Source organism: Engystomops pustulosus, chromosome 6, assembly GCF_040894005.1.
Source record: "Engystomops pustulosus chromosome 6, aEngPut4.maternal, whole genome shotgun sequence".
NCBI lineage: Eukaryota > Metazoa > Chordata > Amphibia > Anura > Leptodactylidae > Engystomops > Engystomops pustulosus.
In genome coordinates this window covers 84,833,307-84,905,395 of record NC_092416.1, presented here as the reverse complement: position 1 = coordinate 84,905,395, position 72,089 = coordinate 84,833,307, and the positions used below count along the sequence as shown (strand labels likewise).

General features: G+C 42.8%; 2 protein-coding genes across 3 annotated transcripts in view; both read right to left on the bottom strand.

The window, feature by feature from the left end:
* GFY (golgi associated olfactory signaling regulator) overlaps positions 1 to 12,543 on the bottom strand; it is a 16,791-nt gene extending 4,248 nt beyond the window's left edge. The window contains exons 1-3 of the mRNA XM_072113367.1: positions 12,471 to 12,543; positions 9,991 to 10,504; positions 8,212 to 8,376 (exon numbers count right to left, since the gene is read on the bottom strand). Coding sequence (XP_071969468.1) covers positions 8,212 to 8,376; positions 9,991 to 10,504; positions 12,471 to 12,527 — 736 coding nt within the window. The 5' untranslated portion in view covers positions 12,528 to 12,543. The remainder of the gene's footprint in view (positions 1 to 8,211; positions 8,377 to 9,990; positions 10,505 to 12,470) is intronic.
* A 21,183-nt stretch (positions 12,544 to 33,726) lies between these two features.
* On the bottom strand, positions 33,727 to 61,144 carry LOC140065797 (uroplakin-2-like). Of its 2 annotated transcripts, XM_072113365.1 has the most exons (5): positions 60,987 to 61,144; positions 52,326 to 52,484; positions 44,987 to 45,152; positions 41,378 to 41,451; positions 33,727 to 33,956 (listed from the first exon to the last, which is right to left on the bottom strand). In XM_072113365.1, the coding sequence occupies exons 1-5, from the start codon at positions 61,120 to 61,122 to the stop codon at positions 33,817 to 33,819; spliced, it is 675 nt and encodes a 224-aa protein (XP_071969466.1). In that variant the 5' UTR covers positions 61,123 to 61,144; the 3' UTR covers positions 33,727 to 33,816. The 2 variants fall into 2 exon arrangements, with proteins under 2 accessions (XP_071969466.1, XP_071969467.1); XM_072113366.1 differs by lacking the exon at positions 41,378 to 41,451.
* Between the last annotated feature and the right edge of the window lie 10,945 nt (positions 61,145 to 72,089).

Sequence of the window (72,089 nt, the reverse complement as noted above, 5' to 3'; positions counted from 1 at the left end):
TCAAACACCTAAGTGGGACAATTTATTAGGAGTTTGATTGAATTAGGCACAGTCTGCTCTTTCTTTTCTTTTTTTTTCAAAACTAGAAGTCATCAGGCACAGCACAAAATCCTGTTGTGTGCTGTCAGTGTAGGTTAGAAAATAGCCATAGCAATAGGATAGCATTGTTTTGTTAAAAAAACAAAAACACAAAAAACACAAAAAAAACACAAAAAATTTTTACAGTTTACACTTTAATTTTGAATGTTGAACCCGAGGGCTAGGGGTAGAGGACGAGGCCGTGGTCCTGGGCTGAGTGAGACACCACCTGCTGATGAGGGAGCAGGGGAATGCCGCAGAGCTACACTCCCTAGGTTCATATCTCAAGTTACTGGGACTCGTGGTAGAGCACTGTTGAGGCCAGAACAGTGCGAACAGGTGATGTCATGGATTGTGGACAATGCTTCTAGCCATTTGTCCACCAGTCAGTCTTCCACGCAGTCCACCCATGTCACCGAAATCAGCACTCCACCTCAGCCTCCTTCCCCCCAGTCTGCCCCCTCCCAGGAAAATTTGGCATTTAAACTGGCATACTCTGAGGAACTGTTTTCTGGACCCTTCCCAGAGTCACAAACCACTTGTCCGGCTGTTGCTGAGCTCTTTACCGATGCCCAGGTTTTCCACCGATCACAGTCTGTGGGTGATGATAACATTGATGACGTAGTGGAAGAAGTGTGTAAAGAGGTGTCAGTGGTGAAGTTGTTGTCAGGGCAGGAAGTCCGAGGGGGGAGCAGACTGAGGGATCGGAGAATGGTGAGGTGACAGTCACAAGCTGGGTTGATAGGCCGGGTGAACACAGTGCTTCTGAGATGGAGGCGAGTCCTCGACGAGAACAGTTTGGAAGAGGCAATGGTGGGGCCAGACGGAGAGGCAGGGCCAGAGCTGGTGCATCAGCGCCAAATGTTTCACGTAGTGAAGCTCCCGTGGCGAGGGCTAGATTTTCAGAAGTCTGGAGGTGCTTTAAAGAAACACCGGATGACCGACAGACTGTGGTGTGCAACCTGTGCCACACCAGGATCAGCAGGGGTTCCACCACTACCAGCTTAACCACCACCAGTATGCGCAGGCATATGAATGCTAAACACCCCACTCAATAAAACCAAGGCCGTTCACCTCCGGCTGGGCACACCACTGCTCCTTCCCCTGTGTCATCTGCTGCCTCTGCTAGTCAGCCCCTTCCCAGGACCCCGGCCCAAACACCTCCCGTGCGAAAACCACACCTTCGCCTCCACGATCCTCCACAGCATCCCCCAATGTCTCCATGCGCAGCGTTCAGCTCTCCATACCCCAGACGCTGGAGCGCAAGAGGAAGTACAGTGCAACCCACCCACACGCCCAAGCCCTCAACGTCCACATCTCCAAATGACTTAGCCTGGAGATGCTGCCCTATAGCCTGGTAGAGACCGAGACCTTTCGCAACCTCATTGCGGCGGCCGCCCCTCGGTATTCGGTCCCCAGCTGCCACTACTTTTCCCGATGTGCCGTCCCAGCCCTGCACCAGCACGTGTCAGACAACATCATCATGCCCTGACCAACGCCATTTCTGACAAGGTCCACCTGACCACGGACACGTGGATGAGTGCTGCCAGGCAGGGCCACTATATATCGCTGACGGCACATTGGGTTAACTTGGTGGAGGCTGGGACCGAGTCTGACCCTGGGGCTGCTCATATACTGCCGACGCGGAGGATTGCGGGGCCTACCTTGGTCCAGGTCTCTCAGGCCTACTATGCCTCCTCCTCCTCCTACCCCTCCTCCACCTCCTCCTCCGAATTACCATCCGTGGGCATGGCGCCATCAGTCGGTAGCTCTAGGCACAGCAGCAGTGCCGTCGCTAAGCGACAGCAGGCGGTGCTCAAACTGCTGAGCCTAGGCGATAAAAGCCACACCGCCCAAGAGCTGTTACAGGGCATCATGGCGCAGACTGATTTGTGGCTGGCACCGCTGAACCTGGTGGTGACTCTGCAACTCGGCAGACTGACACATGTGCCATGCCTGGCCCATGTGTTAAATCTCATAGTTCAGCGGTTCCTCAAGACATACCCCAATTTGTCTGATTTGCTCACAAAGGTGCGCCGCATCTGTGCGCATTTCTTAAAGTCCAGCACAGATGCTGCCACTCTCAGGGCAGTGCAGCGCCGCCTCCAACTGCATGCTCACCGACTGTTGTGCGACGTGCCCACGAGGTGGAATTCAACATTAAACAGGTTATCCAGAGATTACCAGCAGCGCAGAGCGATTGTAGACTGCCAGATGTCAACTTCCACCAGAACTGGTAGTCAGGTCAGTCAGCTTCCTCAAGTCTACAATGAGGAGTGAACGTGGATGTCTGATATCTGTCAGGTGCTGAGTAACTTTGAGGAGTCAACACAGATGGTCAGTGGCGATGCCGCCATCATCAGCCTCACCATCCCGCTGCTTGGCCTGTTGAAAAACTCTCTGGCCAGCATGAAGTCAGAAGCTTTGTGCTCGTCACAAGAGACGGGCGAAGAAGATTCCCTTGTTGATAGCCAAAGCACCCCCAGGTCTGTTTCTCAGCGTATATCGGAGGAGGTGAAGGAGGATGAGGAGGAAGAGGAGGAGAATGTTGGCGAGACAGAAGAGGGGAGCATTGCTCAGTCCTTCACTGTTCAGCATGTATGGGCAGAAGAAGAGGAGTTGGAGGAGGAAGAAATGGACAGTCAGGCCAGTGAGGGGAGTGACTTCTTGCGAGTTGGGACTCTGGCGCATATGGCAGATTTCATGCTAGGCTGTCTATCCCGTGACCCTCGCGTTCAAAGAATTTATTCCAGCACCGATTACTGGGTATTCTCTTTCCTGGACCCACGGTACTAGCAAAATCTTTCCACTCTCATCCCTGGAGAGGAAAGGAGTGTGAGAATGCATGAATACCAGCAAGCCCTGGTGCACAAGCTGAAACAGTATTTCCCTTCTGACGGCGCTAGCTGACCATACCATTGTCCTAAATGATCACACAGCTCCCTACAACTACTGGGTTTCAAAGCTGGAAATGTGGCACGAACTGGCGCTGTACGCCTTGGAGGTTCTTGCCTGCCCTGCCGCTAGCGTGTTGTCTGAGCGGGTTTTCAGTGCAGCGGGTTTTCAGTGGCATCATCACCGGTAAGCGTACACGCCTGTCGACTGACAGCACTGACAGGCTGACGCTTATCAAGATGAATGGATTTCTCAGGATTTCCATTCTCCACCAGGTGAAAGAAGCTCAACCTGGATAATGTATGCACTCCTCCTCCTCATTTTCCACCTTCTCCTCCTCTTTGTACACTAAAGCAGAGGAAACTGGCTATTTTTTGCCAAGGCCAACTGGCTCTAGCTATAGTACTCAATGGGGGTCATTTACTGAGGACCTGATTCACGTTTTCCCGACGTGTTACCCAAATATATTTCCGATTTGCGCCAATTTTCCCTGTATTGCCGCAGGACTTTGGCGCACGCGAACGGATTGTTGCGCATCAACGTCAGCATGCACGTGACGGAAATGGGGGGGGGGCGTGGCCGAACGAAAACCCAACGGATTCGGAAAAAACTCCGCTTTTTTTTAAAAAAATGTGTCGCAAAAATTGCACTTACCTTCACTCGGCCCGGCTCGGTGAATTCCAGTGCGTTCTGATGCCCTTCAGCGCAGCAGCGACATCTGGTGGACGGCGGAGGAACTACCTTAATAAATTCCGGCCGGACCCGAATCCAGCACAGAGAACGCGCCGCTGGATCGTGAATGGACCGGGTAAGTAAATCTGCCTCTATTTATTAAATTTTTCTGGAGGGCCACCTACCCGGTCCTCTGTTTTAAACAATTTTTGGGAGTGCAACATACAGGTACTCTAGGTATTTAATTTTTCTGAAGGGCCACCCACCCGGTCCTCTGGTTTGAAAACTTTTTTGGACTGCCACATACAAGCACCCAATCTATTTAATTTTTCTGGAGGACCACCTACCTGCTCCTCTGGTTTGAAAACTTTTTTGGACTGCCACATACAGGCACTATCCAAATTAAATTGTCTCCATAGCAGCCTCCACACGTCGTCTTTATAGCTACCTCCACACATCATTTCCATAGCTGCCTCCCAAAGTCGTCCATATAGCTGCCTCCATACATCGTCCCCTTAGCAAACGAGCTGTGTCAGGCAGAATTTTGGGTTGTTTTCATGGCTTCCACATCAAACTTGTTAACTTTGTCACCACCCTGCTGTGTTATCCACAAAATATACTGGCAAACTTTTATCATTTAACAATATTATTTCAGCGCTTCTTGCGCATCTGTTTACATTCCCCTCACCCACCATAACCAAGCCAATTTCTTATAAGAACAGTACTGCACTTGATCTTATACAAAAGGTTCTTAGAAGTGCTGTTTGTAGCCCCCGCCTGCTTTGAAAATTATAATTTTTTCAAAGTAAACGCTTCTGGCCCCCAGGCCCATTTTGGGTGGGGAGGAGCCGAGTGACAGGGGCTTGGACAGGCGAAAGCTCGCCTGGCTGCGGACCGCCAGCTCCATCCCAAGATTAGGCAGCCTCAGAGGCATCCATGCATGCTGCCCCTGCTGTTTCCTGTCCATTTCACCTCCACGATCCTCCACAGCGTCCAACAATGTCTCCATGCGAACCTTTCAACTGTCTATAACCCAGACGCTGGAGTGCGAGAGGATATACAGCACATCATCCCCTTATCAATCGAGCTGTGTCAGGCAGAATTTTAAGGTGTTTCACCAGATACATAATGGAACACGGTGCATCTGTCGCCACCATGCTGGAGACCTGAAGTTGCAGTCATAGCAGCGCAAAATGGATGCCCCATACTATCGCTCTTAATCATGGTAGTCGTCTCCATGGCTGCCTTCACATGTCGTCCCCTTATCAAACGAGCTGTCAGGCTCATTTTTCGGGTGTTTCACCAGATACATTATGGAACTTGGTCACTATGTTGCCACCATGCTGTATTATCGACTATATATACCGTAGGAAATCATTTCAACGCTGCTTGCTCACCTCCTTTGGTTCCTCTCTGCCGCCTTAACCAGGCAAAATACTGATACATACAGTGCTACACGTTATCCTCGCCAAAAGGAATTTTTTTAATTGGTTTGAAGCCTGAGTCCATTTGGGATATGTCGCCATGCCACTCTCTAGCCTGCCGCTGCTGCCGCTACCTCTGCATGCCGTCTTCTATAGCGTCAGGGTCAATTATTGGATGTTTTAGATGCTATCTAGCCTCATTTGGTCACTCTGTCATCACCATGCTGTTGCCCATAATTTTGGCATAATGGTGCGATTAAGCAGTCTCCCACTGACTTCAATGGAGTTCGTTATTCGAGACGAGTACTCGAGCATCGGGAAAAGTTTGTCTCGAATAACGAGCACCCGAGCATTTTAGTGCTAGCTCGTCTATAATAATATGCTTTAAAGTTATAGATGGATTGTTGTGTTGATGACATTTAAATACCTGTGTATATTTCAACAGTTTTCTGACCAGTCAGAATTGGTAAACCTCTCTAATGTAATTCAACAGTATTGCAACATCTATGGGGCATAAAGTAAATGAACATAAAGCATGATAAACCAAGGCACTTACTCATAGATCCAGGCACCGTGACTTTGATAATCTTCCTATATTTATCATCCATGGCATTTAAGGAGCTCTGGCTCCGGCTCATTAACATCATTTTAAAAGTTGATTTTAGATGGAAGGAGTCCATGGATAACAAATAAAAGAAGATTACCATAGACACAGTGCCTATCTATGAGTAAGTGTCCCTGGTTTATAATTAAGAATTTGATGGTAGATTTCCTTTAAAGAGTTTAGGTCATATGTATGCATGTATAAGAATAGGTACAAAACTAGTGGTAGGTAGATAGCAATAGGTAGATACATGTTCTACAGATTAATACATGCCTCATATAGGGTTTGCTGAGTGGAGAATAGAGAAGGATTTTCCCTGGCAGCCACAATTTTTCGCTTTGAAATAGGGCTGAGTGTGGCCCTACAAGAGGATACTGTGCCAGGATAACTCTGTGCTGGGTGCCCACAGAGACAGCTATGAGCACCACCTCTGGCGCCCATGTCAAAGGTTCGCCACCTCTGTCCTAAATGTTTACTTATTAGAGCCCACAGTAATATTTCACAGGGTGATGGGTTAGCGTTGGGAAATATTGTGAAGTTAGTCTTCGAGCAGTTACTGCCAAGTGAAGATGACCGAGATAAGAACTGGGACCACATCTAATACCAGACTAGAACGTTGAGCTACTGAGATAGAGACGGTTTGACACTAAAGTGGTACTGGAGAGCAAATCAGCTACATCTGTACTGCAATCTATTGTATCGTCATTGTTTTACTGACAGTTTGCCTATTAGACTCAGTTTTGAACTGGACTTAATAGACCACCTTACATGGCAGACACAGAGATCTTTGTCAGACCTCCGACTGCCATGGCAACCCCTCAGCACTCCGCAATGATGCTGCAGGGGGCCGAGAGAGGGAACCCTTAGCTGCCACGGTGGTGCTTGATCTCAGCAGTTAAGGCGTTAAACTGCCCAGCAAGGAGAGATCTCCCTGCCGGGCAGAAGCTGCAGGGGCCACGCTGTATCTAACTCTCCTGCTGTGGATATGTCTGGCATACTGGCAGTGCCAGTGTTATCCGAAGGACGAAATACATAGTCCAAACGTGGAAATGGGTCACTATTTAGGACAATCTGTTTCATCCTGTGTCTTCAACTAGTTAATATTTGGTCTATCTTAGGAGCCAGTCTTTTTATTATTATTAATTTATTTTGGTGATAGTAGAGGTTACAAGATAGTAATATGATATATAAGGGAATTATATAAAATACAAATTGGGAGAACTTTATATTACTCAAGAAAGCAATGTATAAAATACATTTGGGGTGCTTTATAAAATATAAGTAGATAATGGGGGCATTGTTTATAATGTGATTCATTTGGGGATTCTGTATGAAATGTTTTAAATTCAGGTGGACATTTTATATAATGTAGCTAATTTAGAGATGTTTCCAATGGCTATCTTTAGGGTAAATTTAACAGAATGATAAAAATGCATTATCTCTTTCCTGCAGGGAAGCAGAATAAAATGGCTATTGAACCACTTGTTTTAAGGCCTCATTCAGAAAGCCATATGCTTTCCCAGGCCTTAACCTGGGCTCATCACCTTTCCCCTTTCCATAGGATACATGGCTCGGTCACATTGCAACCTTCTATGGGGGCCATAATATGGCTGCAAAGTGTGCTGCTATACCACTGCTCTCAATGCTGTCATGGCCTAATTAAAAGAATTTACCCTACAGTATTAAAATTACTAAAAATATCCTGTAGGTGAGTAAAATTAAGAAGACGCAAATATATACAAGTTTTCTCATATTTTGCTAATTTGTTTTAGTGCACACCATATTGTATGAACTATCTTTTTTATTCCTGATACAGTAGAGCATTATAAGGTCTTCTTTTGTGTGGGATAATAAAACATGCTAATTGGTTCTAGTTTGTGGGTACATCCCATCCTTATTGATCACCTTTTTTTATATTTATAGGAGGCTGGAACCACTAAAATGTATTTATTTCTTGCTGCTGATTGTGCTGGTGTTAGTGTATGCAAGTTTTGCTTGTCCAGAGGCCCCACAAATCAGGACGAGTATACTCATCCTGCACTCTCAACTGTAATCTCTCTGTAATATATGTAATCTCTAAGTAAATTAAGGGGTTATATCTACTTATTAATGCATTCTGGCCCTTTTAACCCCTTCCTGTCAATTGACTTTTTCCATTTTATGTTTTGTTTTATTTAACTCCCCATCTATAATGCCAGGCCCCCGACTATAATGTATGGTTTGAAGTGCTAACCTTTTCATATGGGAAAGTGACACCTCATAACCCCCTTAACGATTGCGGCCACACAGGTTACACCCCTGCAATTCCCCACATTGTACTTCCTAGGGATGGTATGTATATTAGACAGGATCAGATTCACTGTCTCATTTCAATGTCACACACACAGACATTGGGGATAATTACAGAGGAAGAAAATGCATCATTAATATGTCGATGGACTTTAGAAGTAAACTACATGCTGATGATGTTATTCATTTAGAATTGAATCCCAATGCTGCAAGGGAACATTTATGAAAAAATATGATGTACCCACATACCTGGGTCTTCAAAGCCTTTTCCATAAAGACGGTGGTGGGAAAACATCTCCTCTTTATGTTGTCGAATATAGATACAATATATCAGAATAAGCAAACAAGCAAGTACCCCAACCATGCCAAGGAACATTGTAAGCAATTTATGGCCTCCAAAATATGTTTTCACTCCTGATATGAAAAAAAAAAGACTTAAGGGAATTTTTCTCATTTCATAGACATTTTATTATTTATTGTTTGTTTGTGTGCTTCCACCCGCTCTCACCATCCTTTAATATACATTTATAAAATAACTTTTAATTCTCTTGCTATACTGCAGGTGTTCAGGCCACCACCAGTTAAAAAGCTAAAATTGGAGTAATCCTTTTCATGTAATGCAACAGGTTTGCAACTGAGTTTGACAGTGTGTGGTCAAGTATATAAGGAAAAGTACTGTAAATACGCGAGTACAAGCCTCTCTCAGCTTACACTCTAGTCTATACAAAAAAATAACACTGAACTCACCTTTCTGAAGCCCCCGCAGGTCCTCTTTTTGCTTCCGGTCCTCCGGCTCCATCTTTGGGTCCCGACACAAGCAGAGGCGGCGTTGGTGCACACAGGATGACATCGGCAAGTGGATGATGTAATAGTTTGTGTGCCAGCAGTGCATGGGGATCCAAAGACGTAACCACTGGACAAGAAGGAAGAACAGGACTTGCAGCGGCTTCAGAAAGGTGAGCATAAAGTTAATTTTTTATATAGGCTGAGCATACTCAGGGCAGTGGCTGCTGGCTATATACTGGGGGCCGGGGCTGCTGGCTATATGTACTGGGGGCAGGGGCGAGCTGGCTATATATTGAGGGCAGAGGCTGTTTGGTTATATACTAGGGGGCATGGGCTGGCTGGTTAAATACTGAGGGCATGTGCTTCTGGCAATATACTGGGGTGCAGGGGCTGCCGGCTATATACTGGGGCAGGGGCTAGCTGGCTATATACAGTGGCCAGGGGTTGCTGGCTATATACTTGGGGGTATGGGCTGGCTAGCTATATACTAGAGGACATGGGCTGGCTATATACTAGGGAGCATGCGCTAGCTAAAAGGGGACTGGCTTCTGGGGGATATATACTTCTGGGGCATGTGCTGGCTGGCTTTATACTAAGGGTCAGGGGCTGTCTAGCTATATACTTGGAGAAAGGGGGCTGGCTAGATATATACTGGGAGCATGGGCAGGCAGGATAACTTGCTATATACTGGCTGGAAGCCATGACCAATGCATCTCCCGCCCTAGGCTTATACTCGAATCAATAGGTTTTCCCAGTTTGTATTAAAATTATGTACTTATGTACTTCGGCTTATACTATATATGTATATACGGTACATGGGTAAGTACTTATTCAGGGAGCAAAACACAGAAACCAGCCACCAAGTTTGATACAACCCAGTGGTGAGAATAAGGAGCAAGAACTTAGGCCCAGCACACTACTATTACCACCCTGTTTATACAGACCCTGCATAGTGCTAGCATTGTTATTCTGCATATATGGAGCTACTACTATTAACTTGCAAGTTTTTAACTCTCAGTGTAGCAGCCAAACCCCTCACCCTAGCTTAGCTCTCGTTCAAATAAAAAGGAAGTTGATTTGTGGTAACTGGATCTGACTACTACACAGAGAACTGAGCTGTCTGTTCCCTGTATTTTCTGAGAACAGTTGATCGATGAGTAAGAGTCTTGCCTTAACCAATGTGATATTGAGAAACTACACTATGGATAGGTATATATTTTATTCAGAAATATATAGTCTTACCTTTATTTATATAGTCATCCCCTTGATAGAACTGACAAAAGACAAAGTTTGGGAAAGTTATAAAATGCCAAAGTTTATAATGTGTTGTATTTTGTATGTTTTTTGTTGTCAGACTTCCACTAGAAGTCAGATTGGTTAGGTCCTCCTCTTCATCTTGTAAATCTACACTGGGTATACCAGTCACTCTGAAATCTGGAGAGCTGCTTCCCTTATTTTTCATGGCCGTGCCAGAGACGTTAGACTGTTGAAAGAGAACACGTTCAGTGGTGGTCACATTGGAGGGCAAATCATTGACCCGGGTTGTACCATTCGGTTTTTGATTAGCATTGTGCAGCTCAAGTGAATCATTAGATCCATCAAGATCATTAGTATCATTTGAAGTATCAGTGGTGAGTAGTCCTGCCGGTGGTAAAATGCTATATGAAAAGCATTGCTTTGTATGGCACAATATTGAGCACAGACCTGCAATGCAATATGCCCATTGGATTCTGTTCATCTTTCCGGGTTTTGATGTCTACAAGAAAACAAATATAAATACAGTATGCAATAAACAGAATAATATATAATAATACACAGAGGAAGTTACATAAGTCAAGTAAGTGGACTAACTTTATAATGCAGGCCCTAAGTGATACTTTTTGAAGCATACCTTGACCACAGCTATTCAACTTTTCTTAAGGAAATATCAGTATTGTTTCTCTAAAGTAGAAGAGAAACACATACAGTGACACATGCCGTAGCCTGGGAGAGCACACATTGGCACACTGGAGAGGAGAAGGGATGATCGCTGCTCACCCCTTCCCTTCTCTATAGGAAACAGCGCCACATGGCTGCAAACACGGGGAAAGATAGAGCATGCTCTATCTTTTCCCCATGTAAAGAACGGTATGGGGCCACATAGGCCCCCATAACCGTCTATGGGGACGTCTATACATCCCAACAACATCCATCTGAATGTGGCCTAAAAATTAGAAAAACTGCTTAGCTGAAATGTCAACGCAGAAGTCATTTAAAATATCTAATGCATATCTATGATGTCAGCCTACTTTAGTTTTTTTGACTATTTTTATTTTGAATCAAATGGATGATCATTTACTTATCTGTGAATGGAGTCTATCAGGTCATTTTGCTCTTCCAAATTACCTTCAGCTGTTGGAACTTTTTCGCTTAAAGAGAACTCCAAACATTTTTTTAAAAAGACCTTTTTGCAATATAAATATTGGCTAGTAAACAGATCTAGTCTCGTAACAGTGTCTGAACAGCTCTTGCCCACAAACGAGTTTGATGCTATGAACTTGCATCGCGAACTTGCTGAAACATCTGGCCCGACACTCAGAAACCAGAACTGAACTCAGTATGTCAGTTTCTGAGTGTCAGCTGGACGTTCCAGCAAGTACACAATGCGAGATTGATACAAGTTTGACGCATCAAACTTGCTCATGGGCAAGAGGCCTTAGAAGCATAGTTTTCCTTTACCCATCCTTTTTGGGATATTCCTTTCCCTCTATTCAAATAAATGAGCTACAAAACTAATCAAATAGAACTTCTTGCACTGTATACATTATAGAACTGACTAATAAGTTAGAAGCAGTTTAAGAGACTATTTCATGCTTTCAACAGCATAAATGTCCTAAACCTGTACATATTGGTACCTGATGATTCAGAAGTAATCACCAATGGCAATGGTGGACTATTGAACATGTCAGACAGGAGCGTGATAAAGAGTACAATCGTCAGGGTGGTCTAAAGTCATTCCCTCAAGACAACCAGACAAAAAACACAGAGTTTATTGACCAGAGGCTATAAACACTATGTAAACCTATCCTGATTGCTATAAGATGTGCACTGATGGCTATAGCGAAGCACTTGGTTGTTATAATGAGAGTGATATCAGTAACTGTGGGGGTAGATAGTGGGTTCCTTTTGCTTCTTTTTATTGAGTGGACTGCAGTGGGATCTCGTCCCCCGGTTCTGGACAGATTTCAGGAACTTGTGGAAAAAGATTTGGTTAAATTAAAAAGCGATTAGGTTTCTAAAGCTAAAAATAATATCTCTTTTAAACATAATTTAACATCGGGAGAAAGGAAAGCTCTACGGGAATTAAAAAACAACACAGACCTAATTATTAGGTCTGCAGACAAGGGGGGGAACGTGGTAGTACTCAATTCCTTGTTATATAAAAGAATTAATGAAGACATGCTAAGCGATACTTCCACATATAGACCCCTTAGTGACAATCCCACTGAGGTATTTCAACGAAAAATCACTAGTATCCTAGATGAGGGTGTCTATAGGGGAATCTTAACACAAAAACAAAGGGATTATCTGTACGTTCCTTTCCCCACAACTCCCATTTTCCACTCTCTCCCCAAGATCCACAAAGGGGGTTTTCCCCCTCCTGCCAGACCGATAGTAGCAGGCATCGGTGGCATGAGCGAATGTTTAGGGGAATGGGTGGACCACTACTTGCAGCCACTTACCAAAGTCACCCCAACATATTTGCAGGGCACGAAACATGTGCTGCAGATAATGAACATCTCTGTGTGGAAGGATGAGTACTGTGATGTCACAGCGCTCTACTCGTCCATCCCCCACGCAAGGGGTCTTCATTGTCTGCAACAACATCTACACAAATATAGTACTTACAGCCAAAATCTTATAGAATACATTGTCATAGTGGTAGAGTTCCTGTTGAAACATAATTTCTTTTTGTTTGATGGACGTTATTATTTACAGGTGGAGGGGGCCCCGATGAGGGCTAAGTTTTCCCCCTCGCTGGCCAACATCTATATGTCACAATGGGAGGATAATTTTGTTTTTTCCCCCAGCAATCCATATCAGGAGTCGATTGTATGGCTTGGTAGGTACATCGACGACCTGATATGGATCTGGAGGGGTGACAAGGAATTTGAGTCATTTGTCTTGTCACACTTAAACAAGAATGACATGAATTTGAAGTTTACTCATTTTTTTGGAGGTTCCGTGTCAATTTTTTGGACATTTGTCTGGAAGGGAGAGACAATACCATTATTGTTAGCCCCTACAAAAAAGATACAGCTGGCAATTCCATTCTGCTAGCCTCCTCATACCATCCTGCACACATAGTCAGAAACATTCCTTCTGGGGAGATGGTGAGACTCCACAGAAACTGCACTGAGGACACCACCTTCCACAAGGAAAAAGATATCCTAATAGACAGGCTCACATCTAGAAGATACAAACCTCAAGACCTTAAAATTGCAGCAAATAAAATATCAAAGGTAAATCAACAGGAACTCCTCAAGATCAATAAAGCATCCACATCAAAGCCCGAACACAAACAGGGGCCACGTAATCTAGTTTTTTCCACTTGTTTTAGTGAACAATTTCCCAAAATCAAACAAATTATCCTTAAATATCTTCCGATACTACTACAGGATGAGACCCTGGTTCCAATAGTTGAACCACGGGTTAAATGTGTGGCCAGAAGGGCCAAAACAGTGGGATCAGTCTTATCACCTAGTTTATACGATAGTAGTTCTAGCAGGAACAGTGTTCCCAGTTGTCTGCGCTTTCCAGGATGCTTCCGGTGTGGACATAAGGTCTGCAAAGCATGTACTTTTCTATTGGTACAGAACAAGTTTCAGTCTTTTGTCACAAATAATGAATATGACATTAAAAGTTACATTAATTGCAATACTGATAATGCAGTTTATTTAGCAGGCTGTACTCTCTGCCAGAAACAATATGTAGGTCACACTACAGGGGCTTTGAAAGTCAGAATTCGCCGACACTTGTCGGATATAGACAGTGAAAACATCAATATTTCCACACTTTCGAAACATTTTAGAGATGAACACAATAAGAACACTAAGGGTTTTTTTTGGTGTGGCATAGAGAAGATTTTTAAGCAGAAAAGAGGAGGAGACCTGAAACTAAAACTACTAAATAGGGAGACCTTCTGGATGTTCGTACTGAATAGTCGACATCCGGAGGGGCTGAACAAGAGGTTGGATTTAATTCTCACCTATAGATATTCTAGTTGGACAAAGATGGGAAAATTCTCACATATTGATATTCTAGCTGGAAAACGATGGGATAATTTTAAAGAGGTTTTTTGTCCCCCTACTATTCATACATCTGTCATGACTCTGGTACTGTTTCGTTCAGACACCGATATATATTTTTTACATTGATAGACACATATATTACTCTGTTCCATGATTAACCTGCCCATTATTATATCATATAAAGTTCAAAATTAAGAGAAGCATAATAATAATATATATTGTACTATCTTAATATGGGACAGGCATATCCATACTATGACAATGATTAATTGTACTGTGTTATATTCCTTTATTCAAAAATGTTAAGTATCTACTGGACATTTATCCAAAAATGTTAAGTATCTACTAGATAATGAATCTGTAAAATACTTGTGAAAAAAAGGAAAAAATAATGAATTAATTGTGCTGTATACCTCTTATCCGAATCTGTTAAATTCCTGGTTACATTAGATTTTAACATGCGGTTTACACCATAACCAACTTTTAATAGTCTTATGAATTGTTATGTAAATATATTTTCACTTACGTATACATGTTTTGTATATTCGGATCGGAGGGGTTGTGTTCCTATCACATGACCTGTTTGATCACGAGATTTCTCAAATCCCGGAAAGACTTTTATTATCGCGGTTTACCTGCAACATATGGTCTTACTCACGGCAGAGGTTTCCGGTCGGAGTACCTCCCTCCTCTCCAGATCAAGCTTTTCTCATTGGGTAAGCTAGTGCTTATATGTTTGTGTCAGTGTGTTTGTTACAATAGGATCATGATTAAGACGCTGTCGCGTCGAAACGCGTAGATCTTTGTGCAACACCCTCGCCGATGCAATGGCGAGGTAGTGCTTGCGAATACGTCCCACCTGTAGGTAACACCACATTACACTACATGGTCCTTATAGGATCAAGGGGAAATTGCAGTGGTTAATCCTGCCTGGCAAGGCAGATGTTAATATGTGATGTAATTATGTCAACCAATGTCTGTGTTACATCCTGTCTTTGTGCACTGAGAGGTAATTGGAGGAGCAGCCACCACCTGACCAAAGGGAGGTAATAAAACCTCTGGCCAGGAATGTTCTAGGGGTTCTTAGAGAGAAATCTCTCTCAGGAGAGAGACCGGTCCTAGTCAGGCCCTCTGGGTCTGCAGGACGCAAGCAGAGAGTAGTTAGCTGAGCAGCAGCTCAGAGTCTCTAGCACACCAGACCAGTGCAGGAAGAGCCTAGCCCCTGCCTGAAGTGGAAGATTAGACTAGAGTTAGTGTAGTGAGGAAAGGGGTATCATCCTACCTTCAAGGGTGATACCTGAAGAGATCCAGGACCGAGCTGAAGCCTCCTCTAAGGACACAGCTGCCTCCCAGCCTGCTTCTACATCCAGGCTGGTGACCTACATCCTGTGGCTCCCTCCAAATACCTCTCCAGTACTCCACCATCTTGTTAAAGGCACGTTTGCTGATGTTCCTGCGGTTCCAATAAAGAACTGTAAGTTATTTTCTTCAACTGCTGCCTCCGTCTGGTCCCTGCTACTACCCCTGCCTACATCACCGGCACCCTGTCCAGCACCCAGAGACTCACACTCGGGACATTAAGGGGTTGCCCCAGGGAGATCCGCTATAGCAGCCGCTCCCTCATCATTTCTTGCCAACACCACCCTGCTGGAGACCTGCCAGGCTGTAGGACAGCCCTCCGGTTCCCCCGTACCAAGCACCGTGACAATAGCGTGCTTAGGCCGCAACCGCCAGCCACTCCGGTACCGCGGGCCCCGGCTGACTCCAGGCCTCACCTCAAGGGCTAGGCCCCGGTGGGGGATGTTGCAAGTGGCGTCACGAACAGGATATAGACTTCTGTGCCTTATTACGGCATTAAAGACTTTCCTTTATTAAAAGACTGTGCTGCCTAACCCTGCTGCCATCCGGGTTTAGGCCTAAGGACTTGTACGTTTCTGGAATGAACTGTGTTATGCTGCTGCCACGTGCGGTCGAGCGCCGCTCCCGCACTCCAGAGGTTAATCCTGGCAAGAACTGTACCAGCTCTGCTGCATCCGGCGCTGCCGCGCCCGAAGATTTTTACCTCAGAAACTGTGGCGCAGCAAATAATTCCAGCCCGCCAAAACCTTCACTGGCGGGAAACCCAGATGACGCATCAAGCTCCACCCACGCGCGAAGCGCGCGAACCCCGCCTCCTGTGGCGCAGGAAAAATTAGAGCCCGCCACAGCTCTTGGCGGGAAGGACTCGGACTCCTCCCACTGGCTCGAGGCGGACTTCCTGCCCTGCCTCAGAGAAGCGCCAGAACTGGAGTGGACTTTGGACAGAGAGGACAACGCCATGTGGGGTCCTCCGCCTTTCCCTCCTGTGGAGCGTCCGGAGTTTTATGAGGTCTTAGAGACTATGGTGGTGGTCTCTGCGCAGCCCGTCCGAAGACCCTCCGCTGGACATCGGCTGCACCGAGGATTGACTCGGGCCTTCGTCACCAGGACATGTTACCAAACGGTGACGCAGTACCAAATCCCACCCGGGCGGTTCCTCGTCCCTATCCCGGCTACCATCCCGGTACCGCGGGTCCACGTGGAGGCGCCACGTGGGGAGGCCCCGACTCCTGCTGAGCCAACGCCTGGGCCTAGTGTGGCCGCTCCACCTGCTCCGAGGCCTACTACTCCTGCTGCGCGGCCTGCTAGCCCCGCTGTAGTGGCTCCTGACCCTCCGGTGGTTCCTGCTCCTGTTCCGGCACCGACCTGTCGTCCAAGGAGATCCGAGCCTGAACCGGAGCCACGAGCCCCAGCACCGAAACCTCCGCAGCCTCAAGGCCGAGGTGAGGCCGCCCGCCGGCGACTCCGAGACGCTGTCTCGGACCAGCGACGCAGAGAGAAGGAGGCCCAGCGGTACATGGCCGGTCGATCTACAGCTGGAGCTTGGGTCGAGAAGAACCGCACCACCGGCATGGTCCGGTTCTTCGACAAGCGGAAGGGCTATGGCTTCGCCACCCAGGACTACACCGGACGGGAAGTATTTATACCCCGCCGGTCCGTCAAGAGACCTGATCTGCCGGAGAGCCTGCACAACCTGAAGCCGGGAGAGTGCATCAAGTTCTCCCTGCAGGAAGGACCTCGAGGACCCTGGGCGGCTGGCGTGATCCGGATCCCCGATTCCGACGAGGACCGCTACTTCCCGCAGGACGACTGGTATGAGGACGACGAGTGGCCGGAGTCTCCGAACACCTCTTCCTCCTCGGCTGCAAGTCCCCGGGCGGTGACCCACGTGAATGCCCCATCCACAGTAATTGTGAGTACGGGTCCCATTGCCATCCATGGGCCGGGCATGATACAGGGCGCCACCCCCACCGGTTCCCCTGCCGGGAGCATTGCCAGGTCCCGCGGCTCTTCTGTGGGAGAAGACATCCCGGCTAGCGAACCTTGTCCGGAGGTTCCATCTAGGCCCGCATCTCCCCTTGCCGGTTACCAATGGGGTGATGACCCGGCCCCGGAAGAACCGGAGCTGGAAGGAGCCGCGGCGCGGCCGCTGGACTCCGTTTATTTTTTCCTGGACCCCTCTGTGGTCCCTGGCTCAGTTGAGCCCCCGGCTGGAACAGCCGACACCCCGGGCGACAGCGCTCCTCCCCCTGAAGGTCCGGAGGATGTTGCTGCACCTGCAGTACCCACTGCTGCCACCGGGTGTCCCCAGCCGGTACCTACTCCCGCTGAGGATGCACAGGATTCCCTGCAGGAGCTGGATCCTGTCTTTGCTGAACCCAGCGATACTGACTAATCCCTGAAGGGCTGTAGCCCTCTCCAGGTACTTTGTCCATTGTAAATATATGTGTATTTATCTCCATTTACCCCAAAGAGCCAGAAACTGTCCTGAGACTCTTACCCTTATTTATCTCAGTCAAGAGATTATACACTGTCATGTGCTATGATAGCACCCTTCCTCTGCCACAGCAGAGATTTCTTCAAAGGACTCTGTCCCTCTCCAAAAAGAGGAGACCCTTTGCTTCTTCATTGCACTTTTCCCCACATCAAGGGCTGTACCCAGAAGATGGACTTTGTCAGTAGAGACCTTCTGAGAGACTTTTGCCAACCTCCAGGAAAAGTTGCAATGTAATTTATTATTATTTTGCACTTAATGCCTTCCTTTTTAGGTATGGACATTCTGCTTGCACTCTTTATGCCTCTTCTTTGCAGGAAAAGAGACATTTGATTCTGCTACCCTGAGTAGCCTATCCACCTCTGTAACGTTATGTTATAAGATGTGTACCCATTGGGCTGCTAAGCCAATGTGATTTTGCTAACCTGTTGCACACTGTCATATCTGCCAGTAGTCTGCATTAACCCTTTTATAGGCTTTTCAGGTTGTAGTGTGGCTGTGTCGGACCGTCTTTTTGTGTAAAACACTGACCGCTACCTGATCCCTCAAACTGAGGTTTGCACATGGGGGTAGTCCGTAAACTGCGGGTCTTTAGGGGACCGGGGGTGTTACACAGATAGCACCTGGATGCCACTCATACATGGGTAAGGTTGTCAGTCAGGAGGTACTTGTGTCGCATATGCTAACGCAATGCAGATAGACACCATATAATTGCCGCCAGGGAAGAAGCGTTGATCAAACAAATATACAGGCCTTGGTGCAAGGAGTGGATTACAGGACATGACACCACACCTTTCCTACTGTACAGTTCGGTTTAATGGCGTCAGCGACCAACTGTCATACAGCTATATGTTTCTTTTTGTCTTAGTCCGACACCAACCCAGGTGCCTGTCTCCAGGACCATGGGCGGTTTGTCCCTACACCTCACATAGCCTGCACTTCCTAGAAGTGCCCTTAGCCCCCTCTGTGCCCCAAACCAACTGTAGTCGAGCCGAGGGCGGCTCTTTCAATTGCCCCCGGGGTATGCAACACCCTCGCCGATGCAATGGCGAGGTAGTGCTTGCGAATACGTCCCACCTGTAGGTAACACCACATTACACTACATGGTCCTTATAGGATCAAGGGGAAATTGCAGTGGTTAATCCTGCCTGGCAAGGCAGATGTTAATATGTGATGTAATTATGTCAACCAATGTCTGTGTTACATCCTGTCTTTGTGCACTGAGAGGTAATTGGAGGAGCAGCCACCACCTGACCAAAGGGAGGTAATAAAACCTCTGGCCAGGAATGTTCTAGGGGTTCTTAGAGAGAAATCTCTCTCAGGAGAGAGACCGTTCCTAGTCAGGCCCTCTGGGTCTGCAGGACGCAAGCAGAGAGTAGTTAGCTGAGCAGCAGCTCAGAGTCTCTAGCACACCAGACCAGTGCAGGAAGAGCCTAGCCCCTGCCTGAAGTGGAAGATTAGACTAGAGTTAGTGTAGTGAGGAAAGGGGTATCATCCTACCTTCAAGGGTGATACCTGAAGAGATCCAGGACCGAGCTGAAGCCTCCTCTAAGGACACAGCTGCCTCCCAGCCTGCTTCTACATCCAGGCTGGTGACCTACATCCTGTGGCTCCCTCCAAATACCTCTCCAGTACTCCACCATCTTGTTAAAGGCACGTTTGCTGATGTTCCTGCGGTTCCAATAAAGAACTGTAAGTTATTTTCTTCAACTGCTGCCTCCGTCTGGTCCCTGCTACTACCCCTGCCTACATCACCGGCACCCTGTCCAGCACCCAGAGACTCACACTCGGGACATTAAGGGGTTGCCCCAGGGAGATCCGCTATAGCAGCCGCTCCCTCATCATTTCTTGCCAACACCACCCTGCTGGAGACCTGCCAGGCTGTAGGACAGCCCTCCGGTTCCCCCGTACCAAGCACCGTGACAATAGCGTGCTTAGGCCGCAACCGCCAGCCACTCCGGTACCGCGGGCCCCGGCTGACTCCAGGCCTCACCTCAAGGGCTAGGCCCCGGTGGGGGATGTTGCATTTGTATTGTCCATTTTGATGTATGCGATTTTTTCCAAATAAAGAAGATTTTTAATGAAGCAATATGTGGAGGTGTATGAAGTGCTGCCAATTTTTGTTTTTGCAAGTATTTGTGGCCCTGGAAGTCGAGGGTCTTTAGGAGTGTGCACCATTCCCCCACAACTTCTGATGGAAAGGAGGTTTCATATGATTGGGTGAGCAGACAGTGTTTTTCTCCTAGCTTGTGGTTTTTCTTACATTTTAATAGAAACTAATAAAGGTCCAAATTACAACATCTTCCAATATTTGCTGGAGTCAACAGCACTGAAAACAGGGTAGGACATCAAAGATATGCACTCCCTGCAGCATCAAGGTACCGTTGTCCATGGATACAAATGAATGATTTGATTTTTGGTAAATTGTGGACAAGGAGAATTCCCATGTAGAATGTAGTGGTAGAAGTTACATTCTGGCCCTGGTCCTGGAGTGGGGAGTAGGATGTGGGTTCTATATAGCAATATATAGTATGGTATATATGGTAAATGCTGTACCTATTATAGAAGCTGTTCTATGAATGCCATATAACGCCTTTATAGAAATTGGAGACATTGTAATGCTGTTACACAAATGTGTTTCACCTCCTAAGAATAATAAGATTAGCCTTACTACATCTTAAAATGGTTCATACCTACAAAAATAAAACATTGCATGTAAAAAAATATAGAATAAATTAAATTGAGTGTCCATGTTATGTGTGATCAAGCTCCACGTCTGGGAATTAAAGGGTTAAGTAGCAATAACGCATGTTTAATGCTTCCCTACAAATGAGAGTTAATATATCTTAAAGCAGATTCAATCTACCAGGAATTAAAGCGACAGCTGTTCCTTTTCCCTTGATGGTTTGCTTGTTGATCACGGCTTGTTTTCTCCTAGGCATTTTCAATGACTTATAAAACTCTCATTTGTGCAGTCAACAAATACATCTATATCCATTAATTACTGCAGACGAACATGCAAACTATGGTTAGAATGCAAAGTGAAACATATTAAATCATTGTATATTATTGAGGTTGTGGGTACATTTAAGATTAATAATATTTATAATAGAAAATGGTCATGAAGGAGTAGAAAGTTTCCTGCCATGTAGAAAGAAAATTGCAGACCAGCAATGTCTGTATGCTACAGGTGCTGGTTGAGAAATACAGGTCTAATCATTCTGTAGGTCAATAATTGCAGAACTTACTGTCACTGACTCCAAAACTATATATGAATTACTGCAGTTGAATTCCCAATATGACTAGTGTCATATACAAACTATTATTGTGAACAGCTAAATAGATCAAATCTATTTATCAAGGGATGATCACTGGTTCAGAGGAATGATCAAACATGGTTTTAAGGAAAAAAAATGTAAAAATTTAACCTCCCGCACCGTGCATCATCAGACATCTTCACACTTCAGCAGGCGGATCTAGAAACACAAATCTGATACTCTAGTTCAGTGGTGGCGAACCTATGGCACGGGTGCCAGAGGTGGCACTCAGAGCCATTTCTGTGGGCACTCAGAAATCAGGAAAGAGTTCACCATATAGGACCAAATCCTGCAGTCCCGGGCAACTTAAGAGATAATGTTTTAAAGCAACATTTCATTGGCTGTTTGTAACTGCGGGAAAAGTGAGAGGCTGTTGACAGAACTGCAATGTCTTTGGAGGTCCCCCTGCTGGACCCACCATTCTCATTCTACAGAGAGACCCCAGAGAGAAGCTACAATGAGAGTCTGCATATAGTCTTTCAACTGTATTGGTGGCCTCAGGGGGGTTGATACGATTGAAAATTGAGGAAGAACAGGTAGCAATAAGTTACTCCTTAAAATGCAATGTTGACACTTCACGGTAAATAAGTGGATTTTAGTTGTAGCTTGGGCACTCTGTCTGTAAAAGGTTCGCTATTACTGCTCTAGTTAATGCCTCCTGCACACAGATCACATGCTCACATGTGTAGCCCATGTTAACTGGCCCATATGTCTACCTGATCATAATCATAATATGATGCAAGGAGTTCCAGTATGCCGGCTGGTCTGCTGCACTGGATTATCTGTTAGGCAGACAGAAAGTCCTTGCATAATGTTTTGATATAATTCTGTACAGGATCCATAGGACTGGGCCGACATACAGGCCCTTGTCCAAGGAATGCACACGATTGTGTGCGGGAGGAATACATTTACAGCACATACTGTCATAGACACTGATACCAATAATAATAATGATACCCCTGTTCATATGCTCAGAGCTCAGTATCCTCCACAATAAAAAATGACAGATATATATGGATCGGAAGACTTTCTTTGGCAGGGATCCAAATAAGTCAAAAATCTGTTTTGGTGAAGATCACAAACAGAAAATGCAGATGGTGTCCGCTCAACAATGCATGGAGAATAGCCAAGGCTCTAGGGGTAAGTATGAAGCTGAGCCCCTAGCTACACCTAGCTCTGCTGGTACTACGTATAGATCATAGGTAACAAACATAACTAATATGATATTGTCAGAGCTGTTATATATGTATAGTATGGTACACTTGGGGTACATATGCATGAGTCGCATATTCATGCAGATTTTCAAGTTCAGATATTGACTTAATGAAAATAAGAATCAAATCTACAGCAAGTTTTGAAACCTTTCATGCAAAAATTTCCATGCACAATAAGGAACATGTCCATTCACATTTACTTGCATTTATAATTCACTCTAAGGCACTGGTGGCGAACCTATGGCACAGGTGCCAGAGGTGGCACTCAGAGCTCTTTCTGTGGGCACTCAGGCCATTGACCCCAAGAAAGAGCTCACCAAACAGGACCAAATTCATCAAATCTTCCTGCAGACCCAGGCAATTTAAGAGATTCTGCAATCAGGGCTATTTTAACCCCTTAACGCTGAAGCCACTTTTCACCTTCCTGACACGGCCCTTTTTTTCAAATCTGCCCTGTGTCACTACAAGTGGTTATAACTTCGGAACGCTTTAACATATCCAAGTGATTTTAAAATTGTTTTCTCGTGACACTTTATACTTCATGTTAGTTGAAAAATTTGGTGGTATGTTTTGCATTTATTTATGAGAAAATCAGATATTTGGTGAAAATTTGGAAAAATTCTTGATTTTCGAACTTCAAAATGTTCTACTTTTTCCATACATAGTCATAACCGCAAAAAAACGTAATAACTAACATTCACGAAATGTCTAATTTATATGGACATGGTTTTTTATGCATACTGTTATTTTTGTAAGATGTTATAAGCCTTTGAACGTTAGTTGCGATTTTTCACATTTTCATAAAAAACGCAAAATCCTGCTATTTAGGGACCTGCTCAGGTTTCAAATCACTTTGAGAGGCCTAAATAAAAGTAAAACCCCATAAATTACCCCATTGTAGAAACTGCACTTCTCAATGTACGTGAAACAACTTTTATGAAGTTTGTTAACCCTTTGTTTTAACCCTTTACAGGGGTTAAAACAAAATCGGATGCAATTTTGAAAGTAAAATTTTTTTGGCTAAATTAATGTGTTTTTCAAAAAATGTACAAATTCTCAGTGGATAAAATACCAAAACGCTCCACAAAATTTGATACCCAATCCCTCCTGTGTATAAAAATACCCCATATGTGGTGGTAACCTGCTGTATGGGCACACGGCAGGGCATCGAAGGGAAGCTGCGCCATTCAGAGCAGATTATGTATTGTCACTTTTTATTGGCTATATAATCTTTATGTATTTGGCAATTTGGACATATAAGGGCTTATTTTCTGCGACATGAGATGCACTTTACAAATACTTCATTTTAGTGGGTCATTAGCTTATTGATGAGATTTTATTAACTCTTGAATGTATGGGTGAAAAGAAAATTGTCAATTTTGGTTTACTTTCTTTTTCGTATTTTTTGGGGGTTTATACATCGTTCACTAAAAATACTATATTATCTTTATTCTACAGATCACTACTATTACAGTGATACCTCATTTATATAGCTTTTCATTTATTTTTACAATTTTACTGGATAAAAACTAATATAGAGGAAATCTCATTTGTTTTTGCATTGCCATCTTTTCGGAGAAGTAACTTTAATATTTTTTGATTGACAGAGCTAGTTTAGGGCTTATTTTTTTACGTGTTGAGTTGTTCTTTTTAGTGGTACCATTTTTGCGCACATAACTTTTTTGATCACTTTTTAGAACATTTTTGTGTAGAGATTTTATGAAAAATGTTAATTTTTGGCGTGTTTTTCGGGTTTTGTTTTTACGGCGTTCACCGAGCGGGTCCAATAATGTTTCTGAGTTATTGTACGGATTGTTACAGACGCGGCGATACCAAATATGTGGGGGTTTTTTGGTGATTTTGTGTTTTTTTCACTTTATTGCATGTGTATAGGGAATATTTGTGTTTAGGGGACTTTAACATTATTTAATTAATTATTTTATTAAAAAATTATTTTATGTAATGTTTTTAACATTTTTTATTAACTTTTACAGGTTAGCTTGAACAATTGATCCACTGATCACTTGTTTAAGCTCTTCTTCACATTACACAGTGTAATACAGATGTACAGATGTACAGATGCGCATGCTCAGTGTGTTACAGCCGGGTCCTGCTAGAAGGCAGGACCCGGCACACAGAGGAGGATCGCGCAGCCCCGGGCACCGGCAGTCCCGGGGCTGCGATCGGAGCAGCGGACCTCCCCGGTAAGCGCCGCGGGGGGGGGGGGGGTCTGATTCTTCTCAAATGCCCCTTGCACGCCGCGGTCAGCGCGACCGCGGCATGTCAGGGGTTAACCCCCGCGATCGGAGAAATCTCCGATCGCGGGTGTTAGAGGCAGGTGTCGGCTATAATATATAGCTGACACCTGCAGCTTCTGGCGCCGGCTCCGTTTAGGAGCCGGTGCCAGAAGCATGACTTAATAGTACTGCATTTTGCGGGAACGCACCTCCCGCGATGCAGTACTATTACGTCAAATGTCGGGAAGGGGTTAAAGCAGCACTTCATTGGCTGTTTGGAACTGCAGGAAAAGTTAGGTGTTGATAGAACTGCATTATCTTTGTAGGTCATCCTACTGGACCCTTCATTCTTACTGTACAGAGAGTCCCTGGTGAGAAGCTACAATGAGAGTCTGAATTTGCCCTCCTTCTCCTTAACTGTATAAAATAAATGATACTTAATAAATGAATGAGAACCTGCAGAAAAGAATGTCCATAGCCTATATTCTTTTTCTTAAAATCATTTGTTAATTGGCTAGGTGGTATACAAAGTGCGTGCATTTCACTCCGGCCACCTAACACCTCAGTTTCAATGTCCCCATCCATTTTAAATACTGGCCCAAAATCTATGCAGTACGTTGAGACTCATGTGCCAGGCTTTTCAGTGATGAAGCGCATTACTCCTAGAAGAGGACAGGACTGGCTTTGCTTCCTCTGCATGTGGAAGGTGCCCATTTAGCAAAACCAGGTTCTGTTCTATGGCATGTGCATGCATGGGCTTTGAAAATATTGCAAGGAAAGCAATTTAAAAAACAGGAGTGGGACAGTGAAGGTACCCGAGGTACACTAGCAAGCTGGTTATCACATTGATTAAGACTCTGATTTTAGACAATCCAGGCTCTGGACACTCCAAATATGGTATGTTACCCTTCAGCATAACGCTATTTTATTGGATTTAGAAGGTTTAGGAAAGTAGCAGAATCCCTTGAATGTCATTGTAACCCTCTCTCAGTACAGTGACTTAATCAATTGTGTGTAAATAATGTATATGAAATTTAACTGCTGTTCTTTGTATCATTCCTTCAGTCGAAGACCTTCCAGTTTTACTATAGAGAAACAGCGTAGACAAGAAGAAAATCAGGCTCGCTCACCACCAGGTGCACAATCTGGAGAGGGTCTCTACTCTCGTAGCAATAGATTTAGATGTGAACAGCACCTTATCCTTGCATCTGCCTTCACTTTTATTGTACCTACTATGGATGAATAAAGCTGCCAAAATTTTTTTAACAGACTTAGTGAGTGCCAATCAACTTCTTTTTCTTCCTATTACTATAGAGAAAGCAGCTTCTCAATGAATTGATTTTCTGCTCAAGTGTATTCTTGGCCATAGTAAATGAAGGGTAAATGTGATTCATTACAGATCCCAACAACTACTACTGTGCATAATAAAGGGAGCCACCTTATATACTAATCCTTCAGAGAGGAAAAGATTTATTGGGAACCTTTCTCCAGCATTTAATATTAACATTTATACATACCGGTATTCTCTTTAGATTTCCCTATTTTAAGTTAAAAATACCCTTTATAGATATTAGGAGAATGAGCTTCATGTCACATGTGAATTAGTGGTCACTGTTCCAGGCTCCTGATGTAACAGTCTGGGACAACATAACACTGATCGCGGCTGTATATCCCTTTAGAGGTCACTATAAGGGTTTGGAGAAAGAAGGGGCTCCTTCTTTCTTACTATAAGCCGGCCTGCAGTTGTTAAATGCCAATGACTGACAATAGCAGGGCTCACATTACTAAATGACAGAAGATAATGCATTGGTATACTGAAAATACCAATGAATTTGAGAAAATAAGATTACAATGTGATGTCCACAGGTGGGGCTAAAAACTGGGTAAAATAAAAACAATATGCACAACACACTTCCAGAAACTAAAACTAAAGATGAGCCACTATGGGTATATTGTGCAAAGAATAAAACAAGTCACACCCCTCAGAATGTAGTGACAATACAATATATGATTATTTCTTAAAAATAACTTTTAGACAATAAAATCATTATCAAGCATTGCTATGCTACTATGTCACATCAGTATTATATCAGTATTACAAATGGCACACGTTTTAAATGTCATTGTTATCCTTACTTACTGGTCATTTAGAAAACCATTTAACTCACCCAATTAATGCCACTGCTATTTCCCTTTTGCTGTCGGCACTTGACTAGAGCTAAGCAGATAAACAGGTGTTTTAACCTTCTACCCCTCCCCAAGCTCCTTCTGTAAAGAACGTGTAATAGACACTCCCAACCTTCATAAACCTGTTATGGATACGAACATCCTGGATTCATTGTCCCATGAGCACATTGCACTACCTGCTGTGCAGAATATTACAGTATCAGAAGCATCAAGCATTATAGCATCAAGCATACTTTTACTGTTATTTTACACATAGGACAATATATCAGTATTATTATTATTATTATTATTATTAAAACCCTCTTACAATAGTAAAAACTAAAAAAGTAGCAATAAAAGATGAAGGCAGCGATCAGTGCTAATACCCAATTATTGACCATATATGTACAAATGCAGGTCACTCAGATATTTATGACACACCTATCAGAGTATGAGAGAAAAACCTATCACAGACAGCACATACAGTTCAGTGTGCTATAAAAGGGTCAATCTTTATTAGCAAAGTTAAAATACAACAAAAACGACAAAAAAAATCCAAAGGTGAAATCAAAGCTGAAGTAAAAAAGCACTAAACAGACGCAAATACTGAGGATTAAAGGAGTATTCTCATCTGGGCACTCACATTCAGTTTCATTAATCTGCCATATATAAACATTTCTTCAATTGGATGTTATTAAAAAAAATGCTCCTATGTAAAGATAATTTCTCATAAATGTAGTCACTTGGTCCTTTCAAAACGAGATGGCTTCCTCGGATACGGCCACTTCTGCTGGAGGGATTGCCCAAAGAAACAAAAAGTTTTTGTATATGAAATGTCCGGGAGTTACTGCAGGTCCCACAGTCGTCCTGTGGTAATGATCGCTGAATCCAGGGGGTCAGGCAGGACTCGATAGCGCATGTCTGGCCACCGCTGCCAGAGTGTGACGTGGTCGTATCCGAGGAAGCCATCTGGTTTCTAAGGGACAACATGATTACATTTATGAGAAATTATCTTCACACAGGAACAATTTTTTTTATTAACATCCAATTCAAGAAATGTTTTCATATGGTGAATGAATTTAATTAAATGTAAATACCCTGATGAGAATACCCCTTTAAGCCATGTATTCAAACTGTATATAAAACCTGATGATACAAAATTTGCAAAATTTAAATATTGCACAAAACCCTACATATGAAGTAAATATAATTCCAAATCTTGGTAACCAGTAAAGCATAATAACCTGAAGTAAAGATTAGTGTATCAAAACACAAGCTGGTTTGAATAATAATATTACAATTCTATTACTAAATCCATATAGACAAATAGCCCCCAAAATGTACATTAAAAATATACATAAATACACTGGACAAAAATCAGATCAAAACAGGTTAGCCATGTAATCAAATTACAGAAAAAGTACCTGTTATGATTTGAAAAATATGACAATATTATAGCATTGACTACAAATATATTATACAATATATGTAGGCTATATACTGCTATTATCTCCAAGAATAAAAATCACTGAAACAGCTACATCCCTGTTGTCATATAAGATATCTTGACATTGGAAAAGAAAACAACCTGCCATTACATGCTGGCTTGTAATAGGTGCCTCCTCACTGATCAGTACAGTGCACGTTTTGCACAGGGAGTGATGTGGTGAGGGGGAAGAGAGAGGACTATTAAGTGGAATACCACGCCAACTGGAATATAACAATAAGTGATGCATTGATTATCAATTGGCCCTATTGATGGGAGTAAATCATGCACCTGCTATAAAGAATCAAGGTATTCATAGTTTTTAACCACAATGTTATAGTATGTTATAGTCTATAGTTTCATAAAGACTCCCAGGCCTACCATGAAACCTGATCCGTAGCACTGATCACCAGCATAAATACAATATTCTGCAACATAAGGTTTAAGTAGCCTAGGGTGCCTGAAATCTATCCAAACATAATAACGATTACCCCATGCTGTGAACACTGTGATGGAACATAGCATCCAAAATATTCAAATCGCTGTTTTTCACAATTTTTCGATCCATAAATATTTGAATAAAAAGTGATCAAAAAGTCATATATATCCCAAAATTATATCAAATGAAAATTATAGCTCATTCTGCTAAAAATTACACCTTACACGGCTACATATACATCAAAAAGTTAGTGGTGTTCAAAAATGGCAAAAGCTTTTTTTGTACAAAAGTTTTTCAAGCTACCAAAAATAATAAAACCAATATAAATGTGTTATCTCCTTGTCTGTACTGACCCAAATAATCGATGGGAGGTGTCAATTGGAGGGCACAATAAAATGTAATTAAAAATGCTCAAAAGCCACCAGCCAATAGATAATTTTAAAAAAAAGTGAAAATCAGTAAAACAATCACAACATATTGAGTATGGCCACATTCTAAAATTCCCAATCTATAAAAATATAAAAACTATTCTTCCTGGCGGTAAACCCCATAACGGCAAGACTCCTTTTTGCCATTTTTGCCAAATATAAAAATTTTAATAAAAGCAATCTAAAGGTCATACAGGGGTCAAAATGAAAATGTAAGCTTGTCGTGCAAAAATTGACACATCACAATGGTCATATAATAAAGTATGGAAAAGTTATTGGCCTCCGAATAGGTCGGAATTTTTTTTTTCAGATTTTTTAAAAATCTGTTGAAACCGAAAAAAAGAAATTGAATGAATTTGCTATCCCCATGACCATACTGACCATCATCAGAATAAAGTAGAGGTGTCATTTGGAGTGCACAGTGGAAGCCGTAAAAAAAACTAAGAATATGGTGCATATATGTTTTGTCAATACTGACACTAGGAAGTACAATCTTTTTAATCTTTCTTACATCATTAAAAACAAAAAGGGCACTTATACAATAATGCCAACACAAAGTAGAGATGTGGTGAATGGTAAATGTTAGTCTTGCTACCCAAATTAGGTTTTATCTGTTTATAAAAACAGATACCTTTATAATTTTGTAAATTTAAAAGTTTTTTTTTAAGTTTTGGTCATCAAGGTAAAAATGAGCTTTGCCAATAAGGGGTTCATAAAGGTTATCACATTGCTGATGTTCAATTATTTATTTTGAGGAATTTGTGTATTAAAAAAAATGAGAAAAGTGTGATTTCTTCAGATTTCACCGTTTTGTTTTTTTAGGGCATGATGTAGTAGGAATAGACTTTCTATAATTAATATAGAAATTTATAAAAAAATATACACATGTATATAACCATTTTCTTTATGCCGACACCTAGTCACTTCCCCAGAAGGCTCTAGAAAATGAGAGTGGCTAAAAGTTCTGACCTTAGTGGGGATTTATGCAATTGAGAGTGGTGAGAGCAGACCTTTAATCTGTTGGACCGAGACTGGAGAAGTCTCCAGAATTGGAACAATGGCAGAAGTTGTGGAGGCGAGTATTGTTAGGACACAACGCTCCTTAGGCCTCACACCCTTCCTAGAAATTGTAGGCATAAATTTATATTCTTCTCCTGCCACAAAAGAATAGCGCTAAAGTGGGCAAATTATTGCAGTCAGCTTGGGAAAAGCCTTCACTGGAAACGACGGGACCATTCCAGATTTCAGGGTCAGCCCTGCTGTCCTGTGTGGTGGGAGGTATGTCCTGGGCTTCAATTCTATCTACGTGCTCCACATGCAGATAGAGTTGAATGCAATGGTGGTGCAAAGGGCTGTTGACCGCTTGCATCACCATTGAGCCTCTGTCACTACTGTGTGGAACAATGGCTTTCATGTACGATATGATGACTTCCTTGTGCCTGCCGACTTCAGAGCAGCTTACAGCAGCAGCTTTGAAGGAAGCAGATATACTGTGAGGGAATCAGAAAAGTTAAGGTAACAGTTTTATTTTGGGGCTATTATATATGTCCATGGGTAGGGAGATATTGCAACCACAGGTTAGGAGACACAGCTCAGTGGGGGCCACAGGAAAGGGTGGAGGAGGATTATCCAAGGGGACATCATACCACTCTAGACAATACATGCCAAAATGGAAGCACCCATATTGATTTTCACTTCAGCATCCAGCGGACACCTGCACTGTATTGCGAGCCTTAGCCTTTGAACCCTCTACATGCCCCATTAATGATATAGCTATGCAAGTCGTAACGTAGTTAAGGGAGGGTTAAGGACTAATGCCAAGTGCATTGCTAGGGTAGTAATAGAACCAGATAATGGGCAATGCATATATACAGAATTTTCAGTAGTGTCCACTCCTGTACATAACCCCTCTCATCTGGTTGCACCAACAACAATTATACTTCGATACAGCTTCAGAAAACGCTGGAGAAATCCCTACCTATTACATCCAGTGACTGCAGATGATGTGTCTTTGGATTGCAGTTCTCTATATTCTCCGTTAGATGATGAGTATACATTCATGATAAAATAAGATCACATCAATGGATTGTGGATTAGCTGGTTACCATTGACCTATGGAGACATTTACAATAGGTTACAAAATCACACAATAAGAGAACTGTGTGTAGGTGAGGGGTAAAACTTGAGAAGTTCAGAAGCATTGCAATCTGTGAAAGCAATTGCCTGGCAAATTCATGAAGAAAATATTCTGGAATACAGGATTATGGGCAATGTAGAGTATCTGGTAAATATAATGGTATATAGACCTTGAGCGGATAGGATAAATCACAGGAAGCACAGAGAAATGTGAGGCAAAGGGTTAAATAGAGGAGAAGCAGCAGTCACTATCAGGACAATAGAGGCAGAGAGAGCAGAGAACCCAGAGTTCAGAGTAGAGATGTAACATTCGCAATCCAGCTGTCTCCTTCATGTGAATTACGAGAATTTGCTCTCTGCAACGAGTTGATGGATCAATTAACCTAGTCCCTAATTGGGTAAACATAATAATTTAGCCCAGTAAAAATCAGTTTAAAAGGGTTGTGGAGAGGAGTGGCTGACTGGATTGAGGCTCCCCATTATACATTTAAAGGGGTTGTCCGAGTTTAAAAAAAATATATATATATATGTGGCCGGGAGCGGGCTGACTAAAATAATAAAGCTGTACTTACCTTCCGGTGCCCTCCCGTATCCAGTGCTGCTGTCGCTCCGGTCCGGGCGCCATGTAAACAAACATGGCCACCGGAGCAGCGCTGCATTCAGCTTCCGGCCGGCCGTGGCCGGGTACGCCTATCCATCCCTATACACAGCATTGTGTATGGGGGCCGGAAGGTTGTCATGTCCGGCCAGAAGCGGAATGCAGCGCTGCTCCGGCGGCCATGTTTGTTTACATGGCGCCCGCACCGGAGCGACAGCAGCGCTGGATACGGGAGGGCACCGGGAGGTAAGTACAGCTTTATTGTTTTAGTCAGCCCGCTCCCGGCCTCATATATATTTTTATCAAAACTCGGACAACCCCTTTAACCCTTTACCAACAAGTGACGTAGTATTACGTTACCTGGCAGCTGTGGGTGGCTGGAGAGGGCTCAGCCCGTGAGTAACTTAGTAAAAATGTAGAAGTGTAAAAGTTTGAATGCACAATTAAAGCCCAGGCTCAGGCTCCCCATCACTTCTAATGAAAGACATCAGATCCTGCACACACATCCAGCACATACTGAGCAGATCTCTTTATACAGGAAAGTAGTGGTCTGCATATAGGAGGCAGATACATCATTTGGGGGGGGGGGGGTCGGTAGCTAAATAATAATATTTTATTAACTCTTTCTTGGTGGGGATAAGAAACAATTGACTTGTTTTGCAAAACGTACAACTCATTTGTTAATAAACTCAATTGTCTTTGCAAGAGGTGTAACAAATTTTTTTGTTCACATAGCTGTTTTGGGGCTTTTTTTTTTTGCAGAACAAGCTGTACTTTTTACAGTTATGTCGAGGTGAATGTTACCTTTTGATCACTTTTATTAGAATGGATGTGAAAATAATTTTTGTGTGTTTTTTCCCCCCTTGTTATGGGCACCGCAAAACCAATTATGTAGTGTTTTTGTTTTGATTTGCACTTTAACACTGAGTTTTGGGACTTTAAACACACTTTAACAGTTTTATTTTGTCCCAGTGTGGGACTTGAACAAGTGTACTAATGTATTGCAGTATATTACCTTAGTTAGCCTATGTATTATGCATAGGCTGACAGGCACACTGTTAGATTGTCCTGAAAGCAGGCATCTACTGAAGGCAGCCCTTTATAAGACCCCAGGGTTGTCATGGAAGCAGTCAGCACATCCGTGCCCGGCAGGGAGGATGCCAATCAGCGGGATAGGCACTTGGTACTGTCCCATAGATGCTGCAGTCACCAGGACAGTGGCGAGCATTGCGAGTATCGTGATCCCTGTAGAACCCAGCAGAATCACGCAGGCTCTGCTTCTAAGCCCGGGTGATCACGAATACGTACATGTACATCTTATTGCATTATGTGGTTAAGTGCTTTAATTTGGTAACATTGGATAGCTTTTTGAAGAATATTGTATACATATATTTTCATATTTTGGATCAGATGTGTATTTATGGAAATATCCACTTTTTCAATGTTTTTATACATTTAGAATTTTTTTTACAATTATAGGACCATCTGTCACCAAAATTCAAAAAGAACTAGGTCAAATGACTTGGTCAATGTAACTTTTCCTGGGGAATGTAAACCTGCAATAAAATAAATACATTGAAAAATAAAAAAAATAAATTGGGCTTGCCATTTAATTGTTATTATGATGCTTTGAGCATAGGAGAAAAATATCAAAATCTTTGTTATGACTCCGTATTAAAAAAAAAAAGAGTGGAACTTAAAGTTTCATGACATAGTCGGACTGTGGAGCAGATCAGAAAATAGAGCTGCAAACCAGTCCAAATTCATAAATACACCTAGGATTTTGCTTATAACACTAACATAAAAATCAAACTTTTTTTGAATAAATCAAATCTTTATTAATATGCATTGACAGTTTCCAAAAAAAGAAATACATGTTGAGTTTGCAAAGATAAATCTCAAATTACTTGTGTGTTACAAAAGTAATAGCAATGCCAACAAGTAGCAGAAACATGGAGATACTGAGCAGCACTGTGATGACCACCATTCCTCCAGAACGCCCTTCAAAGGAAGTAATCATCTCTCTTGGGTTTGGAGGCAGAACTGTAGAACAAACAAGACCATGTTCATTAAACATACAATGAATGCTGAGTAATTCACAGAGCAAGTGTAAGAATACAGAAAGAGAACATACAAAATGGCAAATAGTGTATACGGATGTCATTGTGTTTTAAGTAGTTTTTTAAACCCTTGGTTGGAACCCCCCTCCCCCCCCACACCCCTCCCCCCCCACACACACACACCCCATCTGTTTCAAGTCTACTTCAGATGACCAGGTAAGGTACAGTTTTGATTGGAAGAAAAGAATTCCCTGCATCATATTACTATCACTATGATGTTCCCATCCTTAGCACTGTGGTATGTCTGTTATACAGGACACTGCAGGGTCCGTAATCCATGGCCCAACCACGGTCATCTGAAACAGCCCTAAGATGCTGAGAATTTACTTCCTCTCTCCACTCATGGACAAGACTCAGCTATACAGGCAGTTGAATTTGTATGCAAGTCGAAACTGTATATTTAATAATTGTAGATAGAGAAAAATTTTTTTGCCCCATTGACAATTAAAGTTTCAAAATATTTTGCTGTAATTGGATTATCAATAAAACTTCATTACAGACACTTTACAGTTGATCAGCACAGTCTAGGACTATAGTAAAGCATCCCAAGAGCTTCACCAGAGATCACAGTGGGCATAGGGGTCACAGGCCAACTCTTTCCTCAGGCACAACCTTCATACTCGGTGGGTAATGCTCACTGCACAGTATTTCCTTCTTCGTTTCTAGAGAGGTCAGTGTATAAAGGGCAAGATCTTGTCATAATAAAATATCTCAGAGTGTTACACTGCTATACAGACAAAGAGGAGAGGGGAAAGAGACTTCATATGCAATTTGAAAGGAAAAGGGGCTGGTGGATTTGAGATCCAAACAGTCGTCCGATAACATGTGCAAATAGACCAAGACTCCTTCCACACGATGCTATGCCCAGGCTGTGACCGGGGTGTAGTGGTAGGGGGCTGAGCGGTCCTCACCTTTCCCCTCTCCATAGGGAGCTTATGGTACTATACCGTGCAGAATGTACTCCTATGGTTTTATGTTGTGCAAGAACCCTTTCCAATTCCATATTAAACGGAATTTACTAAGTTTGCATCCATACAATACTCCAGGCAGTGTTTGGTAGGAGCACTAGAGATCAAAATTGGACAATGTATGAGCACTTGATTGTTACTGAAATAATATAATCTCAGTTGATCAACATTTAAAGGATTTTTGTGGAAGGGGCACTGGCATGGCACTGTTTTGCAAAGTATTCTACTATTGTAAAGAACAGAACAGAGAAAGATTAAAAAAAAATTTAACAAAAGTTTCTTAGCCATAAATTTGTCACCAAGGATTTTTCAGAAGTTTGCCATTGGTTTTAGATCAGAACTCTAGGCTGGCCATTTCATGGATTCAATATTTTCTGCTTAAAGCTACTGCTATTTTGCTGTGTGACAGAGGGTATTGCCCTGCATGAAAATTGCTGGCTGATTGAGTGAAGAATGCAAGGAAGGAACCACATTTTGCTGAAGAAGGTTCTGATACACACTTGTGTTTACTCAAGTAGCTATATGAGAGATCCAACTCTGTCTGCAGAAAGCATTCCCCAAACCAGGACACTTCTACCACCGCCTTTCACTGACTTCTTTACACACTATGTTCAACAAACTGGGGAAAGACTGAACCCAACGTTTCCCCCATCAGATCAGATGAATGAACTGAGGACCACTGTCGTCCACACAACATGCTTCTCAGCAAAAGAGTCTAGTCTTAAATTTTGCTTTCAAAAAAAAAAAAAAAAAAAAAGGATGTCACTGAAAAACTGGGCTTTCGGTCTAAGTGCTCTTAAATGTCACTGTATCAGGGGCATAACTAGCAGATTTCTGCATGGGGCCCTATATATCTCTACATCTACAAATACATACACACACACACACACACACACATTGGTACAGACCTTTTATATACTCGTATACATTCATATGCTCACATTTATGTACTCATATATACAAACACAGTACATACACATCTCATTTGCACACATACTGTAATATATATATACCCCATATATTAATACATACTGTTACAAACCCCGCACAACGAAGTTTAAACACGGGGTGCACCTACTCTATGGAGTCCCGGAATTTTGTGCTTAAGCTTCGCCCACTTCTACAAAATGGCATCCCAACGCTAAATTTATTCCATGCACTCTACACCCAGCCAATCTGCTGACACAACCCAAGAGTTACTTATACTAAGAAGGTCATAGGCACCTCAACCACACAGACAATGAACACTGGTAACTTAATCCCTTGGAAACTTATATTCTTTAAGGCTACAAGCAGAGGCTTATTAAGGTAAAACACTTTAGTAGACATAAAAAATACAATACACGCAAAACAAACTTGCCAGATTAAAAAAGAAAAATATACATACAAACAGTTATGGAAAAAAAAAACAAATTACTTTTACTATCGGATAGTGAGTGACAAATTGGCCGGAGGACACGTCACGGAGAGATCCAGTCTCCTAATGTTTAATTCTGAGGACTCTATACAAACCCAGTGGTTTTTTTGACCCCCACCCCTGGCTGTGATGTCACTGTGACAGGGAGTTTCTCATATCCCCCCTCCCTTCAGAGACGTACAAGCTGAGTCTTGTTTTTTTTTTTTTTTTTTTTAAACTCCATAACTTTTGATTTGAAGATGGCACAACCGTGCCATTGCTTCCATTCACCAGGGTACTGCGCTTTCTTTCACCTAATACCAAACTTGGGGTGTATAGGTCTAACATTAGGGGTGTTCTGCAATTGGCTGGGTTCCACTGCAGCTAGGCTTTTGATACCATCAGGGTACCTAGATCATATGATTCTCCCCTGTGACAATTATGAATTATGCCCCAATTATGCACAGCTATGATATTTCTTTGCATCTCAGTTTTTTGGAGGGAAAGCAACACAAACCTTCATTTCTCCTTCCCCAGACATGAGCTGGCAGAGGTGTGAATATTTACATTTGCTCTGTGGTCAAAAAGGAAACTCCCAGGGGTGTTGGCTCCAACTAGCCTTCCTACCAGTTGTAAAAATAATTAACACTTGCCATTTCAGTCAGTCAGTCATAAATATAAGAAAACAAAAGAAAAATTGTGCAATATTATCACACATACACAAGGGGCTATTTATCATATGATCCACGGGGTCCTGGGCAGTGTTAATAAACTTAGCCGGTGAGTTTTAAGCCACACCCCCCTAAGCTCCACTGGCATGAAGGTACATATATACAATAAGTACATACATGTATACAAAAGCATACTGCCTGTACAAATATACACATACATGCATACACACGCTCAGCCAGTGGGGCCCTGTTACTGATGTACTGTTAGCAGGGAGAGAAGGGTCTGGGAGAAGGGCACTAATAAAGGTTTGTTCCGCTGTACATCCTGTGCCCCTGTGCAGCAGGGGCTCTGTAGCAGCCGCTACAGCAACTTCAACCTTAGAATTCTCCATCAGCAATAACAACATGTATATATACCATCCACTTTACACTCCAGCCTGGTGGATATTTCTGCTAGTGTATCTAGCTTTTTGTCTGTCTATATCTCTTCTATCCATCTCCTATTTATTATCTATCCATCTCTCATATCCCTCCATCTAAATTTACCCATCTATTAATCTATATCATCAATCTACCTGTCATCTGGCCATCTCCCATCTATATATCTATATAGTTATCCATCTCCTATAATTTATCCATCTAGAATTCTTACTCAAGTGTTAAGGATAAAAATACATCTTTATACAAACTCATAAGTCATGTGACAACATCATGTGACCAGTCATATGCGACAATAATACATATGGTAATCGTGAATGTTCAATCTAAACAGTATTGTCTCTCTTGAAATGATTAGCTCATTCAAAACATATGAATTTATAATCCAATTTATGAATTTATAAATACAACATGTATTTATAATCCAACCCTTTATAATCCAACCCTTATTACATTAGAAACATTTTATACCCGACACAGCGAATGGAGAAATCGATCACCCTCTCCGGCGTACTGAAAACTATTTTGCAACTCAGCTAGTTTAGAAAAAACTCCCAGTTTTACCAGCCAATCATCTTACCCCTTGTGCCCTTTATTAAGGGGTTAACAATGAGGTGTTTATTATTCTTTCAGACCCAGCACTGAAGAATTTTGAGCACAATACAAAATACGTAAAGTGCCAACTCAGTAGTGGTGGGTATTGTCTGCCGTAACAGTGTAAACCATTTCTTCCTATTGAAAATATGGAATAACCAGTGTACCCAGCGATATCAAAACCAGTGTCGGGGGCTCCCCGTTTATCAATTCAACCTTTACTGCCATACAGCAATATGAACAGAGGAATATAATTGTGTCGATCACCAGTTGAAATAAATAAGGACAAGAAGTAGTCATATATAGAGCACACATGACTAATGTTCAGCAGTGTGGTGCTACGATTGGCTCCGCATATATATTAAGCAGTAAGAGCAGCTTTGCCCATATGGTGGATAGGATGCAAAAGGGAGGTCCTCTAAGTAGGAGATGAAGGCGAGATATGCATCATGTATGTAAACGATTGGGTATAGAATGTTTAAAATGTAATAGGGGTTGCACTATAAAGCAGAGATGTTATAAATAAGGTAATACCTGTAGAGAGATACCAAGATGTTTAGAACATTCACTATTGCCACATGTATCTTGCCATATGTATATGTACATATGTGTTGGCTTGAGAAATGATTCTGAATAGGATCCGAAATGTAGCACTTGGGTGAATAAAGTAAACACCTTGCTTTTTTATATTGGTGTGCTGCTTGTTTTTTGAACTTCTACTGAAATACTGGAGAGTCAAACCACTAGTGGAGCAAGCACCCGAACTTGTCCGATTAAGTGGCGCAGAGAACTTTTTTTGATTTGTCTAACCATTTATCTATATATATCTTCTATCTCCTATTTATTACCTATCAATTGATCTCTTTTACTGTATCCATCTACTTTATATTTATGCATTTATAAATAAATCATATTTATCTTCTGTCTAATTCCTATACAGTTCCATATTAGAGATTGTAGTTACACACTGTAATATGGTAAGGCAAAGTGTTATTATTGTGCAGGGCTAAAGGGAGCCTCTTATTCAATGTGACTGTTCATAAAATGGTTTTATTTTGGGGGCCCACTTTTGTTCTTGCCCGGGGGGCACTTGGTTCAAAACCGGCCCTGGTTAGGAGATAAAAGCACCTGAAGTGCATCATCAAAGGTGACTTGTTTGAATTAGACATGTATTGGGCCTGCTGTGATCTTTGAATTACCAATATCTTCCTTGAGCATGGTGCACAACCTATGTTCTGAATTCAAAGCTATGTGACTTTTTGTTCTGTGTGCTTGCTGTATTATTGAGTCTATCAATTAAACAGTGTACATTACCTCATAGGATAACTTTTCCTTGTAGCATTTTAATACAGTTCCTGGATTAAATAGCATTTTGGTTTTGCATTTTAGGGTTACATCCTCATTTTTTCCTTGTCCTCAGAACTCATTATACAACACAGTGAAAAGTTTGATGTTAAAGATATTAATGAATTATCTATAGGATGCACATCTCCCAAGCATCCCAGATTCAGTGGGACAGTCGCAAGCCATGGGAGCCATGCACTATGTCTCAAATATCTGCATCCTCGAGTTACCCTTTGAGGCAGCCCCCTTAACATTAAGCATGTATTTCTGGAAGTCTAATGACAAGATGCGGTATTAAAGCCAAACCAGTATATCTATCCCAGAAGTTTTTGACATGGTTGGGTCTCAAAAGAGGCATGGTGTTCCTGGTCTTATCCTGCAAGTTTATTTGCATGTTTCCCAGAATGCCCTAGCAGAACATCAATGACAATAGTTCCCCACATGCCTACAAGGCCGCCTTAATTGGCAAAACCTCCTTAACCCTTTCACGACCCGTGACGTAATAGCACGTCACGGGTCGGCCGCGGGTGCATGGAGAGGGCTCACGCGCTGAGCCCTCTCCATAGCCGGTAAGTCTTTGCTGCATATTGCAGCAAAGGCTTACCGGTAACACCCGCGATCGGTGCTAGCCGAGGATCGCCGCTCCCCGTGACGTCATCGGGGAGCGGCGATCCGTCGCCATGGTAACCTCGGGTCTCGCGAAGACCCGAGGCTACTTCGGGTTAACCCATGCATTACAATGTGCTATCAGCACATTGTAATGTATGAGTAGTAAAATCCCCATATACTGCCATACTGTAGTATGGCAGTATATGATAGGATCGTGCAGACCCCCTAGGGTTAAAGTACCCTAGGGAGTCTGAAAAGTACTAAAAATAAAAAAAAGTTAAAAAAAAAAATTATAATAAAAAACCCTAAAAACTCAAATCACCCCCTTTCCCTAGAACTGATATAAATATAAATAAACAGTAAAAATCATAAACACATTAGGTATCGCCGCGTCAGAAAATGCCCGATCAAAATATGATAACGGTTTTTCACTACGTTTAATCCCGTAACGGAAAATCGCGCCCAAAGTCGAAAATGGCACTTTTTTTGTCATTTAAAAAAATTAAAAAATTCTATAAAAAGTGATCACAAGGTCGAACAGTCCTAAAATTGATAACATTGTAAACGAAATCAAAATACGCAAAAAACTACACCACCCACAGCTCAGTACACCAAAGTATAAAAAAGTTATTAGCGCCAGAAGATGGCAAAATCCCCAAAAAAATTTTTGTACAGGAGGTTTTAATTTTTTTAAATGTATAAAAACATTATAAAACCTATACAAATTTGGTATCCCCGTAATCGTACCGACCCAAAGAATAAAGTAGACATGTCATTTGGGGCGCACAGTGAAATCCGTAAGATCCAAGCCCACAAGAAGGCGGCACAAATGCGTTTTTTTTACCAATTTCACTGCATTTGGAATTTTTTTCCCGCTTCCTAGTACACGGCATGGAATATTCAATACCATCTCTATGAAGTGCAATTTGTTACGCAGAAAATAAGCCGTCACACAGCTCTGTACATGGAAAAATAAAAAAGTAATGGATTTTTGATCATGGGGAGTAAAAAATGAAAATGAAAAAACAAAAAAGGGCCAGGTCCTGAAAGGGTTAAGGAGAGCTCTTTCTTCCTCTAGTTACAGAAGGAGTTGAATGCACAGGCAAAGCTCCCAGTCCTACAATTAGACTGAAGCCAGAAAGGGCAATACGATGACATTATGCCTACTGGCTTCAGAACTGCACAGAGCAGCCTAGGACTCCATATAGTATGAGGCTTTACACATTGTGGGCATACATAAATATTAAAATAGCACGGTCCACCAGGCTCCTATGTCAATCCCCTGTTCACAGCACAAAAAGGAGTACACTACTTCTATACTCACCACGAGTCTTGAAGGGCTGTGACCAGTTTGTGTAAGCAATCTGTGCATTAGAATTATACAGAACAAACCGTACCCTACAATAAATTGGATAAAAAATACAATTACGTCAAAAACTTAAAGTCTAGAGAAAGCAAACAGAAAATGACTGCTGGGATACAGTTTATTAGCCATACACACAGCGCCTCCGTGCTTATTAGAAGTGTGATCTATAATAAGCGGGGAGTAGGGTTTAAAGTATCAGGACAAGAAAAATCAATGTGTGTGCTGATTATCAAAACTACAAATTAGAACAAGGAAAAAAAATAAAAATCAATCTGTAAAGATTTGTTTTTTGAGACGATAGTTAAGGTGAGAAAAAAGGTGAGAAGACCAAGTCTGGACGTCAGATGACATCAACATAACTAACATGCCACAAATTGGTCGAAAACTTTTAATGGTAGTGTTACAGTAAGACATGGCAGAGTAGGGCTACTGATGTCAAATAGCGAGGTGTTGCAAAAAAATAATAAAAAATTTAATGAACATAAAAGATTACAAAAAAAGCACAAAGAAAAGAAACCCACCATATTACACTAGAACCAGTGTGGAAGAGAAAAACATATCAAATATAGAAGGTGCCATTCCCCATACACAGATACCTAGTCCAAAGTATGCACTTTATTCCAAGCAGTGAGGATTACAGAGGCTTCTCCTTTCCACTTATTTTAGCCCTCTATGCCCCCTGAGCACCCACATATTGCTCTTTTTCCCCCCCTTTAACCACTATAGTTATCTTCATCTTAAAACCAAAAGTATAAAGCAATTTGTTCTTATGAAAATTTGATGAGCACAAAAGTACCATATGTACATTTCATAGGTTCTTAGGGGTTCTTTATCCGGCCATTGAAAGAATTTGTTTCCAGTTTCCTATAGTGATATAGAAGAGCTTGCTATTTAATGAAACAAGCAGAGCCAAGAGTCTATGCCATTGGTTGACTGCTCATCTACTGCTTTTATAATTTCATTAGCATCTCTCGAGTAGGTTACTAATCTTTGACAAATAAAAAAAAAAAAAAAAAAAAAAAAAAAAAAAAGAGAATAACTAGTGATAGATATATCTCTCTATACACACACACACACACACACACACACATTTTTTTGTTGGATTGCCCTGAAGATTCCAGATTTTGTTTCTTTTACTTTATTGGTACCTTTTAGCAGTCTGGACCATATTTCTACATTATTGAAATCTTTTGTATATACACATGTACAAGCAGAGTTTTAAAATAAACTTAGATATTCGCCTTCCATTGCACTCTGCCCGCCGGCATACACTAGAACATCAGCTGCGGCAACACTGCCGTGTCAGAGTGCGCCAGCAGGCAGAGCGCATTAATGCAGCTCTTACCAGTGAAGAAGAGACGTGGGGATCATCGGAAGGGGAGTATGGGAGTTTTTTTTTTTAATACACCGCAGGAATGCAGGGAATCTCATTACTTGGGGGTCTGCAGCAAGGCATTTAATTGCTCAAGTATACACGGTATTAATAAAGTCTTTATTTAAACGGAATACAATTTGCTTTGATCTTTATCCAGCTTTTTAATACTGCACAAGGATGCCAAGTATTTGAGAATATTTTCTGCAGGATTTTCATAACTGGAAAGGGAGTCCACAAAGTGGTATTCATTTTTGTATGCTCCAAGGGGTATAGTTTTTCAGTGTTCAATTATACATTTTGGATAATGCATCAAAAAATGGTTTTTCACAAACATTTCCGTAATGCTAGGAATGTCCCAAGGTGTTAAGGAAAACCTTTCAAGATCTTGCATATTTTATTCCATGCTGTTACCATATCATTCAATAACATGTGGACTGCTGAGCTATCTTTTTTCTGTTATTAAATCTGAGCAATACTGTTAAATGCCTTATTGAACACATCTTTTATTCCTCCAATAACAGATGTGTAATAGAAGGTACATTGAAGTCTATGGGGAAGGTAATTGAAAGACCTCCTTTTCACCTTCTGTTTTTAGTTTTGTTTATGCTCTCCTTAAAAGGAAATCTACAATCAAGCATCATAACCCAAAGGCACTTTAGATGCAGGCACTGACTGTGGTATTCTTATTTGTAATCCATGGCCACCTTTCTACTTAAGTCAACTTTGAAAATTACTCTAAACAAGCCCAAAAGGCTACTGGGGTGGTTTCCCAGAGCCCCTTCGTGCTGTACATTCACAGGCTGTTACATTGTCACCCCCGTCCCACAGCCACAGTAGCCTTTCAAGCACATTAGAATAATTTTGGAGGGTCAATTAAAAGGAAATACGCTATTTGTTTTTATGCATTGCAAACAAAAACATGCCTTGAGAATGCTGTAGCTACACTGGTGCAGAAACATATCTTGCATGTCCATGTGCTTTTGCTGAAAAAACACACACCGTTCAGGGATTAAACAAGATATGTTTATGCATCAGTATAGCTACAGCATTCTCAAGGTATGTTTGGTTCACAATGCATAAAAGCAAATGGTAGATGTCATTTAAAGGAAACCTACCACGTGAAATAGCAGGTGTAAGCTGCAAATACCAAGCACCAGCTCAGGGTGAGCAGGTGTCAGAGCTTATTTTCGTTATTGTCATAAACCTCTGTATTGCGGTTTAAACACTTTTTAATGTTTATATGTGAAGCAGCTTCAGCACACCATGCACGTCACAGGCTCTACGGCACTTCCCATGTAGGCGTGCGCACGGTCATGTGCTTGGTGCACCGAAGCTGCTTCACAAATACACATTAAAAAATACAGCGGTTTATGAAAATAACAAAAATAAGCTCCACCACCAGCTCACCCCGAGCTGGTGCTCGGTATTTGCAGCTTACACCTACTATTTCACGTGGTAGGTTTCCTTTAAGAAAGGAAGCCATGGATAACACCTATAAGATTACCAGTGTCACGGTGCCTTGATCAATGAGTAAGTGTCCCCAATTTATCCATGCTTCATTTTGAAATGACACTGCTTAAGAGGACCTGTCACCTAGAAATTCGGCACGAGGAGCTGCTTACCAAAGTAAGCAGACCCCAAGTACTAAAACAAACGCAGCAGTGTTACAATGATAGCGTTATCAGATGTTTCCAATAATGCTATCTAACACTGCTGCAATGCACAGTACAAATGCCGGACCGGCGTATTCATGAGGTGGCGGTGACTGTTGCATGACGCGCAACAGTCACCACCGGCCTATGGAGCGAGCGGGGAACTCCGGAGGAAGAGGCAGCGCACCCTCATGAATATGGCGGATTGCTTTGAGAACAGTCCGGCATTTCTATTGTACTCAGCAGCGGTGTTAGATAGCGTTATATGAGGTTTCCGATAACGCTATCATTGTAACACTGCGATGTTCGTTTTAGCCCTAGGAGCCACTTTCTTCAGTAAGCAGCTCCTAGTGCTGAATTTCTGGGCAACAGGTCCTCTTTAAAATTAATAGAAAGAACTGCCAGAAAAGAATTTAAGGATTGCAAAATATTTAATAAAGATAGACAAGTGTTGAATTATCTTTACCTATATCAAGTCTTTAAAAATGGATTCTTTAAAATAATGTGAAAAGGCTATTAAGGTTTTTATAGGTCACTTACTTGTATGTGATTCCAGGTAGGATTCTAATGACAGTATCACCGATTTCATTACTAATGTCTGGTCCCACTTGAAACACATAAAGGTCTGTTGGTGAAGGTTCTCCAAAGACAGTTCTGCACTGTGGTATTTTAAATTTGTCCGGGACAACATATGTTTCATTGTTTCCTGTGTTGGAGATAATTCAATGCAACATCAAGTGAATCTGGCAGGGCGATGTGGTGTACTCAATCATCCACAGGTCCTTACGGATCAGTGGTTTAGTTTCCCAAATCACCTTATATCAGCATTAACAATAATCATGACCTTATAAGTATGGTAGTTTGGATCCCGGCACCTGTAATAAAATGTTGAATCCTTATTTATGAGTCCTTAAAATAAAAAACAGACTGGTAGGTATACTCGGCTGCATATACAGCGCCTTGTGAAAGTATTCGGCCCCTTGAACCTTTCTACCTTTTGCCACATTTCAAGCTTCAAAACAGAGCTAAAAATTGTAAATTTTTTGTAAAGAATCAACAGTGAAGTGGAACTAAATATATTGGACATTTTTAAACTTTTGTAAAAAAAAAAAAACAAAAAAAAGTGGGACGTGCAATATTTTTTGGCCCCTTTAGTTTCAGTGCAGCAAACTGACTCCAGAAGTTCAGTAAGGATCGCTGAATGATCCAATGCTGTCCTAATTGACTGATGATGATAAATATAATCACCAGCGTGAAATCAAGTCAAGATGTTTTTAAAGACACATAAACAAAGATTCAACCTTCTTCTGAGGTCATGATTATTGTTAATGCCAATAAAAGGTGATTTTGGAAACGAAACCACTGATCCATAAGGTTAAATGAAATCTACCACCAATATTAAGTAAAAAGAAACTTCACATGGTGCTAGTCTTTATTAAGCTTGACACGCCAGAATTGTCCGCCACTCTGGGCTGTTTATTATTCATGCCTCAGGTGTGACATCAACCTCCCTCTCCTGGCTGCTTTTCATACAGATGGAGCCTCTTAGTGAATTGGGGGCACAAGTCTTAATGAATTCCCCCCACTGGGTTGGTGAGCTGGTTCTGCTGCTTACAAGGCCAGGAGCATCTCTAGGCAATTATAACCATAGATAAGGCAGGTCTATTGTGATGTCAGAATAACAATGTCCTATAATTAAAGGGGAAACCGGGAAAGATGGGTGTAGTTAATACTTCACTTTTATTAGATCTAAATTAAAAATGGGGAATATACCCCCTAACCATTTGAGTTACAATTAAGCAGTGTATTCCACACTAAAATTAGGTCACCACTGTAAAATACTTATATTCTCGTGTTGGGGCAAAGGGCTTAGCTAATATGTCCCCAAAAAATATTTTAGGATACAGGCAGTCCCCGGGTTACATACAAGATGGGGTCTGTAGGTTTGTTCGTAAGTTGAATTTGTATGTAAGTCGGAACTGTATATTTTATCATTGTAAACCCAGCCACAACTTTTTTGGTCTCTGTGACAATTGGATTTTAAAAATGTTGGGTTGTCATAAGAACCAGGATTAACAATAAAGCTTCATTACAGACACCTGTGATAACTGTTACAGCTGATTATTGTAGCCTAGAACTAAAGTTCAATAAATTACTAATATCCAGAGGTCCGTTTGTAACTAGGGGTCGTATGTAAGTCGAGTGTTCTTAAGTAGGGGACTGCCTGTATTTAATATTGTTAGCTTGCCCAGAAAAAAAAAAAAAAAAAAAAAAAAGGGAATTAGTCCTCACCGGTAATTCGATTTCCATAAGTCCACCATGACGGCCCCCTGGAGGTTGCTTCCCCTTCCTCTGTAGGGACAGGAAATTGAGAGTATTAAAAGGCCCTCCCCCAACCTCCCACCAGTGTATACCAAATCACTACACCGGTATAGGCTTCAACTCAATTTTATTTTGCATGTTATATTCACATACAGTATTTACAAGAAGAAACCAACAAAATTAACAAGGGAGGGAAATAATAGGGCCGTCATGGTGGACTTATGGAAATCAAATTACCGGTGAGGACTAATTCCTTTTTTCCATTTCGTCCCCCATGACGGCCCCCTGGAGACATACCAAATTATCCCCAGTTAGGGAGGGACCACGGCTTGTAGGACTTTACGGCCGAAGGCCAGATCTTTTACCATGGCTATATTCAGTCGATAATGATTAACAAAGGTGGAATTTGAACTCCAAGTGGCTGCGCTGCAAATTTCATCAATGGAGGCTCCCCCTCTCTCCGCCCACGATGTGGAGACTGCTCGGGTAGAGTGAGCCCTTAACTTCAAAGGAACAGGAACACCTTTAAGACTGTAGCATTCCCTGATTGTATTTGTGATCCACCGGCCAATAGTTGACTTAGAGGCCTTTCTTCCCTTATTTTTTCCTGCAAATTGAACAAAAAGGTTTGAGTCCTTCCTCCAGGGACTTGAGACCTCTAAGTATCTAAGTACTGAGCGTCTTACGTCTAGGAGATGCCATTTCTCCTCCGTAGCATTCTTAGTCTGACGACAGAAAGATGGCAATACGATCTCCTGACTCCTGTGAAAGTTAGAAATTTTCTTCCTAAAGTTGTTTCTATCAAGTCTGAGAGTAATTCTATCCTCAGAAACTGACAGGTAAGGTTCACAAATCGACAAGGCCTGGAGCTCCCCTATCCTTCTAGCGGATGTGATGGCAACTAAGAACGCTGTTTTAAGCGTTAAAAAACGTAAATTATTTGACTCATTGGGTTCAAAGGGATCTGAGGTTAACGCATCTAAGACCAAGGTAAGGTCCCACTGAGGGGAAGATTCCTTTACAGTAGGTCTTAAGCGGGTACAGGCCTGAAAGAATCTCTTTACCCACCTGTGTTCCGCAAGTGCTGTATCAAAATATGCGCTTAAAGCTGACACCTGGACTTTCAGGGTGCTAGGCCGTAAACCTTTGTCGAAACCCTCCTGCAGGAAATCAAGAACCTGGCAAATATTGGGAGAATCTTGGTTAGGATGATCTTTACACCAGGCACAAAATTTTTTCCATATCTTAAGATAGATCGCATGGGTCACAGGCTTCCTACTATTTCTCAAAGTCTTTATTACCTTAAAGGAGAGTCCTTTTGTGTTCAGGAAGGCGCTTTCAGGATCCAGGCTGATAGATTCAGGAACCCTGGGTTCTGGTGTAAGACTGGTCCCTGGTGCAAGAGGTCTGGAATCTTGGGAAGGATGAAAGGAAGGTCTAGAGCCAGCTTTTGTAGAAGCGGAAACCAGCTTTTCTTTGGCCAAAACGGAACAACTAGAATCAGCTTGGCCGGACTGGATACTAATTTCTGGAGAACTCTATTGATCAGAGGAACTGGAGGGAATGCGTAGAGGAGATCCTGATCCCAAAGCTGGGAGAAAGCATCCAGACCCCAAGGAACTTCCTTTGGATTTAGGGAATAGAATTTCTTGACTTTTGAATTTGTCCTGGATGCAAAGAGATCGATAGCAGGGTTTCCCCATCTGAGGACAATCTCCTGGAAGATTTCGGATTTCAGGCTCCATTCGTGAGGGAAAATAGGTGTCCTGCTGAGGTAGTCCGCTAACTCGTTCTCTGAGCCTCTCAGATGGACTGCTGAAATTGAAAGAGCATTCTCTTCTGCCCAAGAAAATATTTCCTGGGAGATGGTCTGAAGTTTTTTTGACCTTGTTCCGCCCTGTCTCTTTAAATATGCAACCGTAGTTGTATTGTCAGAAGATTTTTAGGCGCTTCCCTTTTAGATCCTTGGTACAAGCTTTAAGGGTTTTTAGGACGGCTTTCAACTCCCTTTCGTTTGAGGATGCACGAGTCATTGAATGGGACCAGAGGCCCTGAACGTACCTCCCTGGAAGAAGAGCTCCCCAACCTGAGGTGCTGGCATCTGTCTGGATCTGGGATATTGGCCAGAGAACCCAGTTCACACCTTTTTGAAGGTGATCGAGATCCTTCCACCAGTTTCAGGATTTTTTTACTGCTGAAGGAATCTCCAATCGTAAATTCAGGTGATGGTAGTCTTTGTCCCATTTTGACAGGATCCAGGACTGGAGAGGTCTTGTATGGATCTGGCACCAGGCTACACATTGAATGCAGGAAGTCATGGACCCCAGAAGACTCATCGCTGCTCGTATCGAGATGTATTTCCTCTTCTGGAAGTCCTTGATTTTCAGAAGTAATCTGTCTACTTTCTCCTGTGGAAGATAAGAAGTCTGGGTTAATGAATTTAAGGATACTCCCAAAAATTCTTTTATAGGACTGGGAGTCAGATCGGATTTTTCCAAATTTATAATCCAGCCCAATTCCCGAAGAACTTCTATTGTCACCTTCTTCTGTTTTTCTAGATGGCTTACAGAGTCTCCCACAAGTAAGAAATCGTCCAGGTATGGGACCACTAGGACTTCTTCGGTCCTTAAGTATTTGACTACTTCCGCCATAACTTTGGTAAGAAAGACCAAATGGTAAAGCTGTGAATTAAAAATGAGATTCTTCTCCCGAAGGAGAAACCACTGCAAAACGCAAAAACTTTTGGGAATCCGCATGAATGGGAATATGATAGTATGCATCTCTGAGATCCAGAGTACACAAAAATGCATTGCGGTTTATTAAGGGAGTAGTAGATTTTATAGACTCCATCTTGAACTTGATATACGTCACCCACTTGTTCAGAAATTTTAAATTTATAATTAACCTGTAAGACCCATTTGGCTTCTTTATTAGGAAAAGGGGGGCGTAATGACCCGTACCTTTTTCTTCTGGGGGGACTGGACAAACCACTTCCAGTTTCTGCAGGGTAGACACTTGCTCCCAAAGATGATGTGTCAGACTTCCTGAGGATTGCCTGGACAGAAAAAAACGATGAGGAGGAGAAGACATAAATTCTATACGGTAACCATCTTGGATAATGGAAGTCACCCACCTGTTGTTTGTTATGTTCTTCCACTGGGGGAGAAAGTCCTTCAACCTTCCCCCCACCCTGGAGTCATTGCTACTTTTCTGGTTTGTTTGAGGAACTAAACAGGAATGGCTTGTTTTTTCCTCCCCTGGAACTATTCCAGAAGCCTTGTCTCCAGGAAGATCTCCCCTTATTCTTTGGTTGGTCTTTGTTTGCTCTAAAGCCACGAAAAAACAGGTTTTTTTGGTGTAGGTCTAGGTTCAGGAAAACCTTTCTTCTTATCCGCAGCTTTGTCAAGAATCTCATCTAGCTCAGATCCAAACAAGAATTCACCTGAAAAGGGAAGGCAGCAAAGTTTTGCTTTAGAACGAATGTCCCCCGACCATTGTTTCAACCAGAGGGCCCTTCTGGTGGCATTTGAGAGGGCGGCATCCCTTGAGGCAAAACGAATAGATTCAGCTGAGGCATCAGCTAAAAAGGCAGTAGCAGATTTAAGTAAAGGCAAGAAATCTAAAATTTCTTCTCTAGGGGTGCCTTCCCTGAGATGGTCTTCTAAACCCCCTAACCAGAATAGGAGAGTGCGGGATACTGAGGTTGCCGCAATATTTGTTTTGATTATAGTCATAGAAGACTCCCAAAGTTTTTTAAGTAGACAATCCAATTTCCTGTCCATAGCATCTTTAAGTTGCGTAGAATCCTCAAACGGTAAATCCGTCTTTTTAACAACTTTGGTAATAGGAATGTCTACTTTGGGTACGTTCTCCCACAATTTGGTCTCTTCTGGGTCAAACAGTAAGCGATTTTTAAAGTCTTTAGGGACAATTAACCGTCTCTCTGGTTCTCTCCACTCATCTACCACAAGACCCTTTAAAATTTTCGATAACTGGAAACACCCTCGTTTTCTTCTGTCTCAGTCCCCCGAATAGTTCATCTACCATGGATTTTTCTTCTACTTTATCCTCAATTCTTAGGGTATCCCTTAAGGCCTTTATTAAGCTATCCAAATCTTCATTGGCAAACAAAAATTTGGGGTCATTAACCACCTGAGGTTGTGAAAAGACATGCTGGTCTTCTGACTATCTCGTATGAGCATGAAGGCTGTTCATCATCCTCTACGTATTCAGGACTAATTCTGGGTTTTTTCAAGGGTGGCCCTTTAGAGGCCTTAATTTCTTCCCTCATAATGGTTCTTAACTCATCCAAAAATGAGGGTTTCTCTTCCTTAAGGATTTTATCTAAACATTCTTTACACAGGCTCTTCTTATATGAGGCATCTAATTTTGCATTACAAATTTGGCAACGCTTAGAAGGAGCCTTTTTAGACCTATCCTTATCTGGCTCCTTCTCTTTGGGTTTGTCTCTTTTCCTTTCTTTTGGGAGATCTTTCTCCTGTTAATTTAAGAAGATAGGGAGAACTACATCAGTAAAGACCCTTATAAGAGACCCCAAATAATGGCAATAGACAGGGAAATAATTCCCACACATTCCAAAGCGTTTACTCACGGAACCCAGGGTTAAGGATTGCGTCTCAGCCACATCCGCCATGTTGTCCAGCTCCATGGAGACCTCAGCAGAAGTGAAACTATACTGCACGCCTCTAAATACTCACCTTCCGGCGTCTGACGTCATCAGTGGCCGCCTGTCTCCCAGGCTGCCCCACTTCCTGCGGCGAGGTCTCCGCGACGTCACTTCCGGTCACTGGAAGTGGGGCATCGCGCGAACAAGTGCCGGCCGCTGCGGACCCCAGAAGGAGTCGTATGGACGCCGGCACGCCACAAATGGCAGCCCAGCACTGGAGACCCCAAGTGGAGCCAGGAGCTCGGACGAGGGAGCACAAGCACCCCGAGAGGTACGAGATCCATACCTCCCCCCCCCCCCCTGGAGGAGAGAGAGAGGATTTACTCTCAACCCTATCCCCTGTAGGGACAGGAAAACACTGGTGGGAGGTTGGGGGAGGGCCTTTTAATACTCTCAATTTCCTGTCCCTACAGAGGAAGGGAAAGCAACCTCCAGGGGGCCGTCATGGGGGACGAAATGGAAATAGAGGTTCTCCCCTATGTTTTGTGAAGGGAGAGAGTTCTAATATTGACTGAGTGAAGTTGGCCCCCCCACCTTGTTCAAATCAAACAAAATTGGTGTCAAACGTTTGTGCTACGTTTGTGCAGCAGAAATTTCCGTTTGTGCCGCTATCATTTTTAAGATATGAATGAAAGTTTCCAGAGGTCATCAGAGGTCAACCAGTCCCCCCACATTGCCCAAACCAAACCGGTGCCAATGCTACTTTGTTGTAGGTTAATTGTTGACTTAAATTGTGGCAAAAGGAGTCCCAGAAGTTTTATAAATTCAGTTGTTATCCTATACACTTGAAGCTTGAGCATAATTCTTACTTTGTGATGGGCATATTAGCATGAATTCTGTTTGTTTTGCAGAAAAAAAAACAATACTGACCAGTAATCTGGACCTGCACCTCGATCAGTGAAGTACTTCTTGGGGCCACCGATTTATCTAATGCCTGGAGCATCCAAACCTCATACATGCAATATGGTGGAGTCAACCAAATGACTGATGACAAGATTCTATCCTCAGAAAAGAGCGAAATTTGGTATTCTGAAAAGACAGAGGTGCATGACAAATAGGACAATGTTAACATAATACAAGAGGCCATGGCACTACAGAATCCCATTCTGAAGAGAGATTCTGCATCACCTTTTTCTCCACAAAATATGGCAAAAAAAAAAAAAAAGTCTTTATGGTGCCCTTTTGTACACGTTTTCTCAGTTTTGAAGCTAAAAGACTATTGTCTATGTACATCCCAAATAGACTTTATTGAGGACACTTAACCCATGAACATTACACGTATCACTGTATATGTCGATCTCCGTGAATCTTGCCTCACTTAAAAATGTGAATACAATGTTATCAAAAGATCATACAATCGCCAAAATGATATCAATAAAAAAGTCAGCTTGTACCTAAAAAAAAAAAAAAAAAAAAAAAAAAAAAAGTATGGGGTATCAAGAAGTTACAGGCATCAATATCACAATTCACAACTTTTTAGTTATTAAATCTACTACTAAACTTCTACTAACCCTTTAAGGACATCATTTTTGTTTTGTGTGTTTCCATTTTTCCCTTGGACATTCGGGCGCCATCATTTTCCATCATCACTTTCATTGCATGGAATTACAGTTTTCATATGTTGACAGATCGCAAATTTTGGGATGCGGCAATACCCAACATGTTTATTTTGTTCCAGGGAAAGGGGAGAAATTGGAATTTTTTACTTTTAAGATCTCCAAGGGTGATTTAAAGGACATCTACCATCATGGTGAAGTAAATCAAGTACAATGGACATACTTGTGTGTGCCCCCTCTGGCAGGATCTGCTCTTCTTTTAGCTTCTTATGCTAAAAAGACTTTGGCTCATTTGTATAATTTTAAGGCGCTCTATGCTCCATAAGAGTTGAGGGAACCTGTGGCATAATTTTTTGCATAATTTTTAAAGCCTTTTTTTCTTAAAAGCAAGGGTATAGGAAGGTTAAAGATGAGCAGATCCTGTCAGAGGGGGCACACATAAACATAGAATTGTGCTTGGTTTACAATTCTTGATCCTGGGGGTAGATGTCCTTTAATCCTTTGGGGCCTGACCATTCTACAGTACTAAAGAAGTGTAGTATATGGAGAATTTGCTTAGAATCTATAATATCGTGCCTATGGTACATGGTTATAGATCCTGCCACATAACAGGTCATACAGACTCCAAGCTGTTGTAGGAAAGGTTGGTCGCTCCCAGATGATGTCACAGGGAGTGACAACCTGATCCAAGATGGTGGCGCCCATGTACCACCGCCATTTATCGGCTGCAGACAGCTTTGCCAGCAGCAGGTAAATTGTTAACAATGTTGTGTGCGATGGGCGTTTGATGAATATTGCTGCAAACACCCACCATGTATGAGAAGGGCTGTATACATCCTTAACGCATTAGGTTGTAAATGTTCAATGTAATTAAGGGGTTAACCCCTTAAGGAGACAGCCTTTTTTTCATTCATTTTTCACTCTCCACCTTCAAAAAACCATAACTTTTTAATTTTTCCAACTATAGAGGTGTATGAGGGCTTATTTTCTGCATAACAAGTTTTACTTCACAGCGACAGTATATATTATTGCATGCCGTGTACTGGGAAGCTAGAAAAAAAAAATGCCAAATGTGGTAAAATTGGCAAAAAAAAAAAAAAAAAAACATTTGCGTCCCTTTTTTGTGGGCTCAGTTTTGTACAAATTGTCCAAAAAAAATGTTTTTGCCATCTTTTGACACTAATAAATTTTACATAATTTGAAATGTACAGAGCTGTGTAGGGTGTCATTTCTTGCAGAATGAGCAGACACTTATTGCTACCATTTTGAGAACTGTTACCTTATGATCACTTTTTATTACATTTTTTATTTGATGTAAAAGGTGCGTTTCATAAATTTGGGCACTATTTGGCTGATGACTGATTCAAGGAGCAGCATATTTTATTTATTAAATTATTTGCATTCCATCCCCTTAAAAATGGCTGCACAACTACTTTTGCAGTTTATGTTCTTTTTTGTCTGTATTGAGATTCTATATTGGGAAAACTATTAGGAATATGTTTGTAAGGTTCAGGAAACATCTAAATTCGATCTCCTTGGGGAACGGTTGCCCCAGGCTGATTGAACACATAAGGACATGTCACTCCAGTGATCCGACTCCACTCTGCTTTGCTGGCATTGAGAGAGTAGACAGGAATCCAAGGGGCAGGGATCGCCAAAAGGACCTGTTACGCCGCAAGGCAAGAAGGATACTTGGATGTGATGCTTTAGGTGTTCTAGGCTTGAACAATCGCAATGATCTTAGTGTTTTTCTGTAACCTATATATTTTAGACAGAGATATGCTTATGTGTATTCCTTCATATGAACTTCCCTATCTAGCTAACCTGCATTATGAATAGATATTTGTTCCATGTTGAGGTAGGATCATCGTTTTTCAATTATATTCCCTCGAATGCTTTTTGATTTTAAACATATCACTGTGTGCATAGCGATGCAATATGTTTATCGTATGCATTGCACTTTTATGTGCACGTTTACTTGTCGCATGTCGGCGTCCTGTACTGCCCGTGCACTTATCAATAAACTTTGAAGATTCAGCTGGGTGAGTGTCGCTTCATCTTCCTACATACCCACATTAATTCTATATGTGGGGCAGGCTAGGGGCATTCATTATATGGCTGTGGGCATTCATTTTATGACTGGGGTAGGCTGGGGTTATTATTATTAAGCCTGGTTCATAGTAGGAGCTCTATTAACCAGTTAAGGACCGGGCCCTTTCCTGGTTTTTCATGTCCATTTTTCACTCCCCACCTTCAAAAATCTATAACTTCTTTATTTTTACACGTAAAGAGCTGTGTGATGGCTTGTTTTCTGCGTAACAATTTGCACTTCACAGTGATGGTATTAAATATTCCATGCCATGTACTCGGAAGCGGGAAAAAAAAAAATTCCAAATGCAGTGAAAATGGTGAAAAAACGCATTTGCGCCATTTTCTTGTGGGCTTGGATATTACGTCTTTCACTGAGCGCCCCAAATGACATGTCTACTTTATTCTTTGGGTTGGTACAATTAAGGGGATACCAAATTTGTATAGGTTTTATAATGTTTTCATACATTTACAAAAATTAAAACCTCCTGTACAAAAATATAACTTCTGGCGCTAATAACTTTTTTATACTTTGGTGTACGGAGCTGTGGGTGGTGTCATTTTTTGTGAAATTTGATAATATTTTCAATAATATCATTTTTAGGACTGTATGACCTTTTGATCACTTTTTATAGATTTTTTTATATTTTTCAAAATGGCAAAAATGTGCCATTTTCGACTTTGGGCGCTATTTTCCGTTACGGGGTTAAACGCATTGAAAAACCGTTATCATATTTTGATAGATCGGGCATTTTCGGACGCGTCAATACCTAATGTGTTTATGATTTTTACTGTTTATTTATATTTATGTCAGTTCTAGGGAAAGGGGGGTGATTTGAAATTTTAGGTTCTTTTATTATAATTTTTTTTTTAACTTTTTTTTATTTTTACTATTTTTCAGACTCCCTAGGGTACTTTAACCCTAGGTTGTCTGATCGATCCTATCATATACTGCCATACTACAGTATGGCAGTATATGGGGACTTTCCATCTCATTCATTACAATGTGCTATCAGCACATTGTAATGAAGGGGTTAAAACTAAATAGCCTCGGGTCTTCGGAAGACCCGAGGCTACCATGGGGACGGATCTATCTTTTTGAGCTATCTTTTTGAGGCTGCCGGCGATCCCAGGTAAGATGGCGGCGCCCACGCGCCGCTATCTTTTTGAAGCTGCCAGCATCTTTGCCGGCAGCCATCGCTGTGAAAACACCCGCGATCGGTGCTAGCAGCAAAGACTTACCGGCTATGGAGAGGGCTCAGTCCGTGAGCCCTCTCCATGCAGCGCGACCCGATTATTAAGTGGTTAATACTTCAAGGGTAGTTAAAGGAGAGAAAGACATTTTCCTTACCATTACATTATAGGGCACTATTTGTGTGGTACAAATATTTCAGGGGCTCTGTAAAGCTCTATCACAGTATTTGGGGCACAGTATTGGTGGTAGCAGAAGAAGGGTCAGACAATGGGAAAGTGCAGAACATAAGACGTGTGTGTGGTAAACTTTGCAGGAATTCTGCGTGACTGGAGGAAGAGACAAGGTGATGGTGGAACTAATGGAGAAGATAAGGAAAGAGTACATATATATATATCATATATATATGTATATATCATCTACTTTATAGTTCTGCATCTAGAAATCTAGATCATATTTCATATTTATCTTCTATCATAATAATTATAATTAATAATTCCTTTATTTATATAGTGCACAGATTAAGCAGTGCTGCACAGAGCTTGACAGATTAGTTCCTGCCCCCACGGGGCTCACAATCTATTCAACCTACTAGTAATGTTTTGGAGTGTGTGAGGAAACCAGAGGACCCAGAGTAAACCCATGCAAACACAGAGCAAGCATACAAATTCTTGGCAGATGTTGACCAGCGCTGTACGACTGTAGTGCTAACCACTGAGCCACCGTGCTGCCCATCAATCTCCCTATTATCTATCTATATCTCTCCTATAAAATTCTCCCATATTACAGTTTGTTTTACCATACTAAAGGGAGCCTCTTGCTGACTGGTCATAAAATAGTTTTATTTTGGGGCCCCACTTTTAGTTTTGCCAAGGGCCCCACTCTGTCTAAAATTGGACCTGTTAGCAGTGGGTGTTTGCTGTAATATGCAGCATACCCCACCTCTGTTTGAAGAGGCCTTAGCTCATGAGCCCTCTTCATATACCATCCATACAGTACATGTGTGGCGGAGAGCGGGAAAGAGTTAATTTTAGCCCAAAAATTCACAATGGATTAAATAACAAAAAGCTCCTCCAAGTTTCTCCTGAGTGTGCCCATGTCCCATGTGTGGTGGAAAACTGCTGTTTGTGCACACGGCCGGGTATAGAATAGAAGGAGGCGCAATTCAGAGCAGATTTGCTTTTTTTGTAAATGGGACATATTGGGGAATATTTTTTGCACAATGAGATCCACTTTTCAGGTATATCATTTTGGGGCACCTATAGCTAATTGCTGAGATTCAAACAACTCTTTGTGGAGGAAATAAAAATAATCAATTCTTGTTTACAATTTTGAGGGGTTTTTGGCTGTTCAACGTACCATTAAAAAGGTAAGAGTTTTTTTTTTAAATTTGATGGGTCACTATGATTACAGTGTCAATTTTTATAGATAATTTAGAAAAATAGGGCAAAAATAAAAACTAATTTAGAGAATATTGTTTTATTTCGCATCACCATCTTTTCAAAGGCATACATTTTTTAATTTTCGGTTGAAAAAGTTGGTTGATGTTTTTTTGCAAGTACAGTTCTTTTCTCTGGTCTTATTTTAGGGTATATAACATTTTTTGATCACTTTTTAGTACCGTATATACTCGTGTATAAGCCGAGTTTTTCAGCACAAAAAATGTGCTGAAAAAGTCCCCTCGGCTTATACACGAGTCATACAGTCAACACGAGTCATAAAAAAATATTTAAAAAATAATAAACTTATATACACACCCTCCGGTGGCCGGGACATGCAGCGCTGCTCCCCCGATGTCCGCGCGGGTCCTCTTCTGGCTTCCGCACCCGTCTTCTTTCTTCTCTAATCTTCGTGCTGGGCGCCGCCATGTTTCTCCCCCAGGCGGCGCCTAGTATGACGTTAGCAGCAGCGCGTCATACTAAGTGCCGTCCGGGGGAGAACAATGGCGGCGCCCAGCACGAAGTTAGAGAAGAAAGAAGACAGGTGCGGAAGCCAGAAGAGGACCCGTGCGGACATCGGGGGAGCAGCGCTGCATGTCCCGGCCACCGGAGGGTGAGTATATAAGTTTATTATTTTTTTTTTAATGCGGGGCAGGGCTCTATACTACTGGGGGCAGGGCTCTATACTACTGGGGGCTTGCTGGCTACATACTGGGGGGGGGGGGGGTCTGTGACCAATGCATTTCCCACCCTCGGCTTATACTCGAGTCAACAGGTTTTCCCAGTTTTGGATGGTAAAATTAGGGGTCTCTGCTTATACTCGAGTATATACAGTATCTTTTTTTTGTGCAGATCCAATACAATGATTCTGTTTTAGTTTGCAGATTGTTACGGACACAGTGATCCCAAAATATGGGAGGGTTGTGATTTTTACACTTTTATTAGGTGTTTCTATGGGAATGTGCCATTTTAGGAGTTTATACTTTAATTTTTATTTCTTTTAAAAATGTTTTCATTTTTATGTTTCACTTGGACTTGAATCAGATTATCTGATCCAAGAAACAGCACTGCAATAATGATGGGGGGGACTGTGCAGGTATCAGAGTGTAAAGGGTTAACACCTGCAATCAGAGTCAGCTCTTATGGTGGGTGTTACAGCAGGGTGTCAGTGGTGATCTACAGCAGACACCCACTGCTTCTGGCACCATGGCAATGCCAATGTCGTGGTAGGAATCCATGTGATATAGAAGGAACCCACACTGGATCACTGGACTGCAGGCTCAGATACAACTTCATTGTAACAAGTGCACTAAACCAGACTGCTCCTCCTCCTCCTCAGTACATCACTGTTACTGTGCAGAACATGCAAAACACTTTGACTGTAAACATATTAGCAGAGCACATATAACAACATCACACTTATTATCCAGTGCCAGAAGCTGGACATAAACGTGCATCCATTTGCATTGAGGGCGATGCTTCACATGGCGTTTTGAACCAGTTTTTAAGCAGTCCGTCCAAAAACGCATGCGTTTTTTGAAAATGAATCCGTTTTTGACAGGTTTTACCAATTATCTTAATTAAAACTGGTCAAAAACGGATGTGTTTTCAGACAAACTGCTTAAAAAACGGACCATGTGCGGCATCACCCTAAGACACTTGCAAAATTGACGTACATCTATGTTCAAGAAACTCAATTTTAGTTGTAAGAGAGCTAAACTCTTTAAAGCGAACCTATCACCACAAATCTACCTAAAAAGGTAGAAAGGGTGATAGGTGCAGGTATTGGACGTGAGGATAGCCCTTTTTGAGCTAATCCTCATGTCCCAGCTATCTTTTTAAAATTTTTATTGCCCTAATATGTACATTTTCTAAAGCGGCTACTGGGGCGTGGAGTAGCCAGACATGAGGCTACACGTCGCTGCTACTCCATACCCAAGTTCCTCCTACCCTGACATCTTCAGTGCGCAGCTCCGAGGCCTGGGTTCTGCGCATGCAGAGAACGCCGGCTTCTCGGACAAAGGCATGTAGAGCTACGGGAGCTGTGCGCTGTAGTTGTCAGGGTAGGAGGAACAAAGAGGCTACTGGGGCGTGGAGTAGCGCTACATGTCGCCTCATGTCCAGCTACTCCATGCCCCAGTAGCCTCTTTAGAAAATTTACATATTAGGGCAATAAAGATTTAAAAAGATAGCAGGGACGTGAGAATTAGCTCTAAAAAGGGCTATCCTCATGTCCAATACATGCACCTACCACCGGATCTTCCTTTATAGGTAGGTTCCCTTTAAGGCTGCGTTCCTATGGTTAGGTTTTCTGATGCAGTTTATGAAGCTAAAAGCAGGAGAGGATCATGATCAGCGAGAACATATAACAGAGGCAATGGAAACACAATGCTACCTCGACATGTGATCACAGGGAAAGCCCTTGCATTGGGTCTCAAAACTCAATCCAAATGCAACGTGTGAACAGGCCCTGAAGGTTTGGGAAGTTTAGATGGATCATTATCTAACACTTGGCCTCTCTGCTGATTAGCTGCAGAAAGCAGACCTGGTGCATTAGAGAGCATACATGGCATGGAAATGAATCCTATTCAAGTGAAGGAGGCTAAGCTGCAATACCAAGCACTGCCACTGTTCTACATATGCATAGTTTAAAGTTTGTAGATGTTTGAGTGTGATGCAATATGCTGTAATACGTAGTAAACCTCAAACTGCTTTCATAGAGAGCAAATGTGTTGCGTTTTCAAATACAACGAAAAGCCCGAAAGCGAGGACGCCTTCCCACACGGCGTTTTCGTCGCATTTTTAAAACCATCCAAAATGCAAGTGGGAGGGGGGTCTGCCTGAAACGCATGCGTTTCCAATGAAATGCATTTGTTTCCAATGAAACGCATGTGTTTCATTGCAAACGTGTATGCGTTTTGGACAAAGCCCCTCCCACTTTTGTTTTGGATGCATTTAAAGACGTAACAAAAAGGCCGCGTGGGAAGGCGCCCTCAGGGTCTTGTCCGGTTGCAGATGTGTTTCTAGTGAAATGTTGGCAATTGGGAACAAGCTCCACATTTTATATAGCCTGTATACATATTGTCACACACTCCGAGGTCAGTGGTGGATTCAAAAATACAAAACATGTGGTCCCATACTTGTGTAGGCTGCTCTCCTTCTTCCAAGTGTTACAGATATCTGGAATATAGCTCCATGGATTAATATGCTTTACAGGTCACTCACTGACATCTTGTTGCAAACAGAAGATGCTTACTGTCCAGAAGTAAAGCCTGGGGTTGGCTGAGAACATATCTTGTAGCAAACAGGAACATCAGTAAACTGCTCCACAGTATGTGTCGTCTCATCTCTCCAAAGGCGCAGCTCAGCTCTGCAGTGTTACCAGGGATCATCTGTCTGGGATTATTCTCACTTGTTTTAATTGCTCATTAATAATCTTAGTCATGTGACAGTTTACTGATAAATGAGGGGCTCTACACCCTGACTCATAGCTTCACAGTGCAAACACTAAAGTGCGGAAGTAAAATAAGAAGAGAAAATGGTTTTATCAGATTATTCACAAAGGAATAAATAATGTGATTTCACAATGCATGTTCTCTGGTTTGTGTGATTATTGTTATGGAGACCTGGACTAATGCAGGCACATATAATGCAGAAACACTGGGGCTCATTTATTATAAAGTTTATTAAGATAAGGCTAAGTTTACACTACCTTTCAAACCTCTGTTAAAACGTAAGGAAAGAAGGTTTAATGTATCATTTAAAAATTCCATTGACATCAATGTAAATTTTATGTTATCCGTTATGTTCTGTTTAGGCAGGTATCTGTGAGGGCACGTTCACACAATGGGGGTCATTTACTAAGGGCCCGATTCGCGGTTTCCCAACGTGTTACCCGAATATTTCCGATTTGCGCCGATTCTCCCTGAATAGCCCCAGGATTTTGGCGTACGCGATCGGATTGTGGCGCATTGTGTCTGACTTTGTTCTGTATATATGTCCAATTTGGGACTTTTTAATGGTGTTTTAAAATTGTGTGTTTTTGTACATATTGAATAATAAAAACTGAATTTGTCTGACTTTGTACATATGCATCCCTCTTTTTCTTTTTCGTATTTACACATGTTATTGGATGCAGATTACCATATCTGGACCCTACCATGATATGATATATCGGCGCTGGCATGCACGCGACGGAAATCGGGGAGCGTGGCCGAACGAAAACCCGACGGATTCTGTTACAAAACAGAATTAATATGCTAATGTGTGACAGCACCCTTATCCAAGACGGTAGCTGCAGTACTTTTTCTCCTTTTGAAAAAAAATGCATGGATACCAGATATCATAAAAATTACATTGATGTTAATGGGATTTTTAACTGATACACAAAACCTCTGTTCTTTACTACGGAGGTAATGCTATTCTTTATTGAGGGGTGACCTCCTCACCAGCAAACAGCGGTATGCCTGCCCGACTGTGGCCCGGCGGGCACACGGCTGTGTAAATGTACCCTTAGTTAATGTCAGTAAGTTTCCATTTTTCATTATTTTATAGCCATCTATTTTTTATTCCAACCATCCGCTGAAATAACAGAAGGTCATTGCATGTTTATTGAAATTAATCAGAAAAAAAATCAGTTTTTAAATGGAAATTGCAAAACATAAGCCAAAAGCAGATGGGAACTTGTTTAGCCTACACCAGTGATGGGCAACCTTTTTAGCTTGGTGTTCAAAATTCGCCAAAAAACCGAGCATAACTCGGGTGGTGTGTCACCTTGACAAAAAAAAACATAATTTTGTGATATTTATACTTTAAATAACAAATATGTATATTATTTAATTTCTAGGGTACCTTAACCCTAGATTGTCTGATTGATCCTACCATGTACTGCCATACTACAGTATGGCAGTATATTGGGATTTTCCACATCATCTATTACTATGTGCAAATCGCACATTGTAATAGATCGGTTACAATCAGACAGGTGTGGAAATGCTTAGTAACCTGCAAACTTTCAGTCATGAAAGATCACAGGTTATTGCGAGGGCGCAGGCGCCGTTGTCTGCATCTCCTTCATGAGGAGCAAAATTATCGCAATGTCTGGCGATTTGCAAGGCGTTGTGATTTTTTCAGGGCTTGTACATCACAAAACTGAAATACAAGCCCTTCTATCATACAGTGCACTGACCTTACTTACTGTATGATAAGAGTGGTTGTCCTCCCTGGTCCCTGCTGTGGAGATGGTCAGTGTAGAAGTGGCAGCTGCTGGGACATGACAGAAGGCAGCAGCGATGTAGCCTCTGTCTGTGCTGCCTCCCTCCCCCCTCCACAACTATTAGGAGCTGCAGAGGAGTCTCCTCGGTGTATGGCTGGGTCACCTCTCCTGCTGTGCCCCGTGATGATACCTAGGCTAACTGGACACACAGGGGCCATTGGCCGGCCCGGGGGAGGAGGAGGAGGGGGGAGTGCTGTGAGCTCAGTGCAATCTCTCAGCCTCCCGACTACTGCACCTGGCCGTGTAGGATGAAACTTAACTCTGGGGCAGCCGCGTGTCAGTGTAAATGGCACGCATGTCAGCACTGACACGCCTGTCATAGGTTTACCATCACTGGCCTACACGGACATGACTAGTTTTTTAGGACATGTGCTAGCCATATTTACCTCAGCTTACACACATCCTAATATATTTCTAGATGCTGATGCCCATTATATCTGTCTCGTTGCGCTGAAATTCATAACTCCGTTCTTTTCTCTTGAAGTCAGAGGGAACACAAAAAAAATGGCCGGCGCTCGGATGTCCAACATATTGTAAATATCGACAGTTAACCAAAAATAGCACCACACGTCAAAAAAACATACCATGCGACCAGTGTTAAAAACATTTAAAAGCACTCAGGTGCATATGTCTCTACAAAGCGACCAGAAATATTTATAATATAGCTAGCTCCTAACCTACTAAGGTATGGTACAATACCACAGATCATAATGAATGAAAAAAATAAAGTAATAAACGAAAAATATCACCGGGTACCAGGAGGGGGCTGGTTCCCCACACGTTCCACCACCTAGCCTTGTGGCTTCTTCAGGGGTATATGACTCCAAACCATATGTGGTCCACATTAATGGACCTGGAAAGATTGCTCACTTGAGTAATCTTGTGTATAGTGGGACTCGGCATCTGCTTGTGCCGACTGCGCATGCACCCACCACGATGTCACATGACCGGCCCAATCCTCCTGCCTCCAACTTGGACCGGCCGTGCAATATCACAGTCGGGCACACCCCCCAGTCTGGCCGTGTGCGGCTGGTGATTGCAGGGGGAGGGGACCAGAATGCTTTCACGCCTGGTAAGTAGTGAACACTATGGGCACATTTACTAAGGGTCCATTGGACGCATTTCCGTCGGGTTTCTATTTCTGATTTGCGCTGAATTGCCCAGGGTTTTTGGCGCATGCAATTGGATTGTGGCAAATTGGTGCCGGCTTTCATGCGACACAAATCGCGGGGCATGGTCGTCGGACAACCCCTACTAATTCCGACAAACCTCTGAATTTAAAATTCAAATTGTGTCACAAGATCAGAACTCACATACACTGGGAAGAAGATGGTGAACTCTCCGGCAAACCTCAGCGGGGATGCGACACATGCAGGAAATTGGGCACACGATGTTAGTGAATCGTGGCAGCTGCGAATCCTCATCGGACATTCCGGATCGGGGAACGTAATGGGATGGGTAAGTAAATATGCCCCTATGTCTAAGGAAATAGCCGATCGGTATTTCACTGCAATGCAGTATATAGAAAATTGGATGCTGGAAGAGACTGATCGCTATTGAAAGAAGCTAACATTATTGGTCATATATTACTGAGTCCAATGACATTATGAGGAAACTTCAAATTCTGAAGGATGTCCATATGTTAAATAAATCTGGAATTATATAGATAGGCGTCTGTCTGTAGGTACATATGTGCTTCTTTATATTCTCCTCTAATGTGAAGTATCAGTGTCCATATCTCCAAAATTGTTTTTAGTAAAAATTTGAGTGTGTCGATGGTGGGTCTATTCTGAATTGGATTCCATATATTTACAATACTTGGTGTCCAGTTAGCTGTGAACAGATGTCCATTATACATTTATTAGTGTCATCCTGTGAAAAAACAAACAAAATTAGTGTTAAATGATAAACCAAAATACTCTAAGGTGTGTGCTCTTTATATAAATCTCCTGATCCCCTATATATAATTAGTACTGTTCCAAAGACCTAATACTGCTTACCTATAGAAGCCTGTGAACAGTAATTCCTCATTTATCCCCTTTAGGGGAATTACTGGTAATTGCAGCTCAAAGATCCATTTTGATTCTTTTTGTAACAATTTGGGTACTATGTCACCTCCTTTTAAAGGGAACCTGTCACCGCTGTTCCAAAAAAATGAAACTAAGACAGCATCCAATTTTCTATATACTGCATTGCAGTTCCCAAAGAGCTCTTTAGTCCTAAGGGCACCCATTTATCAACTAACACTAGCGATGCATAGAAAAGCAAAAAAATCACATTTTATTCTGTACCTGGTAACCAGGAAGAACCCAGCGAGTCCACGTGGGAGGATCACCGCGGCTCGAGTCCTCGTCCTCCTCTGTGCACATAAGCCAGCGCACGCCTCCATCTTTCCTACGTCACGCGGCTCCCTGGCTTCCTGCTTTTTTGTGCTGTGTGCTGTATGATGTGAAGATGATCTCCAGCCTCTCGGCATCACAGTGCACATATAAGGAATACAGAAGAGGAAACTGTTCCTGGGGAACCCAAGAAAGGTTTGTATCTGTGTTTATTATTTTTAATACCCAGCAACAAAGAAAGGAGGAGAATAGGGGACAGGGTCATAACTCCTATACGACCAGGCCCAATGGTAGAGTAGTACCCGTGGCTGTACTCATTTGCTTCTCCCACATAAGAAGAAAGGCTAGGCTAACACCAGTACCATTGTGCCAGGTCGGCCAGCACCTAGGCTAGCACCAGTACCATTGTGCCAGCTCGGCCAGAAGCTAGGCTAACAGCAGTGCCACTGAGCCAGCTCGGCCAGCAGCTAGGCTAACATGTAAGTAGGATAAAATTAAGAATATTAATAAAACTATAGTAATGTGTAAAACCTTCTAAAAGGCAAACACCTCTCTTATATACACATGTGTGGTACTTCTACAATTGGGAGAAATGTAGGTTTACACATTTTTGGGGATTGTTACATTTTTTATCCCTTGTGGCGATAAAAAATTAGGGGTAAAATTGACCTTTATAGGAAAGTTTTCACCTTTTTTCTTTTTAGGGCCTAATTAAATCAAACACCTTAATGGGATAATACACATATTACATCTTGCTAAAACCTCCAAGGGGTGTTCTTTCCTAAATGGTACCACTTGTTGGGGTTCTCCTCTGTTTTGGTACCACTACGGCTCTCTAAATGCATCCTGACACATGTAAAGGATTTCTGTCAAATTTGGCTTCCAAAAGGCCAACGCCCCTCTTTCAATTTTGAGCTTCACTGCGTACCCATACAACATTTTATATGCACATGTGAGGCAATTCTACACTCGGGAGAAATAGTTTTACACATGTTTGTTGGTTGTTTCATATATTATCCCTTGTGGCTTACAAAAATTAGGGGTAAAAATCAAACACCTGTAGGGGCAAATACACATATTACACCTTCCTAAATTCTCCAAGGGGTGTTCTTTCTAAAATGGTGTCACTTGTTGGGGCTTTCCTCTGTTTTGGTACCACTAGGGCTCTCCAAATGCATCCTGACACATGTAAAGGATTTCTGTCAAATTTGGCTTCGAAAAGGCAAACATCCCTCTTTCCCTTCTCATTAAATGGGGCCCCCACTAGATTTCGCGCCCAGGGGCCTCCACCTACCTTAATCCAGATCTGTATGACACCAGCCAGGCTGCTGTCAAGTCGGAGGGAGCAGTGCTGTAAATCCACCACTAGAAGCTGATAGCTGTGGATCTACAGTGGCTACGGAAAGTATTTTCACTCTTTGTTTCATTGCAGCCAATTGTTAAGATCAAAAAAGTTTTTTTCATTAACGTACCACATTTTGATCCAGAAATGTAGATATTTTTGTTATTTTATTACACAAGAAAACTAAAATATCACATGGTCATAAGTATTAATTACCTTTGCTGTTAATTAATAATTAATAAGATATATTATAATATATAATATATTTTACATACAGGGCAAACCTGTTGAAAACATCATCATGCTCAAATTTAAATATCTCCTCCAGACAGCACCCATAGAATTATCTAAATCATATTTGCTGCAAGTGTATAGACTGCTCACCTATTTTGTTTGTGCTTTCAAGAACTCTAGCCTCAACTGCAGCAAATTAGAGTTATAAACAGGAGATTTCGGCCCCACAGACTTTGTTAACCATTACTGGTCCACTCACTTACAAAGATTGTCCTTACAAAGTTCCCACACTGTGGGGCATATTTTTCAGGGCCAGTGTCTTACTGCTAGCACTTGCAATTATTTGCCCTAATCCACCACCTTTATGCCAGTGGGGCGTGAAGGGGGGGAAGCGCGGATGGCTGAGTGGAGGGCACAGCTGACCGGGAGTGGGCCAGCGCAGCGCACATGTGAAAAGTCGCCGGCTGCGTTTATTTTTACACCAGGCAAGGCTGAAGCCTCTTGCTGTATTTTGCTGCCAAGATGCAGCTGCGGGGCTATCATAAATTTTCCCCTATCTCTCTGTGAGTCAGTTGCGTGCAATTATGGGGTATACTACATTCACACCTCACACCCAGTGCTGCTTGCTTTTATCCACTATACAAGTTTGGCAATATGTACAGAAAAAATGGAAACTTCTGTTATAGATCAGTAAGATCATTAATGCACTCTCTGCAGCCTCTCTCATGCTTAAATATGCATAGGGAGCAGGGTTTGGTCTGCAAACAATGCTATGTTTTAGTATAACACGCACATGACAGCTGCCGCTCTTAGAATCGCTTCACTCTTCAATTCCATGGGCACTTACAGGGGCCAACTTCCCCAAATAAGCGAAGTGGGAACGCAGCCTAACAAGGTAACGTCTGTGCCAGCTCGAAAGGACCGAGCTGAGGGCCATGATCCCACTATAACATCGAAGAGTGCACTTTTTACACTGACATCAGATGATTCCATAGATTACGACAGAACTTGTTCTGTTAAACGCGGATATATGTAGAAACCCCCAAAAAGAGAGCAGAGGGTGTCAGCAGTAATTCTGCATTGACGTCACTGATCATTTTACCCTTCATTTCATCCGTCAGTGTCCGCTTTCAATCGGTCAATAATCCATCATCAGCCAAAAACAAACAGGTGTGGATCCAAAACAGAGATGACCAGTAAATGGGATATTTGCATGTCCTGCTTTTGGCTATCAATTCTGAGGCTTTTCATTCCTTCTGACAGATGAAATGAAGGGGAAGGGTGATAGAGTGTGGAGGTGGCAGCAACCTGGTAGGCCACAGAGTGGCACAATGATAGAGGGTGGAGGTGGTGGCAACCTGGTAAGCCACAGAGTCACAGAGTGGCACAATGATAGAGTGTGGAGGTGGCAGCAACCTGGTAGGCCACAGAGTGACACAATAATAGAGTGTGGAGGTGGCGGCAGCAGAAGAAGGAGCCCACAGAGTGACACAATGATAGAGTTTGGAGGTGGCGGCAAACTGGTAAGCCACAGAGTGGCACAATGATAGAGTGTGGAGGTAGCAGCAACCTGATAAGCCACAGAGTGGAACATTGATAGAGTGTGGAAGTGGCGTCAAAAGCAGCAGAAGCCCACAAAGTGGCACAATGATAGAGTGTGTAGATGGCGGCAACCTGGTAAGCCACAGAGTGGCACAATGATAAAGTGTGGAGGTGGCGTCAGCAGCAGCAGCCCAGAGAGTGGCACAATGATAGAGTGTGGAGGTGGCAGCAACCTGGTAGGCAACATAGTGGCACAATGATAGAGTGTGGAGGTGTCAGCAGCAGCAGAAACCCACAGAGTGGCACAATGATAGAGTATGGTGGTGGCGGCAACCTGGTAAGCCACAGAGTGGCACAATGATAGAGTGTGGAGGTGGTGGCAACCTGGTAAGCCACAGAGTCACAGAGTGGCACAATGATAGAGTGTGGAGGTGGCAGCAACCTGGTAGGCCACAGAGTGGCACAATGATAGAGTGTGGAGGTGGCGGCAGCAGCAGGAGCCCACAGAGTGACACAATGATAGAGTTTGGAGGTAGCAGCAACCTGGTAAGCCACAGAGTGGAACATTGATAGAGTGTGGAGGTGGCGTCAGCAGCAGCAGAAGCCCACAAGGTGGCACAATGATAGAGTGTGTAGATGGCAGCAACCTGGTAGGCCACATAGTGGCACAATGGTAGAGTGTGGTGGTGGTGGCAGCAGCAGCAGGAGCCCACAGAGTGGCAGAATGATAGAGTGTGGAGGTGGAGGTAACCTGGTAGGCCACAGAATGGCAGAATGATAGAGTGTGGAGGTGGCGTCAGCAGCAGAAGGAGCCCACAGAGTGACACAATGATAGAGTTTGGAGGTGGCGGCAAACTGGTAAGCCACAGAGTGGCACAATGATAGAGTGTGGAGGTAGCAGCAACCTGATAAGCCACAGAGTGGAACATTGATAAAGTGTGGAGGTGGTGTCAGCAGCAGCAGCCCACAGAGTGGCACAATGATAGAGTGTGGAGGTGGCAGCAACCTGGTAGGCAACATAGTGGCACAATGATAGAGTGTGGAGGTGTCAGCCGCAGCAGAAGCCCACAGAGTGGCACAATGATAGAGTGTGGTGGTGGCGGCAACCTGGTAAGCCACAGAGTGGCACAATGATAGAGTGTGGAGGTGGTGGCAACCTGGTAAGCCACAGAGTCACAGAGTGGCACAATGATAGAGTGTGGAGGTGGCAGCAACCTGGTAGGCCACAGAGTGGCACAATGATAGAGTGTGGAGGTGGCGGCAGCAGCAGGAGCCCACAGAGTGACACAATGATAGAGTTTGGAGGTAGCAGCAACCTGGTAAGCCACAGAGTGGAACATTGATAGAGTGTGGAGGTGGCGTCAGCAGCAGCAGAAGCCCACAAGGTGGCACAATGATAGAGTGTGTAGATGGCAGCAACCTGGTAGGCCACATAGTGGCACAATGGTAGAGTGTGGTGGTGGTGGCAGCAGCAGCAGGAGCCCACAGAGTGGCAGAATGATAGAGTGTGGAGGTGGAGGTAACCTGGTAGGCCACAGAATGGCAGAATGATAGAGTGTGGAGGTGGCGTCAGCAGCAGAAGGAGCCCACAGAGTGACACAATGATAGAGTTTGGAGGTGGCGGCAAACTGGTAAGCCACAGAGTGGCACAATGATAGAGTGTGGAGGTAGCAGCAACCTGATAAGCCACAGAGTGGAACATTGATAAAGTGTGGAGGTGGTGTCAGCAGCAGCAGCCCACAGAGTGGCACAATGATAGAGTGTGGAGGTGGCAGCAACTTGGTAGGCAACATAGTGGCACAATGATAGAGTGTGGAGGTGTCAGCAGCAGCAGAAGCCCACAGAGTGGCACAATGATAGAGTGTGGTGGTGGCGGCAACCTGGTAAGCCACAGAGTGGCACAATGATAGAGTGTGGAGGTGTTGGCAACCTGGTAAGCCACAGAGTCACAGAGTGGCACAATGATAGAGTGTGGAGGTGGCAGCAACCTGGTAGGCCACAGAGTGGCACAATGATAGAGTGTGGAGGTGGCGGCAGCAGCAGGAGCCCACAGAGTGACACAATGATAGAGTTTGGAGGTAGCAGCAACCTGGTAAGCCACAGAGTGGAACATTGATAGAGTGTGGAGGTGGCGTCAGCAGCAGCAGAAGCCCACAAGGTGGCACAATGATAGAGTGTGTAGATGGCAGCAACCTGGTAGGCCACATAGTGGCACAATGGTAGAGTGTGGTGGTGGTGGCAGCAGCAGCAGGAGCCCACAGAGTGGCACAATGATAGAGTGTGGAGGTGGAGGTAACCTGGTAGGTCACAGAATGGCAGAATGATAGAGTGTGGAGGTGGCGTCAGCAGCAGCAGGAGCCCACAGAGTGGCACAATGATAGAGTGTGGAGGTGGCGGCAAACTGGTAAGCCACAGAGTGGCACAATGATAGAGTGTGGAGGTGGTGGCAACCTGGTAAGCCACAGAGTCACAGAGTGGCACATTGATAGAGTGTGGAGGTGGCAGCAACCTGGTAGGCCACAGAGTGGCACAATGATAGAGTGTGGAGGTGGCGGCAGCAGCAGAAGGAGCCCACAGAGTGACACAATGATAGAGTTTGGAGGTAGCAGCAACCTGGTGAGCCACAGAGTGGAACATTGATAGAGTGTGGAGGTGGCGTCAGCAGCAGCAGAAGCCCACAAAGTGGCACAATGATAGAGTGTGTAGATGGCAGCAACCTGGTAGGCCACATAGTGGCACAATGGTAGAGTGTGGTGGTGGTGGTGGTGGCAGCAGCAGCAGGAGCCCACAGAGTGGCAGAATGATAGAATGTTGGGGTGGAGGTAACCTGGTAGGCCACAGAATGGCAGAATGATAGAGTGTGGAGGTGGCGTCAGCAGCAGCAGGAGCCCACAGAGTGGCACAATGATAGAGTGTGGAGATGGCGGCAAACTGGTAAGCCACAGAGTGGCACAATGATAGAATTTGGAGATGGCAGCAACCTGGTAGGCCACAGAGTAGCACAATGATAGAGTGTGGAGGTGGCGGCAGCAGCAGAAGGAGCCCACAGAGTGACACAATGATAGAGTTTGGAGGTGGCGGCAAACTGGTAAGCCACAGAGTGGAACAATGATAGAGTGTGGAGGTGGCGTCAGAAGCAGCAGGAGCCCAAAAAGTGGCACAATGATAGAGTGTGGAGATGGCAGCAACCTGGTAGGCCACATAGTGGCACAATGGTAGAATGTGGAGGTGGAGGTAACCTGCTAGGCCACAGAGTGGCACAATGATAGAGTGTGGAGGTGGCGTCAGCAGCAGCAACAGGAGCCCACAGAGTGGCACAATGATAGAGTTTGGAGGTGGCGGCAAACTGGTAAGCCACAAAGTGGCACAATGATAGAGTATGGAGATGGCAGCAACCTGGTAGGCCACAGAGTGGCACAATGATAGAGTGTGGAGGTGCGGCAGTAGCAGCAGGAGCCCACAGAGTGACACAATGATAGAATATGGAGGTGGCGGCAACCTGGTAAGCCACAGAGTGGCACAATAATAGATTGTTGAGGTGGCAGCAGGAGCACACAGAGTGGCACAATGATAGAGTGTGGAGGTGGTAGGCACCTAGTAGGCTACAGAGTGGCACAATGACAGATT

Coding starts and splice junctions, on each gene's coding strand:
- LOC140065797 (XM_072113365.1), bottom strand. CDS start 61,122: ATGATCCCTGGTAACACTGCAGAGCTGAGCTGCGCCTTTGGAGAGATG. Junction 45,153..52,325: donor GGTGCAGGTCCAGATTACTG/GTCAGTATTGTT, acceptor TCTCCAACACAG/GAAACAATGAAACATATGTT. Junction 33,957..41,377: donor ACAGCCCTTCAAGACTCGTG/GTGAGTATAGAA, acceptor TTTGTTCTACAG/TTCTGCCTCCAAACCCAAGA.